This window comes from Ctenocephalides felis, unplaced genomic scaffold (assembly GCF_003426905.1).
Source record: "Ctenocephalides felis isolate EL2017-DRISC unplaced genomic scaffold, ASM342690v1 CF-g0.4_SCAFFOLD_02387, whole genome shotgun sequence".
NCBI classification, from domain to species: Eukaryota; Metazoa; Arthropoda; class Insecta; order Siphonaptera; family Pulicidae; genus Ctenocephalides; species Ctenocephalides felis.
This window is the reverse complement of record NW_020538541.1, coordinates 1-69,516: the sequence shown is the minus strand read 5'-3', so window position 1 is coordinate 69,516 and position 69,516 is coordinate 1. Positions and strand designations below refer to the sequence as shown.

The following is a 69,516-nucleotide window of genomic DNA, read 5'->3' as shown; positions in this document are numbered from 1 at the left end:
TTTAAAGAGTGCGCGGTGGTCCACCTGTCTTTCGAGCCCTTTAATATCCTCCGCCGTTTCAAAATAAGAGAAGTTACGGCAAACTTATAATAGAGAAAGTTGTAGCTCATTTAATCACCTTTAAAATAGTATATTACAACTTATGATAAAATCAAAATTAAAGAGTTATAATCCAATTAATGCGGGGGTAGTGACGAAATGCAAATTGTTTTCACTTCTCAACTTTAGATTAAGATTAGCTGGGCATACGCTTTTTTTCCTCTCCATTTACTGCAATAATTTTGTTGATAGTAGGTTGAATAGAGCACATGTGAACAAAATTTGACAAATTAATTCACTTCAAATATGAGCTTAATAATAATGTATATTGAATTATTAGTGTGAAAAATGCAATTTAGATATTAAAATACTAAAAGCCAGTTAAAATATGGTACGAAATTATGAAAATTGTAGGCAACATTATTGAAGCATTTATTTTGGGAGAAAAATTCAAGATGATATTGTTACCTTGACCGCATGCTATATATTAATTTTTTCTGAATTTGTTATACTTTTCAAAAGATTTCAATTTTCAACACGTGTATCTATGCTATGACAATAAATACATGGTGATAAATTTAGAAAATCAATGTTTTAGCCGTGAATAAACAAAAATCATTCATTTAAACATCCACATCTACAGGTATGTCTAAAAAATTGTATAACTCTTAAATTCAATAAAATAAATTGAGCTATTATAAATAAATTTGCTCTATAAATCGCAGTGTATAATTTTTAATATATAATTTTATTGAACATATTTTAATATTTGTTAAAGGGATAATTAAAGTGTTAACTGTGGGAATTGAGAATAATCATTTTATTTGAAACAGTACTACATTTAACATCACTCATATATTGGTGTAAATAGTAACTCAAAAAACAATAATGATTATTTTCAACTGAACGGTATAAGTATTAGTATAGGATATTAAAAAACGTAGAGGTGGGTACAGGACAACGTCTGTCGGGTCATCTAGTATATATATAAAACCCTGCAAATATTTATGACGTTAAAAAATGTAATAAATAAAAGTACTTTAAATAGATTGCTGCAAAGCGTTAAATTGAATTTTAAAGTATACCGATTTGCTGTAGGGTCTTGTATTGTTAAAACGTGTTTTTTATAATTTAATTTTGAATAAATTTGCCAAATATAGTAAATAAATCGTACTAATAATTCAAAAGTTACACGTAATGTAAGCGCAAAGTACATGTATACTTTATTTATTCTTATAACAACTACAAAAATCTGTGGTACATTTTTCTATAGTTTTACAGTTAACTCCTAAATTATCTAATTTATCTTAAAACTATCTTTAGCAAGTTAAAAGATAATGAAATTATCTGCGTTTTTCTCTAATATAGTATGCAAGTCTAAAAAACTTCCGTTACTTAAATATACAGTTAAATTAGTTGTGTACTATAAAACATCTTATACAGCCTGCACTTTATTGTTTTGAAAGTCATTTACACGTTTTCAATTGCATTTTAAAGTATACCGAGTTGATGTAGGGTCTTATATTGTAAGAAGGTATCGTAAATCATTCAATTTTGAATAAATGTTTCAAATACATCATTCAAATTAATTAATTTGTTCAGAAGTTACAAGAGATTTAATAAATAAATGCAACAACGAGTCGAGTCGATGTCGATTCGAATCGCGTCGTACTATATACAGTACAGTGGGTCAAAAAGTTTTATATGGTTAAAATGCTTGTAGGGTATCAAATGAAAGGTCTCGACGAGCACATCACGAATATCATAGTTATAGACCTTAAAAAACAATAGGGTTCCGTACTCTATACATTTAACAATAATCTAATGATTGTTCATTTTGAGCGCTATTTTAGAGTATGTCGAGTTACTGTAGAACATTACAATATCAGACAATATTTTAGATAATTTAATTGTGTACAAATTCGCCGAATACATCATTCACATAAATTGGAGGGTTTAAAAGTTACAAGAGTTTCAATAAATATGTGCGCAAACGAGTCGAGTCGAAGTCGAAGTCGATTCGAAGTTTTTTCGTACTATATACAGCACAGTGGGTCAAAATGTTCCAAAAAGTAAAATTGCATGTGGGGTATCAAATAAAAGGTCTCGACGACCACATTACGAATATTATACTAAAAAAACTTAAAAATCAACAGAGTTCCTTACCTTTTAACTAGTCACTTATTTAACTAGAACTTCACACTAATTTTCATTTTTTTCGTATTATATTAAAGTATAGCCAGTTGAGTTGCAAAACAACATTGTAAATTATTCAATTCTGAATAAATTTGCCGATTACATCATTTATATCAGTGATTTCCAAAGTGGTCCATATGGACCACCAGGGGTCCATGGCAACTTTTAAGGGGTCCACGGCGGCAAAAACAAAATTTGGGGGTCCACGAAATAAAAATGGGGGTCCACGGCAGTGGATTACAATACACCATGTTAAAATCTATTTATTTACTTTAAACGATAATATAATATATAGATTTACAACAAATCGTTTAATATAGTTGGCAATATTTAGAAATGATTCAAAAAGTAAAGAAAAATATTACATATTTATATAAGGTGTAGCATGTAGGCATCCGAGTTATCGTTACACTATACGCTGGCTGTTGAAAAGCTTATTTTTGGTAAGATTTTTGCCCTTAGAATTTATAAATACCAAATGTAGAGGTTTAAATGGCCATTTAACGAAGTGTGATATAGATACCACTTATTTGGATTCGATAAACAAAATTTTCTTTGAATTTTAGTTCTCTCAGCAACGAATTTGGACTCAAGTGATTTGAACTAAACTTTTAGACATTTAAATTACACAGATAATTTTGTGCTTTGGTGGACAGTAAATATAGATATAGTTTATTTCTGGGTTGGTTATTGAAGAAACTTGCTTATATGAAATGTTTACTGACAAATGTTATAGGTTTGGTAGTGCTTCATGATGTTTCTGATTATTATAGCAGTTCTACCGTCAGTTGTTCCACGTGGATTAATGTTGTAACTGGTTGCATGGCACCGTGCCTTAAGGCAAATTGCTGAAACTTCCCGTACCGTAAATTAATTTTTTTAAAAAACCTTTAAATTTTTTTGAAAACACTAAAAAAAAGATTTGAGAATTTTGAAATTTCTGAAAAAATTTGACTTTTCTGAAAAACTAGATTTTTTTTATATTACGAAATTTTTTATATGTAGGGTAGGGCGGGGCTAGTTGAGCATAGGAGCAAGTTGAGCAATCGAAATATCTCGAAAACTATTCACCGTCCGTTTAGGCATTATATGGCGGAAAGATAGAGGTTTGGAAGAAATAAACATCCCGCGATCGCTAGTGGCCGCTGGACAAATGAGTGAGGCTCACGGGCGTTTTGTTTATTTTGAGACCAAAAAGTAAAAAAGTAATTCATCACGAGTTTTTGTCTGGTTTAGTCAAATGTTATTTATTTTCAATGAGGTAAATGTTATTCTTCCATATAATTATAGTACATTTAATATCCACAGAGATTCTGGGTATAATTCTCACGTTTTTTTTATAAACTCACTTTTATTTTGAAAATCCGAGTTGGGGTTAGTTGAGCATAGTTGATAAATTTGTTCTGTCACTAAGACAATTACCATTAACTTCCAGAAATTAATTATTATTTTTAAGATTTAAGCTAAGTCTATGAGTAATAATATAAATAAATAATGATTTTAAACAAAAATACTGAATATAATGATAAAATATTCCCTAAGATACGATATTGTTTTGTTGATTCTACTTTTGATTAATTATTCAAAGAAAATTACTATAAGTTTTGTTTTCTCTATCAATAAAGACTATTAACATAGAACTGGTTATTAAAAACTAATTTTATTTCATCACTAATCGACATTGAACCTATGATTTCATTATAATCTCTTAGTGCTCAACTTGCCCCACCTATGGGGTACATTGAGCGTACTTGACTTTTTGCATTTAAACAGCTGTAACTTTTAAATTTTACTTATTGCCAAGAAATAGGTTTAACACTTTTGTTAAGCGATAAACAACAAATCCATTAAGCCGTATAGCAATTTATTGAGACTTTTCATTGAGGAGCTACATCCGTTTAAGTAAAAAGTTGCTCAACTAGCCCCGCCCTACCCTACTTTCAATTTTTCTGAAAATTTTGAACTTTTTTGAAAGCAATTGTGCTGCGTGGCTGTTTTAGAGAAAAAATATCGTAAGCATCGCATCGCAGTCTAACGGATTAAAATTTCTATAACATATCTGATAATTTGATATGCATTTGTCTAATGATCATTTTTGACCGCCAGATGGCACTTTTTCACTTTTTTCACTCATCTCTGAAACCGCTAGACGTGCCTTCGCAAAAATTATTATACTATATATAAAAATGTTCATTTTCGATTTTTTCGCGATTACTATAATTATAGTAAAAATCAAATTTTTACTTAAAAAAAGTTAGCAAAGCGTATTTTCGAAAATAACATATGATCAATTTGATGATGTATTAAAAATAATTATAATGCCGCTATTTATTACTTAAGTTTTGAAACTAAACTCATTATATATTTATCTCAGCAAAGTCCATTTTAAATTCATTTTATTGCTCGATATATTGAGTTGAGCATAGGACGATCTGTTAATAGTATCACAGATAACAAATATATGTTACGTGGTAAAAAGATACAATTTAAAAATACAATAAAAAACATTTTGTTCATAAATATTTTTTTCAAATCACAATTGCGGACTTTTAGTAAGAAATTGATTACTCGATTATATGTTACAATCATCTTTTACCATGCTATATTTTTTTTCGCATTTGAGACTTTTATAAAAGTTTGTTCAATTTTCTTCATAATTAGCTTGAAAAAATTACTATTGGCTTGTTTGTTTTTTTTTTTTAATTTTATGAAATTAAATTCGCCTTTGGAATTTTGTATTTAGCAATTTTCTCATTCATAACGTTTTGTCACGAGACAATTTTGTAGATTTTTGAAAATATCTGAACAACGGTTAAAGTTAGAACAAAATTTCGTTAGAACAGAACTTGTAGCTTATGAAATTTTGAATAAATTTGTCTCAATACACATTTTTCCAAATGTATTTTTAACGAGATTTTCAGACCAAAAACTAAGTACAACACTATATGATTTGTTAATGAATCATTTTATATATAAAAAGTATATAAATAATTTATTTGTTTATACTTTCTTTACAATTTGTTGATAAAATTAATAATACTAAATATAAATAAATTTATTATAAAACAAACTTAATCTACATATATTAGACAAGTTTAATAAATAATACCAAATTTATCCCTGCTTCACATTTGCGCACTATTTATTTTTTCTTTCCTTATCTTTGTTATTAAAATGATTAATAATCATTTATTTATAAACAAATGCAATTGTTTATAATCGAATAATCATATTTATAAGAACCTTTGGACGTTTCGATTTATTTTTCGAGGCGCAATTAATCCTTTTTTATTACAAACAAAATCGAATAAAAATGAATCATCTTCTGAAATTACTAGTTATAGACTATATACTAGTTATAGACGGAGGGCTGGTGGAAAACTCGGTAACATTGTAAAGAAGAATTTTTTGTTATTTTTTAGTAATGTGTACTTATATTTTTATTGTTAATGTTAACTTAAATAGTGTTAAAAGAGCCTTAAAATTGTTGATTTTGGATTTTTGAAAGTAGCAAAATTTCCATAAGTTTAAATAGATTTAAAAATGTTTTGGTGAGTTTGTTTGGAAATTTAGTAAATTGATTTGAACTTCAAAAGATTGACCTAAAAGTTTTGAAGAATATCATGCAACTTTTAAGTTTGTTTTGAATTTTTTTGGGGACCTATTTAAGACATTTTGGGGTTGATTTTATATTTTAGAGATTTAAAAAAATAAAAATAGGACGATTTTCGTGTATAGTGATAAAATTTATGGTCTGAAAAAATATTACACCAGCTTTCTTACTATGAAGTGATTTTAAACCTCTATATGAGTCACCTCTTGTTGTATGTGTATTACACATAGAGAAATGACTCAGGTGCAACATGGAGCACGTTTTTTATATTTATTATTTGTATAGGAAGAACTCGGATTTATTATTTTAATTTCGTTGTTTACTTGACCTAAAAATATTTAGGAGACCCTAATGCAACTTTGGATACTCTAAAACAAATAAATTTCGGAGAATTTTGGTGTAGATTTAGGATCGAAGTGTAAAAAGCACTTTCGATGTTCAAGATCGAATATCTGTTAAACTAATTGTTTTAGCAAAAATTTGCATAATACCAAAAATGTGCAGAATTGTCTACAACTTCTTCTTACAAATATTTAGGCTTATTAAATATGAAATATAGAAATTAAAATATTTAGGCTAGTATCAAATGTTGTGCCCGCAAGGGACTTTCGGTAACAATTTTGAACATTTAAATTAAAGTAATTCTTAAACCATTTTTGTGCTAAAATAATTGCAATCTATACAAATCGTGCAAAATTTATTTCTGTACAAAATTTGTGAACACGTGAAAACTGTATATTTAATACAAAACGCGATAATAATAAATAAAAACTAAAATTTTGTTTCTTATACATTACTGATTTTGCTTTAAAAAAGTGTCATATCAATATTTAATAAAATTTGTGAAAAAAGGTAAAAAAATACATTGTGCTTAATTTAATTAGCAATAAAATTTGCTACACATTAGATAATAATATATAATGAACACAAATGAAAATATTTTGATAAAACTAAACTTTCGTATCACCTTACATTTTTAGAGTATACTAAAATAGTTGCAAAATTATTTAAAATATTATTAAATACTTAAATTCACACACATAATATAACTTTAAGCAAATGTTTTAATTTTTATTAATATAGTTCTATTATTATACGTTGTTTGCATGCAGAATAGTGCAACATTGCAACATTTAACTGTTGCAATTTGTAAGTTTGTAGTTTGGCAAATGCACATGGTCATCTCCTGAACTAAACTCCTGAATTTTAGGGAAGTACTAAAACGTTAATTAGTGTATATTAAGTTTGGGGTAAACAAGGAAAGTGCATTTTGCCCTAAACATTACACTGTGTAGATACATAAATTGTATAATAATATAGATACATTTGTATAATAGTTTCTAATGAAGGCAACAATTGATATCCTCGAAACGTTAGTAATATAAAAAATAACAAAAATACATTCGAATAATTCAATATGTAACTCCAAATTTATATACATAAACTAAATTACATGCAATTATAATAAAAAATGTAGTTTTTTTATCAAAATATCGCACAAATTCTAAAAAAATATTTATGTACAATTGTTCCTTATACATATATACATACATTATTAAAAAAAACTGCATCCAAAAATATCAATTTTCAACGATTTTACAGCTGTCCCATTTAAAACCGGTACGCCCAATTTGCACTTAACCTAAAACGAGGCCTAGATCCAGGTTGAGTGCAAATTTGGCGTACCGGTTTTAAGTGGGACATCTGTAAAATCGTTGAAATTTGATATTTTTGGATGCAGTTTTTTTATTTATGTATATATGAATAAGGAAGAAGTATACATACATATTTTTCAAAATTTATTTTTTATAAAAAACAATATTTTTATTATAATTGTATGTAATTTAATTTATATATTAATTTCGTGATATATATACAATTATATAAAGTGGACATTGTTAAAATCGTTGGTTGAATTAAGAATAACTTATGTAGTAAGTAATTATTGATTGTTTTTAGTAGTTTTTGAAGATATTGATGTTTTGTTAAGTCAAAACGTGCTGAAGTTTGTGTAAAATTGTAAAAAGATGATGTTTTGGTCAAAAATCGTTTTGAACTTGTAAATTTTGTTTTTAGGTATGAATGTGTAAGAAGAACTTGTTGGCAATACAATTTTCTAAGATTTTTATATGTAGCAAATTTTAGTTAGCGTAATTTGTTTAAGAGATATTTGGTTCTGAATATTAAAAATAATATTAGAAGTACTGAAGTAAAATATGTTAGATACAAAATTTTATATAAGTATGTTTATTTTGATTTGTTTGTGTTATAAGGTTTAAATGTGTAAGGAGATGTTGTAGGCAATTGAATTATGCATATTTTTTGTATTTTGCAAATTTTTGTTAAACTAACCGGTTTAAGAGATATTTGGTTTTGAATACTAAGAATAATATTAGAAGTACTGAAGTAAAATGTGGCAGGTACAAAATTTTATATTAAGTAAGTATATTTAGATTTCTGTGTGTTGAACAGTATAAATGTGTAAGGGGATGTTGTAGACAATGCAGTTTTCTAAGTTTTTTATATTTTAAAAATAAATAATAAAAAAATCAAAATATTCTAAAGTTGGAAAGTCTAGTTTTCATAAAGCTTTTAAAACTTTAAAGCTTTTAAAACTTTTAAATTACTATATATGAAGTTCCAGCAATTTGCTTTAAGAGATAATGCTTATTTTATTTTACCTCTCCTCCAAAATGTGGACTTCTAGGCCTAGAATTTGATACTCGTTGAGGTTTAACCAAGTTAGACATTTCATTGCTTTGAAGACATTGAGGTCTTCTAGATCCATACAATGCAAAATATAAATCTACCAGATCACAACGTAGTCTTGTATCATGAGACAACATGCCACTGAAAATATAAATAAACATTAACCATTGCAGAGTTATGTATTATATACAAATCTAATCTTACTTGATATTATTCCAAATCCTTCGTATCCCACCTATGCCTGTGTCCTTTCTCAAAAGGCGGTTTATCAATTAGCATTCTAACGAGAGCATGTCTGACCCCTGGGGTCTCTATTTGTCTCTACTACATCTGAAAGTTTGTTCAAGTCATCTCGCCTGCCATCAACTCGAACAAAATCCACCAGGAATTCTAGAGCTGCCAATCGAACATCTAAGGAAAGACAAAATGTAAAAATGTGTTCTATAATAAATCAATCATTGGCAATTTGAAACTACCTATATACTGTCCATATTCTGCATATGCCTTAATGTAGGCCTGCTTGGCAAATCCCACATTTTTGTAATTTTCTGATAACTTTCAAGCAAGACACGGATACTGTGTTTTTATAACAAGGCAGAACCTTTTCTAAATTTAGCATTCTTGTGATTTCTTCCAAAACCAGTTTTGTGTCTGCAGATAGTGATTCTGCAGTTATGGGAGCACCCTAGAAATAAAAATAAACATTGATATAATATAAATGATTGAAATTTAGCAGAATGAAATATAAAAACGTATATTATGATAAATAAATAAATATTAATTTATATATATATATATATATATATATATATATATATATCAATTATACTAACCTGGTGCACCATAGAAACAACTGGTGTAACTGTGTTTCCCAAAGCATCAACCAATGCAGCTCTATAGTAACAATCTGAGTAATGATTTTGAGTTATTGTATTTGAATAGTTCTATTAAAAATCTTATTACTCCATGAGGACAAATGCCATGAGCATTTCTGAGACTCGTGGAAATAAAAATTGACAGTGTTACTTATACGAGTGCCCCAAAACCCAACTTTGCTTTGCATCGAACTTTATAAAATGCTTGCTCATTCTCAATAGTGACAATCAAAGCCATTCGCGAGGCAGGAGTTGGGTAGCATTCCAATGCATCAATCGCTTCCATCTGAGCAATGACATCACGCTTATGTCTCAACTGGTACTGCCATTGGTAATCTGGCTGGTCGATTTGAGTTGATCTAAGTAAGAAGAGTCATCTCAGGATCCAGGCGAATCCAGAGAACTGGAGAATCACTGTGAAAGAAAAAATATATCAATATGGATATAAAAGCAGAAAATATAACTTTACTTTACTTACTCCATAGCGCTCAAATTCATATCAACTTCTTCTCCTGTACACAAAGGAATCTTTTTCTTTTTATTTCTATGACTCTTGGAATGACAAGTGATGTCAGCTTTAACAACTGTATTTTCAATTTGTAAAGTATGTTTAAAAGTTCCATCAAGTTCTTGCAAAGTAACTAGCAATGGACCAACATATTTTCTAATACCTCTTTGACTAACTGCATCCTGTCCAATTTCCAACTCTACAGTATTTCTAAAAAGGAATTAAATTGAGAAAATTCATTTACTTTTTAATTAATGCAGAAAACAGATGGCAAGATTTCTGATTATCACCTTTTCCTATTAAAAACTGATGTCAGCGAAAATCTGGCATGTCCACCAGTCCTCACCCACTGATCAACAAAAACAGCCATATCTTTGCCGGTAACAGTAAATATAGCTTTTGTGAAGACATTTGTAGAAATTAGCATATGATGCCATAATCCACTGCCTTAAATATAAGAATATAAACAAAAATCATAATATGTAATAAGTTAATTAAATGTATTTTACCAATTTTCTGTGTAGAAGCATTCGTAGCCAAAGCTAATTGTTTGTTAAACACTTGCAGCAGTAATTCTTGACCAATCCGATGTTCCAACATTCTAATGACTAAATGAGCCTTTTTTCTCATTGCCTAAAAAATGCATTAATAAAATGCATCCAACATTAATAAAATGCGTGTGATCATATACCTGTATATACTTTGGTGACATAGTATGCAGACTTCTGGTAGGGAAATGGTGTACATTCTGTCCATTATTTTGAGCCACTGTAGCATGGTGATTGCCTCCTCGTCCTTGGGGCCCTCCAGCACCTGTTACAGGAGATGTGCCAGAGGCAGCGGCAACAGGAAGAGGTGCAGGCGCTTGGCTGGGATCCAAAACTATATCACCATACTGTTCTTCATAAGCCACAACCTAAAAGCCAGAACAATGTAAAATAATACATCAAAGTAATATGACAATATAATCTGTTACTTACATCCAACAATTCCTGTCTAACCCACTCTCTGTAATCATTATTTCCAAAACATTTCTTCGAGTACAACCCACATAGATATTCAGCAATTCCTTTATTGAGCCAGGTGTCAGACCAGCTCTGCATAGTAATGAAGCAGCCAAAGAATTGTTCAGCTATTGCTTGAGACATTGCTTTCCTGGTTATATAAGTTTGTACAATTATAGCTATGGAATGAAGCAAATGAGTACTCAGAATGCTCATGGTAGTGTAGGCAGCTACATCTTGAACAGTCTAAAAAGAATAAAAGGGGATTTATTTTACAATCTATAAATTAAATTAAATTCTAAAGAAACTTTATTCACCTCATCAACAAAAACTTGCTTATAACAAGGATATGGATATCTTGTAGCTAAAGTTTCCTCATAAAACTCAAAAGCTTCATGCATATATCGAACAGAGTTCTTCAATAATGGCATTAGTTGTGGTAGACAAAAGTGGGTCACTTCGTGCATATGGGGGTCCACATAAGTTTCAAAAGGTCTAGAATGAAAAAAAAAGCACAAAGTTATTGATAAATAATACAATATTGATATATCTAGTCCATACCCAACAGCTAAAGCAATATTAGGAGCACAAGCAGGAGTATTTAAAACATAATGGTAAGTCTTCCTCCTCATATCAGGCGTCATAGTAATTTCTACAAGATCACCACAAGAGACAGCTGTCATTGCTGCGTCAACAGTAAACTCAAGACTCCAAGTACAAGGCTCTGCATAAGAATCCACGCAAGGAAACCAGAGTCTTGATGAGTTTTCATGTGCATAGGTGTACATATGAGCTGCCCTCCAAAAAAAACAATCATAAAAATACTGCCAGTTATATTGTGATTTTCTTTCACAAACCTCTTCCATGGTGCCTTCAGTTTCAGGCACAACAAAATGCAAGCCACCTTGAGGTTGCTCTAAAGAAAATTCTATTCCAACTCTTAAACCTCTACCTTCACCAATGAGATGGCTTGCTTCATGGGGCACATTGATAAATAATTCTCCTGCATTACAATCAGGATCTATATTTTGAGCAGCCGCTAAGTGACACTTGGAAAATACCTCAAAAAGACCTCCTGGTAATAGAAAGGATATTTATCAACAATCCTACTAGTAGAAATTGATAATTATGGGTAAAAACATAGAACAACTTACGTCTTTGAATCATTTTTGCAGATATCCAAAAAGGGATCAAAATATTGAAAAGTAGCCTCACAATCGCCTAATGTGACTCTATAAATTCTACATTGCTTAGCATTTAGTTTAATGCTTCTCAAATTGTCTTTCAAAGGTACTATTGTCAATTCCACGAAGCCCTATTATAAAAATGAGTACACAAATTTTTGTAGTTTGATAAAATAAAGTGAAAATTATTTGTATTTAATATTTACAATTATGCTCTTCCTCTCGAAGCTAATACCAGTCAAACTTAATATTTGATGAGCTGTAAAATAAATATTTTTAATGAATTTATATATCTAAACACCTGCAAATGAAAACTTGGTAGACTACTTATAATTTAAACGGTCTGGAATTATCCACTGAACGTTCTTTCTTCATTTTTGACTAAATTAAAACTTAAATATACAAATTTAATATTAAAAAATAAATTTATTAAACATTATTATTGCAAAGTTTGCTTCTAGGTTACAAACGTCTTGTTGAATGTTGATATCAAAAGCCTTCCAGTGATGCCAATTCTGTCATGTCATAACAATGAAAATCGTAATGTATACATGCTGCCAACACAAGAACAATATAACGAAAATTTGTAAATGAGGCAAATTTAAAATTGACAATCACAGTAAGACACATTAAATAACATATTATTGCTAATAAAATCGATATATAATTTAACTAAAACTACTAGATGTAAGTAGCATTTTGCCTTGAGGCAAGTTGCATGAACTGATATCACTAAAAAATCTGTAATTAAATTAATTATAATGCACAACCAAGTGCTTGTATGTCCTAAAAGCTTATGATCAATATATAAATGTGTACATCAATTTAAACAATACTAGAATAATCACAATAATTAGAGCAGGTTTACAGAAATAACCGTTTATAAATATTTCACTGGCTTTCACATGAGCACCCAAGTGTCTCTTCTCATATACTTTATATTTTTGAGCTTTATGGTTATTTAAAGTTTTTGATGCATGAAGAGATTTGCTACATGTTTCACATTGATAAGGAAATTCTCTAGAATTGATAAACTTGTGTGCATTTAAAGCATCAGATTGTGCTAATGATTTATTGCATATTCCACATTTCTGAAGAAAATTTCCAGAATGATTAGTCATATGTTTTTTTAAACTATATACGGAACGAAATAGTTTGTTACATATTCCACAGTTATAAGGAAGATCTTCAGAATGAATAAGCATGTGTTTCTCTAATCGAATCAATCGTGTGAATGTTTTATCACATATTTTGCAGATATGTTGCTGTTTTCCAGTATGAGTGAACATATGTCGTTTCAAACCTTTTGGTGAGCGAAAGTTTCTGTTACATATATTGCATTTGCAAGCAAGTTCTCCAGAATGAATTGGCTGTTCTCTGTTATGAGCAATATGTTGTATGAGTGTACATATGTCGTTTCAAACCTTTTGATGAATGGAAGTCTCTGTTGCATATTTTGCACTTCAAAAGAAGTTCTCCGGCATGAATTGGCAGTTCTCTGTTATGAGCAATAATATGTCGATCTAAATGGTGTCTTAAAGCAAATGCATTATCACATATTGTGCATACGAAAGGGTTTATAGGAGCCTGCATTAATTCCTGTTTGATTTCTTCCTCTACAGTTATTTTAGAATTCATAAATCTTTCCAGACATGTTTCTCCATTCTCTGAACAAGATTCAGACTTAATATCCTCTTCATTTTGAGGATCTTCTGCTGAATATTCTAGTGGTTCAATTTTAATCGAGGTAGTTTTTTCTTCTGACATTATTAGATATTTTACCTGATTATAACAGAGAAAACAGTTGTGTACTAATTAATCATGTATTTTAATCAATGATATTAAATTTAACTAATTTAAGGTGATACTTGCAGCATAAGGTTAGGAATTTTTCCCGTCGTAACATTTTAGAAAGAAATGTTTTGATATGGTTTTGATAATCATCTTCAATCTTATCATCTCAACAGGAATATTTTTATAAATTACTTTTATTTTTATAAATTACTCCATTTATGTATAATGTCTATTTTAATGTAATGTAAATAATAGAAAGTTTATTTTGTACGTCAAAATAATCGTCATGTCAATGTTGGCCACATTGCCGCCATGTTAGAATTGTTCACACGCAAAGAATCCTCAAACTGTGATGGCCAAATTGGTATCTTTAAACAAACTTATACCTGCAATTATTTAAATTATTACATATTGTGTACGTCTCAAGAACGCCTAATACTTTATTCCAACCTTTAGTGAATTTCTAAAAATCATAGAACTTCTTGTCCTTTTCAGGAACGCCCTTTTTGTAAGACTTTTTGTCTTGTTCTAGTTTGCTCGTCAGTACAGTCCTTTTCTTTTTTTATCTTGTTATTAATTGTTATCGATTGTATTAATAATTCTATTATTTATACATATGAAATTAACAATAAAACGTTTATAACAATAAAACTAATGGAATACACGTGTAATGTCGAATTTAAATTAATTGTTCAACACAACTGATATATGTTCATCGGAAAAAAATTCGATATATTATTAATTAAAGAAGTATAATATCAACATCAAGAAATACACTTCAGGTAAAATTTTGAAGAACCGTTTAGTGTGCAAGAAAAATGACAAAAAATCTAAAAAAAGTGGATATTTTATACAAACTTCGTTTCCCGGAGAGAGGGTGGCTGCAGATATGCTTGAGATTTCCAAAAATGAAAGAATCATAGTGATTATACTTTATAAAATACTAAACTTTATAAAAGAGGTATATAAGGATTTGAAATTTAAAATATTGCAGACCGACAACGGTAAAGAATTCATGTCTAACGATTTAGAAATGTAATTAAAGGAAAACAACATAGAGCACAAGTTTAGTATTCCTTATTATCATCCTAGCAATGGCAGGGTAGAAAGAATCAATAGAACTATCAGAGAAGCACTAAAGAGAACTATGTAGTGAAATGATAAAAATAAAGCTGAAGGATGTTATAAACAACTACAACAGCATTAAACATAGGGCAATAGGATTAAGCCCAAATCAAGCGATGAAGCCGGAGAATTACGATTTAGTTAAGAAAAACTCGGAAAGATATGCGAAAGAATTTAAAAAGTATTCAAGAAAGCAGGAGAACTTGAGCGTGAGCGAAAAAGTATTAGTAAAAAATGAGCTGAAGAGCAGCAAGATGGAGCCGAAATATTCTGATGAAGGAACTGTAGTAGAAGTCATGGAGAAAGACAGATACCGGATAAGATACAAAAACAACAAAGAAGTTATAAGACACGCCTCACAACTTAAGAGCTTTGGAAGGGGGAAGTTGATACTACAAGTACCCTTTCTCTTTGATTGGTCATTTCCATATCAGGAAATGATCATCATTTAAAAGGAAAAAAAAATATTTATTGCTTTTATTTAAGGAGTAACTAGCTGTAAGTGGAATTCTGTCTTAAGGCAAGTAGGGCATCGTGCCTTAAGGCAAATTGCTGGAACTTCCCGTGCCAAAAATTATTATTTTTTCAAAAACGATTAACATGTTTGAAAAAATTTTACTTCGAAAAAAATAGATTTTTGAGAAACTATAAATTTGACAAAAAATACTTTTTTTAAAAAAAAAATTTTTTTATTTGAAAAAAAAAATTTTTTTTTGAGAAAAAAAATTTTTTTTTGAAAAGAAAAAAATTTTTTTGAAAAAAAATGTTTTCTTCATTTTGACATATTTTGAAAATTCTGAACTTTATTTCAAAGCAATCGCACTGCTTGAACTGCATAGAGACGAAATGTCAAAGCTTGCAGGTGCCGCGCCGCCGTCTAACGCATAAGCATTGGTACGGAACCCACAGAAATGTAAAAGAAATTCATACTTATTGTTAAAATCTCTATAAAATATCTGACAATTTGATGTGCATATGTCTAATGATCATTTTTAACCGCCGAATGGCATTTTTTTTTACTTTTTTCATTAGATCTCCGAAACCGCTAGACCTACCTTCATGAAAATTTTATCGATTCTTCATCTTGTCAATACAAGTGAAATGTTTTTAACTTCCCGTAGGGCAAGTTATAGTAATCGCAAAAAAATCGAAAATGAAAATTTTTATATATCTTTACGTTTCAAAGGTTTCTGAACATTTTGGCATACCTTAGAAAAAATGGATGTATGTGTGTGTGTGTGTGTATGTATGTATGTATGTATGTATGTGCGTGTGTGTATGTATGTGAGGATACAAATTTTCGTCGACGATTTCGGGAACACGGATCAACCGATTTGAATAATTCAAAAAACATTCGATTCGTATTGATAAGGAGACGTGCTGATTAGTTTTTGGCGAAGGCAGGTCTAGCCGTTCCGAAGATACGGGGCAAAAAGTGCCGAAAACGGTAACTGATACTGATTAATTTTAGATGAAAATCTACCGAGCCGTTTTCTTGTAATTAACTGTTGAAAAAAAGTGTTAAATTTTCGTCCACATTTAAGCTCATCCTACCGAACCGATTTTAAAAAATCAAAAACTGTTCGAAAAATATTAGTTGGGAATGGTACTGATTAATTTTAGGTGAAAATCTACCGAGCCGTTTTCTTGTAATTAAATGTTGAAAAAAAGTGTTAAATTTTCGTCCACATTTAAGCTCATCCTACCGAACCGATTTTGAAAAATCAAAAACTGTTCGAAAGATATCATTTGGGAATGATGCTGATTAATTTTAGGTGAAAATCTACCGAGCCGTTTTCTTGTAATTAACTCTTGAAAAAAAAAATTTAAGCCGTTTTTCATGGAACTTTTTTTGGCGATATACATCATGGTGTTATAGAACTTACTGTAATATTACGGCCTTACAACAAGTAGTTTAATTTTAAAAATTCGTCAAACTTTGCTAAAATTATTATCGTTTTTTTTAAAGTAGGATTGATGAAGTATATTATTTACACATTTTTTTGATCAAGTCGATTATTTACACATATCGGGAAGTTCATGTAATTTGCCTCAAGGCTAAATACCAAACCAACTAGTCTATTTAATCTATCAAAGACCAAATAAGTAGAAATAATTTTTAAATTACGATAATTAAACTAAGCACAAAATCGTAATATTTTTTGACGTTGAGTGTACACAATACTTGCGTAATGGCGGCAAATTCAAAACTACAAACTTAAAGATTTAATTTACACTTTAAAACGCATAAAAACTATCTATTATCAATAAATATCAATATTATATAAACAAAATATGTATCTATTATCATTAAATTTATTTATAATTCTTTTACTCAATTTATTTATCGAAATGATTTATCTGTTCGTCGCTCGTCGTTCTCGTGTTCGTGCATGTTCAGGTGCGTCCACACCTAACGAACGAACACGAACGAACATGTCAAACAAGAAAATACAAAGAAGAACGAACAGGAGCACGAACGAACGCGAAAAATTCCAAACGAACTCGAACAAGCGCTTAAGAGCAGTGAGCGGTTGAATTTTCGTTGTTCGTAGATGTTCCGTGAAAAGTAAGTTTTATTATTGATATGGAAGTAAGCTTTAATCATACGGCATTTTCACTGGTTTTTGTCTGATTTTTGTTCGTGTATATTTTGTAAATATACTGTAAATATATTATTCAATTAATTTCACTCAGTTTTTGTATTTAATATTTATATTTTGAGTCGTTTTCTTTCTTTCTCATTCATATTCGGAGCAAGCTGAACATTCCCGGCTTGAGCTAACTATACTCAATTTTCAAACTCTCATCCTCAACATATATGTTGAATGTCTATGTATGATAACAAGTTTAATATTTACTTGTAAAGACTGCAATTTCTTCTTTACTGCAGCTTCTGACATCCCAAACGTTTTGCCTACACTTTCCCAAGCATCGTTTTTTTTTCTAATAATTTTATAAAAAGGGTCTTTAGTCTCCCATATTATAGGAAAAAAATTATTATTAAATTATTAAAATTATTAAAACAAAAATGTTCGTTTGCGTTCGTTGAGACGTCCACACTGCAAATACGAGTACCAACACGAACGAACAATTCCCTTTGATGTACCGACAAGATGCGGAACATTGCTCGCCATGTTTGTTTATGTTCGTTCGTGATCGTCGTGGCGTCCACACTATGCTGTTGCCGTTCGTTCTGGCACGTTCGTTTATGTTTGTTCGTGTTCGTTCGCTAGGTGTGGACGCACCTTTCGTTTCGTTCTTTTGCAAAGTGTAGTTCTGACTGATGGACGTGCTCCTTACGTTGTGTTATAATATTTTAAATAATTTAGTAAATACATTGCAACAATATTTAAAATATATATCAAAGTGTTTATCAACTGTTGGAGAATATAAATATTAATGTCGATGCCACGGGAATATTTATAGTGTTTTTGGACGCGAAAAGTTTTGCTATCGGTCTCGTGTATGGCGGTGTCGTTAATCGGTAAGTAGTAAAAGAATTTATTTCTAATATTGTTTAATGAATATATAATGGAGACTAACAAGTATTGTTTATTAATAATGAAATACAACTTTGTGTGTAACGTCCGAATAATTTTGATATTTACGATAAGTTTTTGTCTTTGTGTATGCCGCACATGCAAGAGAACAGGGTTATGTATTTCACGTTTTTAAAAAACGCATTTATTTTTGTATGAGTTACTTATGTATATTTGTTTAAATATTTAAATTGTGTAAGTAAAGAAATGTTTTGTACGTTTTTTTTGCATAATGTCCGTAAAATTTGACAAAAACCGTAAATTTTTGCCCAGCCGCCATTTTGTACAAGAACAAGGCTGTGTATTTTTTTTTTGCAAGAAAATTATTTTATAAAACAAAAATTGAACATTTAATTTTAGACCATGTAGTTTTTCTATACCAATTTGTTCGAATAAAATTATTAGTGTTGTAAACGGATACATCCAAGAAATTAAGCCTGTTATTATTTTGTAGTTCATGTGTGAAAGTTATATTATTGTTAAAGTTATTGAAAAGATCTAGTACTGTGTTTATATGATTTTTGTTAATGATAAAAAAAGTGTCATCTACATATCTAATATAAAAGTTAATTTGAAATTTTAAAGTTGAGAAAACGGAAATTTCTAGTGTTTGTAAAACTAAGTCGATAATTCCGGGAGATAAGGGACATCCCATAGCTGCGCCTTTAATTTGAGAATAAAAGTTGTCTTGGCAATGGAAATAACTATTCGGCGGAAAAATAACTCACAAATTCATTTTTTGGTCAAAAATTCTTGTTTAGTGAAAAAGTGCTAACGTATATTCAAACATACAGGTAATTAATTCAATTTTATCATTAATCCTTGCTTAAAAAATTTTTTTCCATAACTTTCAAAAAATTTCTATCATTTTTAATATCCTGTTCTGATAATCCACTCATTTATTTTTATCATTTTCATTTTGATCATATTATCATATTTCTGTATATTATTTGTTACAATTAATTTATTATTTAAGAAAAACCTATTTTCTATTCCTAAACATATTGTTTGCTTAAATCTTATCAAGATCATGTTTCTTGACAGATGTCCTGAAGATGGAACGTACCTAGTTCCGAAACGTTGACAGTAAACAAATAATTAAATAAAGAAATTGTTCATTAAAAACTTTTCTTGTTTTTTTATTTTGTATTATTTTTGGATTCTTGTTCGAAACTCTACAAAATATACACAAATCCAAGACTCTACCATTCAATATATATATATATATATATATATATATATATATATATATATATATTTTGTAGAGTTTCGAACAAGAATCCAAAAATAATACAAAATAAAAAACAAGAAAAGTTTTTAAAAAAACAATTTCTTTATTTAATTATTTGTTTATTGTCGACGTTTAACATTTGTTATTTATGTTTCATTTACATTGGACTTTCAGCTTTCTTTTTTTCTGAAATTTAACTTTGTAGAACGGTAAATATATTTTCTATGGAAGTTCAACTTCAGTTTTACTGTCGACGTTTCGGAACTTGGTACGTTCCAGCTTCAGGACATTTGTCAAGAAACATGATCTTGATAAGATTTAAGCAAACAATATGTTGAAAAAAAGCAGAAGATGGTGGATGTTTTATATAAAATGAATAAAATTGTGGAGAAAATAATGTACTGAAATATGACAATATAATCAAAATGAAAATGATAAGAATAAATGAGTGAATTATATAACAAAATATTAAAAATGTTAAAAAATTAGAAAGTTTTAATTAAAAGGTTACTAAAAACAGAATTAATTACCCATATGATTGATTATACACTAACACACTAAAAACGATTTTATCGAAAAAGTGTTTTTATAAAAATTTTTTCATAATTTCATACATTTTTATATATGAAGCCAAATTTTAATAAGATACCTTTAACAATCTAATACTTTAACTATGCTTACTGAACAAAAACATTAACAATAAGTTTCATGTTAGAACCTTGTTTTTAATCCGTTTTTTTATTATATTTTCCAGTTCGTCTACAGATCACGTACATTACATACTAACTCTTTCGTGAAAGGTTGTTTAGTTGATAAAATTGTGAAAAACAACTATATAAATAACGGTTTTAATATGTACTGCATTACCATATCCTCACAATATGGATTATTATTTTTTGTATTTTTCATCTTAGGATGGGCAAATTGTAAGTACTTTTTAATTTTAATTTTCAAATATATTATTGCATATTTTAGACTTTTAAATTATTTTAGTTCAACTGAATGAAGACAAAAACTATAGCGTATATGTATGGATTTTTTTTTATTTAGGATAAAAACATGATTTTTATTGATGTAATGCCTGGTTTTTAGACTCTGCCAATACATATGTGAACATCAAATTCAGAATATTATAACATGTAGTAAAATAATAATTATGCATAATATTTTAGGACATGCACATAGTTATTTCTCTACTAAAGAGCAAATTTCGATGATATAAAATTCTGTTCCCACAATGTCATTGTCAGAAGAAATTGTATTACCTTCTGGTAGCAGTTTAGATTATACTTTGGAATGTGGAAGCAATACCGAGATTGACAAATCAAGTATAATAAACGACCGCAAGGCCGCCAGTCCAAAGTTATTGCAAGTTTCAACTATAGGAAAAGTAAGAAATGAATTAGATATTTTCTTATCAATATATACTATATACTAATTTTAATATTGTTTATATCTAAAAAATATTAAATTTTCAGTATAACTTACATGATAGCCCATTGCAGCTGTCTGACTCAGAAGCAGAAGATGATCCTTTGCCATGTATTGAAGAAGAGCATATTGAATCACAATGTGATCCTGGTGATAATACACAGAACGGTATGTTATTTTTACATATATATATATATATATATATATATATATATATATATATATTTTGTAGAGTTTCGAACAAGAATCCAAAAATAATACAAAATAAAAAACAAGAAAAGTTTTTAAAAAAACAATTTCTTTATTTAATTATTTGTTTATTGTCGACGTTTCGGAACTAGGTACGTTCCATCTTCAGGACATCTGTCAAGAAACATGATCTTGATGAGATTTTAGGAAACAATATGTTTAGGAAAAGAAAATAGATTTTTCTTAAATAATGAATTAATTGTAAAAAAAAAATATAATAATGTACAGAAATATGATAATATGTTCAAAATGAAAATGATAAAAATGATAAAAATAAATGAGTGGATTATCAGAACAGGATATTAAACATAATAGAAAATTTTTTGAAAGTTATGGAAATTTTTTTTTTTTTTTTTTAAGAAAAGGTTAATGACAAAGTTGAATTAATTACCTGTATGTTTGTATATTTGTTTGCATTTTTTCACTAAACAAGCTTTTTTAACCAAAATGAATTTGTGAGTTAATTTTCCGCCGAATAATTAGATTTTGTAAATCAAAATTACTAAAAGATTTGTCTTTTTTAAAATTATTATTTGAAAACACAAATAATATTGTTCTCTGGATGTTGTTCGATTGGCTTTTGAAAATTAACTAATTGAAACTGGTGTGTCCTTTGTAACACGTGTAAACACTTGAAACGAGAGATGTGAGATTGTATGTGTGTGTTTTTATATGTTAGGGTGTGAATACTTAAATTGTTGATCTTAAAAGGAAGTCGATATTAATTGTTTGTCAAAAAGTGTAAAAAATTTAAATATGAATCATGTAATAGGTTGTGATCTGATCTAATGTTGACACTGTTAGAAACATTTATGAGAATGAGACAACTCTCCGTGAATAACCTTCTAAAGATGCAACTTTCATGATATAAAATCTTTGGAGTGAAATTAAATGAATGGGCGTTTTCTATAGAGTGTTGTACTAAGGTACTTTTGAAATTTTTTTGTTTATATTTCTGTACATTATTATATTTTTTTACAATTAATTCATTATTTAAAAAAAATCTATTTTCTTTTCCTAAACATATTGTTTGCTAAAATCTCATCAAGATCATGTTTCTTGACAGATGTCCTGAAGATGGAACGTACCTAGTTCCGAAACGTCGACAATAAACAAATAATTAACTAAAGAAATTGTTTTTTTAAAAACTTTTCTTGTTTTTTATTTTGTATTATTTTTGGATTCTTGTTCGAAACTCTACAAAATATACACAAATCCAAGACTCTACCATTCAATATATATATATATATATATATATATATACATATATATATATATATATATGCCAAATACCGAATAGTAACCGAATATTCGGTGCAAGTCTAATAGGAATATATATTAAATATATATATATATATATATATATATATATATATATATTTTGTATGATTCTGAATTTGATGTTGACATATGTATTAACAAAGTCTAATAATCGAGCATAACATCAATAAAAAACATGAATTTCTTTCAAAAAATTATTTTAAATCCATACGTTTCGGCTATAATCCTAGCCTTCATTCAGTGGAAACTAAAATTAAAATTAAAAACTAAAACAATTGAATTGGAGTGAAAAGAAAAAATAAAATAGTAATTAGTACTTACAATTAGTTGATCTTAGTGTTAAATTCGAAAATTTTAATAATCCATGGTATTAGGATATGGTAATGCACTACACTATGTATTATAAACATTAACTTGAAATTACACAATATCTTCACAAAATACTGATTTGAAAAAATCACAAATGGATAGTGTGTTATTCGTAGACTGGTTGAAGATGTAATGGAGAAAGACATTTTTTTAAAAAATATTTTTACCAAGATTCTGCACATGTGTGGAACGAATTGTAAAACCTTTGCGCGAACGCTTTTATTGTTTTGTAAGAAATTTGGAAATGTTATCTAAATAGAAGAGATTTGTGTCGCACAGCGTGTTGAGTTCATTCCGTTCATTTATTGTCTTATTGTTATAAATAGTTAAAAAAGATCCCTCTATAATTCTTCGTTTAAATAAATTTTGTTCAAATTTATTTATTTTGTCCGACTGTACTACAATTTGAACAAAATTTATTTAAACGAAGAATTATAGAGGGATCTTTTTTAACTATTTATAACAACAAGACAATAAATAAACGGAATGAACTCAACACGCTGTGCGACACAAATCTCTTCTATTTAGATAACATTTCCAAATTTCTTACAAAACAATAAAAGCGTTCGCGCAAAGGTTTTACAATTCGTTCCACACATGTGCAGAATCTTGGTAAAAATATTTTTTAAAAAAATGTCTTTCTCCATTACATCTTCAACCAGTCTACAAATAACACACTATCCATTTGTGATTTTTTCAAATCAGTATTTTGTGAAAATATTGTGTAATTTCAAGTTAATGTTAATAATACATAGTGTAGTGCATTATCATATCCTAATACCATGGATTACTAAATTTTCCCAAATTAACACTAAGATCAACTAATTGTAAGTACTAATTACTAATTTATTTTTTCTTTTCACTCCAATTCAATTGTTTTAGTTTTTAATTTTAATTTTAGTTTCCACTGAATGAAGGCTAGGATTATAGCCGAAACGTATGGATTTAAAATAAATTTTTGAAAGAAATTCATGTTTTTTATTGATGTTATGCCCGATTATTAGACTTTGTTAATATATATATATATATATATATATATATATATATATATATATATATATATATATATATATATATATATATGTATATATATGTATATTACAACAGTCCGATTTATATATATATATATATATATATATATATATATATATATATATATGTATATATATGTATATTACAACAGTCCGATTTGTATGGGCCAAAAAGTCGTTTAGGCACATATGATTTTTGGATAGAAGGGATTAAATTAAGATACTTTGCTGAAGAAAGCCATACCTCTCAAAAGGGCGTCCATTAATCACGTGAGCGAGTTTTTAAGTATTTTTGAACCCCCCCTCCCCCTTGGTAATCCATGGTGATATTCAAAATCACCCCCCTCCCCCGCCAAACATCACGTGTATTTTCAATTACGTGATAAAACTGTAATTTTTTAAAAAAAATTTTGAAAATGTTTGATTTTTCTTAAAAAGTCAGTTAAAAAATAAATACACGTGATATCTTACTATACCCCTCCCTCCCCCACGTGATATTTCGTAATTTTTTGCCAGACCCCCCCTCCCCCTAAAAACCTCACGTGATTAATGGACGCCCCCCAAATGAATTTTGATGTTCTGTGCATTGATCCAAACATCGGGGCCAAAAACTACTTTTTGACCGATTTAGAGTGCCCCAATCGCGTCCAAATGTATGACCGACCCCTACTAACTTTAGAAGGCCATGCTTTTGGTTCACCCCCTGGGACCACCCCTGAGAGGTCCACCATACAAAAATTTCGTCATTTTTGTTATTTTACATGACAAAAATCAGCAATTTATGGTTATTATAAACTTCATTTAATCATAATATATGTAAATAAAGCTATGTAAAACTTTAAATTATTGCTTGAAGTCTTTTTTGATTTCAAGTCTGAAAAATTTCGCACGGTTCTCGCATAGAAACACAGAGACAAAAAAAATTGGAAAAACATTTTGTGAAAAAGCTTTTTGTGTGTGTATGAATTAATATCCTAAAAAATGGTTTTAAAAAATTTTTTTTGCTGAATAAAATACCAAAAACTATAATTTTTTGCGATTTTTGTATGCGAGACGTCCAGGGTAGGTCCCAGGGGGTGAACCATGGGCATAGTCGGATCGGCTTTACAAAATTATTGGGGGTATATAATACATTTGGACGCGATTGGGGCACTCTGAATGGCAAGCGGTAATCTTGGGTCAGTGCACAGGATATCGGAAATTATTTTAGAAGTATCTTATTTTGATCCCTAGAATCCGAAAATCGTATGTGCCCAAGTGATATATATATATATATATATATATATATATATATATACATGTATATATATATACTAGCAAACCCGACAAACTCCGTTTCGCCACCAGATGGTTTCGTGAGAAAGATGAAGAAATTTTTTGTTTGTTTTATATTTGAAAAGGAAAAATTTGATCAGGAAAGAAAACCCGGCTTATTTTTATATATATAGAAGATAATCTATTTGCAATTATTTAAAACAATTATTGATTATTTTTAATACTCGAATTTTTTATTACGGTGCGTGAAGTTCCAGCAATTTGCATTAGGGCACGATGCCATGCACCACTAATTTTCTTAGCTATAAACCTTGCGGAGCCCAAGACCTTTCCAATGAATGCAAAATTGTCGAAATCGGTTCGTGCGTTCTGGAGTTATATCGTCAGGAAGGAAAACCCGACTTATTTTTATATATATAGAAGATAATCTATTTGAAATTATTTAAAACAGTTATCGATTATTTTTATTACTCGAATTTTTAATTACTGTGCATGAAGTTCCAGCAATTTGCATTAGGGCTAGATGCCATGCACAACTAATTTTCTTAGCTATAAACCTTGCGGGGCCCGAGACCTTTCCAACAAATGCAAAATTGTCGAAATCGGTTCGTGCGTTCTGGAGTTATTTCGTCAGGAAGGAAAACCCGACTTATTTTTATATATATAGAAGATAATCTATTTGAAATTATTTAAAACAGTTATCGATTATTTTTATTACTCGAATTTTTAATTACTGTGCATGAAGTTCCAGCAATTTGCATTAGGGCTAGATGCCATGCACAACTAATTTTCTTAGCTATAAACCTTGCGGAGCCCGAGACCTTTCCAACAAATGCAAAATTGTCGAAATCGGTTCGTGCGTTCTGGAGTTATTTCGTCAGGAAGGAAAACCCGACTTATTTTTATATATATAGAAGATAATCTATTTGCAATTATTGATTATTTTTATTACTCGAATTTTTAATTGCGGTGCGTGAAGTTCCAGCAATTTGCATTAGGGCACGATGCCATGCACCACTAATTTTCTTAGCTATAAACCTTGCGGAGCCCAAGACCTTTCCAATGAATGCAAAATTGTCGAAATCGGTTCGTGCGTTCTGGAGTTATATCGTCAGGAAGGAAAACCCGACTTATTTTTATATATATAGAAGATAATCTATTTGAAATTATTTAAAACAGTTATCGATTATTTTTATTACTCGAATTTTTAATTACTGTGCATGAAGTTCCAGCAATTTGCATTAGGGCTAGATGCCATGCACAACTAATTTTCTTAGCTATAAACCTTGCGGAGCCCGAGACCTTTCCAACAAATGCAAAATTGTCGAAATCGGTTCGTGCGTTCTGGAGTTATTTCGTCAGGAAGGAAAACCCGACTTATTTTTATATATATAGAAGATAATCTATTTGCAATTATTGATTATTTTTATTACTCGAATTTTTAATTGCGGTGCGTGAAGTTCCAGCAATTTGCATTAGGGCACGATGCCATGCACCACTAATTTTCTTAGCTATAAACCTTGCGGAGCCCAAGACCTTTCCAATGAATGCAAAATTGTCGAAATCGGTTCGTGCGTTCTGGAGTTATATCGTCAGGAAGGAAAACCCGACTTATTTTTATATATATAGAAGATAATCTATTTGAAATTATTTAAAACAGTTATCGATTATTTTTATTACTCGAATTTTTAATTACTGTGCATGAAGTTCCAGCAATTTGCATTAGGGCTAGATGCCATGCACAACTAATTTTCTTAGCTATAAACCTTGCGGGGCCCGAGACCTTTCCAACAAATGCAAAATTGTCGAAATCGGTTCGTGCGTTCTGGAGTTATTTCGTCAGGAAGGAAAACCCGACTTATTTTTATATATATAGAAGATAATCTATTTGAAATTATTTAAAACAGTTATCGATTATTTTTATTACTCGAATTTTTAATTACTGTGCATGAAGTTCCAGCAATTTGCATTAGGGCTAGATGCCATGCACAACTAATTTTCTTAGCTATAAACCTTGCGGAGCCCGAGACCTTTCCAACAAATGCAAAATTGTCGAAATCGGTTCGTGCGTTCTGGAGTTATTTCGTCAGGAAGGAAAACCCGACTTATTTTTATATATATAGAAGATAATCTATTTGCAATTATTGATTATTTTTATTACTCGAATTTTTAATTGCGGTGCGTGAAGTTCCAGCAATTTGCATTAGGGCACGATGCCATGCACCACTAATTTTCTTAGCTATAAACCTTGCGGAGCCCAAGACCTTTCCAATGAATGCAAAATTGTCGAAATCGGTTCGTGCGTTCTGGAGTTATATCGTCAGGAAGGAAAACCCGACTTATTTTTATATATATAGAAGATAATCTATTTGAAATTATTTAAAACAGTTATCGATTATTTTTATTACTCGAATTTTTAATTACTGTGCATGAAGTTCCAGCAATTTGCATTAGGGCTAGATGCCATGCACAACTAATTTTCTTAGCTATAAACCTTGCGGAGCCCGAGACCTTTCCAACAAATGCAAAATTGTCGAAATCGGTTCGTGCGTTCTGGAGTTATTTCGTCAGGAAGGAAAACCCGACTTATTTTTATATATATAGAAGATAATCTATTTGCAATTATTGATTATTTTTATTACTCGAATTTTTAATTGCGGTGCGTGAAGTTCCAGCAATTTGCATTAGGGCACGATGCCATGCACCACTAATTTTCTTAGCTATAAACCTTGCGGAGCCCAAGACCTTTCCAATGAATGCAAAATTGTCGAAATCGGTTCGTGCGTTCTGGAGTTATATCGTCAGGAAGGAAAACCCGACTTATTTTTATATATATAGAAGATAATCTATTTGAAATTATTTAAAACAGTTATCGATTATTTTTATTACTCGAATTTTTAATTACTGTGCATGAAGTTCCAGCAATTTGCATTAGGGCTAGATGCCATGCACAACTAATTTTCTTAGCTATAAACCTTGCGGAGCCCGAGACCTTTCCAACAAATGCAAAATTGTCGAAATCGGTTCGTGCGTTCTGGAGTTATTTCGTCAGGAAGGAAAACCCGACTTATTTTTATATATATAGAAGATAATCTATTTGCAATTATTGATTATTTTTATTACTCGAATTTTTAATTGCGGTGCGTGAAGTTCCAGCAATTTGCATTAGGGCACGATGCCATGCACCACTAATTTTCTTAGCTATAAACCTTGCGGAGCCCAAGACCTTTCCAATGAATGCAAAATTGTCGAAATCGGTTCGTGCGTTCTGGAGTTATATCGTCAGGAAGGAAAACCCGACTTATTTTTATATATATAGAAGATATATATATATATAAATATATTGTTAATGGTAAAATAAAATTTATTACTTTGATTATATTTACATAATAGTATTCTATTTATACAATAATACAAGGTATATTATTCCTTTGGGCAGGCAGTCGAAATAGAATGATTTTGTTGAAACTTCTTTCTTTTATACCATGATGGAGATACCCCCTCTTTCACTCCTAGATTGATATCCTCATCAAGTCCGCATTCTATATTTATAATTTTGTATTCTAACATATATATACGAGGTGTGTTCAAAAAGTACCCGGAATTACTAATAATTAAATTTCGCGGGTCTGGAGTGTCTGATTGTCAAAATTTTTTTTTTATTGTGTTGGTATACATGCCCCTAAAGTATGATGAAATTTTCAGCTATATTCACTGTTTACTTTGTCTGTGGTAGTCGCTAAAGGTTCGACGTGTTTTTCTGAGCTCGGCGATTTTTACAATGGAAGAATTGAAAAGTCAAAGAATTTGTATTAAATTTTGCGTAAAAAATGAAATAAAGTGTAACAAAGTGTGTGAAATGTTACAAAAAGCCTATGGTGAGTCTGCTATAAAAAAAACAAGTGTTTACGAGTGGTATAAGCGTTTTCAAGATGGCCGCGAAGACGTTGAAGATGACGAACGCTCCGGTCGACCCAGCACGTCAACAAACGATGAAAATGTGAAAGAAGTGGAAAAAATGGTTATGAATGATCGCCGAATCACAATTAGAGAAGTTGCTGATGAAGTTGGCATATCAATTGGCTCATGTCATAACATTTTTTCAAATGTTTTGGGCATGAAACGAGTGGCAGCAAAATTCATTCCAAAACTGCTAAATTTTGACCAAAAAAGCAATCGCATGAACATCGCTCGAGAGCTGTTAAATGACGTCAACAACGATCCAAGTTTGCTTGAAAGGGTCATAACTGGTGATGAAACATGGGTGTACGGTTATGATGTCGAAACCAAAGCCCAATCGTCCCAATGGAAGAGCCCAGGTGAGCCAAGACCGAAAAAAGCACGTCAAGTTCGATCGAATGTCAAGGTTTTGCTTACTGTTTTCTTTGATTATAACGGCATAGTGCATCAAGAGTTCTTACCACAAGGTCGTACGGTTAATAAGGAGTATTACCTTGAAGTGATGCGACGTTTGCGTGAAGCAATCCGAAAAAAACGCTCCGATTTATGGAAAAACAATTCATGGCTGTTGCACCACGATAACGCACCTGCTCACTCGTCGTTGCTTGTTCGTAATTTTTTGGCCAAAAACAATACCGTAGTCATGCCCCAACCTCCATATTCACCAGATATGGCTCCGTGTGACTTTTTCCTATTCCCAAAGTTGAAGAGACCCATGAAAGGACGGCGGTTTTCCTCGATTGAAGAAATAAAGGCCGAATCGCTGAGAGTGCTCAAGGACATATCAAAAAGTGAATATCAAGGGTGATTCGAAAATTGAAAAAAACGCTGGCATAAGTGTATTATATCTGGGGGGGACTACTTTGAAGGGGACCACATTAATGTAGACGAATAAATAAATATTTTTTTGAAAAAACGAAAATTACGAAAACTTTTTGAACAGACCATGTATATATATATATATATATATATATATATATATATATATATATATATATATATACATAAAATTTATTATGTGGAATATAAGTTTATGCCACAATTTATATTTTAGTCATAAATTAGGTAAACGCATAAAAATGTACTTGTTTCGTGCATCAGTTTTTACAAATTATCGTTTTTAATGAATTTTTTAAAATAGTAAACAATTTTGTCCATTTTTTATGTATATGACAATCTTCTAGAAAATTTTATCAGCTATAATTTTGCAGAATGTGAATTTGAGCTACAGTTTTTGGTTTAGGCACAAATTAGCTAAATATGAAAAAAATGATGACTTTATAAGACGAAATGTCACTCTGTTTTATTTTAAAATTTATTAAAGCGTTTACGTCGACATATTTTTAAACTTTAGATCATTTTGAAAAATTTTCTTAGAAAGTTTCAAATTTTGGTAATATAGTGTGAAATTAAATAAAATTATCTAAATTTTAATACTCTTAATTAAATTTGTGTGCATATAAAATTTTATAAATATTTAACTTTAAATTTAAAATTTGAATTCTATTAAAAAACGTTTCTTAGAACAAAATAAATTTTGATTACACAGTGTAAAACTAGATAAAATTATCTAAAATTTATTACTTTTAGGTAAGTTTGTGTATATACAAAATATTATAAAAATTTATTCTATATTTCAAATTTTAATGGTTCACTAAGAATGAATATGAAAAATTTTCTTAGAAACTATCAAATTTTATTTACAAAAACTAAAATTATCTAAGAGGAATAGTATCTCTAATCAAAATTTTATAAAAATTTTAAATTTTAATTCTATTGAAAAAAAATGATTATATGAGCATGGTAAAAATTTTCAAACTTTGGACAATTTTGAAAAATTTTCTTAGAAAGTAATAAATTTTGATTACACATTTTAAAACTAGATAAAATTATCTAAATTGTGATAATCTCAGCTAAGTTTGTGAGCATACAAAATTTTATAAAAATTTAACTCTGAATTTCAAATTTTATTGATTCACTCAAAATGAACATTGGCATGTTGAAAAACTCAAACTTTCGATGATTTTGAAAAATTTTCTTAGAAGGTAATACATTTTGGTATTACAGTGCGAAACTAGATAAAGTCATCTAAATTATAATACTTTTAGCTAAGTTTGTGTGCATATGAAATTTTATAAAAATTAACTCTAAATTTCTCTTAAACATGGGCATGGTGAAAAACTCAATGTTTCGACGATTTTGAAAAATTTTCTTAGAAAGTATGTAATTTTCCGTACAAAAACTAAAATTATATGAAATTATCTAAAACGAAGCGTATCTAAAAATATTTTTGTTAATACAAAATTTTATAAAAATTCAAGTGTAAAATTCAATACTTTCTTCCTACTAACAAAATTGTTATTAAGGCATGATACAAATTTTCAAACTTTAAACGATTTTGAAAAATTTACTTAGAAAGTTTTAAATTTTGTTAAAGCAATTTGAAACTAAACTAGCTGTAAGTGGAATTCTGTCTTAAGGCAATTAAGGCATCGTGCCTTGAGGCAAATTGCTGGAACTTCCCGTACCAAAAATTATTATTTTTTTAAAAACGATTAACATTTTTGAAAAAATTTTACTTCGAAAAAATAAGATTTTTTAGAAATTTTAAATTGGACAAAAAATTACTTTTTTTGAAAATAAAATTTTTTTAAAAAAAAAAATTTTAAACATTTTTTTTTATAAAAATTTTTTTTTGGAAAAAATGTTATCTTCATTTTGATATATTTTGGAAGATCTGAACTTTTTTTCAAAGCAATCGTACTGCTTTAACTGCATAGAGACAAAATATAAAGCGCGTAAGCGCCGCGTCGCTGTCTAACAGAAAAACAATGGTACGGAACCCATAGGATTGTAAACAAAACTTATACTTATTGTAAAAATCTCAATAAAATATCTGATAATTTGATATGCATATGTCTAATGTCTAATGATTATTGTTGACCGCCAAATGTTATTTTTTTTTAGTTTTTTTTACTAGATCTCCGAAACCGCTAGTCCTATCTTCATGAAAATTTGATCAAATCTTCATCTTGTTAATACAAGTAAAATGTTTTTTGAACTATACAAATCGAACGCTCCGTTCTCTTAAAAACTAAGTTACCGTTTTTGACCCTTTTTGCCCCATATCTTCGGAACGGCTAGAATGTTTTTTGAATTATTCAAATTGCTTTATCCGTGTTCCCGAAATCGTCGACGAAAATTTGTATCCGAACACACACACATGCACGCACACACACACACACACACATACATCAATTTTCTCCAAGGTATGCCAACATATTCAGAAACCTCTGAAACGTAAAGATATATAAAAATTTTCATTTTCGATTTTTTTGCGATTACTTACTCTATGGAAAGTTAATTATAAATAAATCAATTTATCATCTCCAGAACATTAACAATCGTCATTTCATTTCGAATCAAATTCCAAAAAAAAAAATAGTTGCCAAAGGGTATGGGCGTGTTTCCATACAGAATTGGCCCCACCCTGGTATTTAAATAATTTTGATGCCATTTTATAGGTATTTTCGAGAAAATCCGATATACCAAATTTCAAATCCGTAGCTCATCATTTGGCCGAGATATCAGTGAAAACATGTGAAAGTGGCCCCTTTTTTCAAACTCACTTTTTGTCGGAAATATGAGAGATATCGAAAAACTGTTAACGTCATTCTATTTGTACTGATCTTGTCTATGTTGTTCATAACAAATAATGTGAAAAAATTATTTGTTAGTGCAAGAAAGAGTGAAAATAATTTTTTGTTTTGAATTTTCGGGTAGTGCGGTTGTTTGGACTAATTTTTAATTAGCATCATTAGAAAGGCTATTGAATTTTCTTTTAGTGTGCAAAATTTTGTTTTATTTCATGTGGTAGAACACATTCAAAAGTAGAAAAAACCTGAGCAAGTACACGCCCGCGCTCATATAGCACCCGTGTAAGTCGTCTCTCATTCGCAACGGCTATCAACAGCATTGCTCGCCGCGCGTCTTGATAAATTAAAACATTTTTAATAAAACACAAGATATATACATTTTTATTTTGAATAATTATATATTTACATGTATATGTATAGTAATAACTATATTTTTATATAATTAAATACATATTATTTATATATTGCACAAGTATATTATATGATTTAATCATCATTAATAATATATTATTTATTAATATTAATTATTAAGACCACTAAATAAATTATATATAGATTGATGAAAAATATACATAATAATAGTATATCGGTATAGAATTACTATTCATGCTACAGCAATGTATACAAATGCAAGTATGGTATACTAAGTTAGTCATAAATATATTAAATAATATCTTGAAGTTTTTTCAAAATTAAATAATATATATTATTATTTAAATTAAAGATTATATAATCAATATATTCTATTAAATAGAATTACTCTACTTATAAATACTCATAATAATTATTGAACTACTGCACTATTGTGTATCATCCTTAAAACGATATTTGAAATTTCGCGGCATTATAATTATATATTGTATTGTGGTAACAACTAAATTATATACTAATCAAAGTAATTGACACTAAAATATAAAGTGCAAAATCGGCTGGTACAAAGGTGTAGACCACACAAAAAAAAAAAAACATTATTTATTTAATAATTATTAAAAACTTCATGATTAGTTAAATTCGAAAATTATAACAATTTTATTCTATCTATATTTTGTTATCTAGTTTTTGTGTGGTTTATGCGAGCGAAATTTCAAATATCGTTTTAAGGATGATACACAATAGTGCAGTAGTTCAATAATTATTATGAGTATTTATAAGTAGAGTAATTCTATTTAATAGAATATATTGATTATATAATCTTTAATTTAAATAATAATATATATTATTTAATTTTGAAAAAACTTCAAGATATTATTTAATATATTTATGACTAACTTAGTATACCATACTTGCATTTGTATACATTGCTGTAGCATGAATAGTAATTCTATACCGATATACTATTATTATGTATATTTTTCATCAATCTATATATAATTTATTTAGTGGTCTTAATAATTAATATTAATAAATAATATATTATTAATGATGATTAAATCATATAATATACTTGTGCAATATATAAATAATATGTATTTAATTATATAAAAATATAGTTATTACTATACATATACATGTAAATATATAATTATTCAAAATAAAAATGTATATATCTTGTGTTTTATTAAAAATGTTTTAATTTATCAAGACGCGCGGCGAGCAATGCTGTTGATAGCCGTTGCGAATGAGAGACGACTTACACGGGTGCTATATGAGCGCGGGCGTGTACTTGCTCAGGTTTTTTCTACTTTTGAATGTGTTCTACCACATGAAATAAAACAAAATTTTGCACACTAAAAGAAAATTCAATAGCCTTTCTAATGATGCTAATTAAAAATTAGTCCAAACAACCGCACTACCCGAAAATTCAAAACAAAAAATTATTTTCACTCTTTCTTGCACTAACAAATAATTTTTTCACATTATTTGTTATGAACAACATAGACAAGATCAGTACAAATAGAATGACGTTAACAGTTTTTCGATATCTCTCATATTTCCGACAAAAAGTGAGTTTGAAAAAAGGGGCCACTTTCACATGTTTTCACTGATATCTCGGCCAAATGATGAGCTACGGATTTGAAATTTGGTATATCGGATTTTCTCGAAAATACCTATAAAATGGCATCAAAATTATTTAAATACCAGGGTGGGGCCAATTCTGTATGGAAACACGCCCATACCCTTTACACAAAATTGAAAAAGTGCTCCCGCATAGTCACAGTCTAAACGCATTTGCAAATAATTCTGTGCGACATTTTCACTTATACTGTGCTCAGCTTGGCGGCATTTTCACATTTTTCAATAATTTTCACAAAATTGGAAAAGTGCTCCAGTACACAAACAGTCTAAACGCACTTGCGTAAACATTTCTACCAGAGTGGCGCTTAGACTGTGCTTAGCTTGGGTGATTTTTTGAATTTTTAGTCCAAAATTACAAAAAAAAATTTTTGAAAAAAAATTAGAAACAAAAAATTTTTTTTTCCAAAATCAATTGTTTTGTTGAAAAAAGCAGAAAGTTCTTTGAATCATTTAAATCGGACGCTCAGTTCTCTCAAAAATAGCCATTTTTTTTAAATTTAGCTCTATAACTCCGAAACCTCTGGGCCTACCTTTGCCAAAAACTAATCAGCACATCTCCCTATCAATAGGAATCGAATGTTTTTTAAACCATTCAAATCGGTTGATCCGTTCTCTCAAAAATTCGCTTTCTATTTTTTGCACTCTTTGCTCCATATCTCCGTAACGGCTGGACCTACCTTTGCCAAAAACTAATCAGCACATCTCCCTATCAATAGGAATCGAATGTTTTTTAAACCATTCAAATCGGTTGATCCGTGCGCCCGAAAACGTGGACGAAAAAACGCGGACATACAAAACACACACACACACACACACACACACACACACACACACACATCCATTTTTTCTGAGGTATGCCAAAATGTTCAGAAACCTTCAAAACGTCGAGAAATGTAAAAATTTTTGATTTCGATTTTTGGACGATTACTATAACTTACCCTACGGGAAGTTAATAAAATGATCTAATTTATGACATAATTAGAAATGTTTATGTGCATACAAAATTATTTAAAATTTGAACTCCAAATCTCCAGATTTTACTCATACTAAACATATGTTGAAGTCCATAGTACAAATTTTCAAACTTTAGCAAAATTTTCTTAGAAAGCATCAAATTTTGTTAACACAGTTTGAAATAACATAAAAATATCTAAATTTTGGCATATCTAAAAATATTTATCTGCATACAACATTTTAAAAATTTAAGAGTGCTGAAGATTAAGATGATATAATATCACAGGCAAAATTGCTTAAAGGCTCATATTTTTTAAACTTTTGAGGATTTTGAAAAATTTTCTAAGAAAGTTTCAAAATTTGTTGAAGCAGTTTGAAATTAGGTAAAATTATTTAATTTATGTCATACTTAGAATCATTTACGTCCATACAAAGTTTTATAAAAAATTAACTCCAAAATTTAAATTTTGCTAACAAAGACCTAAATTCTAACACTCGGACACTTTATCCCCATTTTGGTGGTGTCAAATGATTCAGAATGACTTCAGAACATAAAATCAGTAAATCATTAAGTCTTCGGGGGAAGTTAATTAGTTTCTAAATCTTTTACTGTTAGTTTTTAAATCTTTTACTATTTTATTTTTAGCATTTGTAAAGACGACGTCTATTTTTTCCCATTCGTACAGACAAAATCAATTTGCACTTAATTTATACGTCTTGTGTCACTTTACAAGTGCGGTTTGTTTGTAAAAGGAACAAATCTAGAACAAAACTTTTATTTTCTCGAAACAAAGAACTTTTGCTGGAACAAAAGCGAAAGGAAAAAATACATGAACAAACAAACATGTGTATGTTAACGAGGAACTCATTAAGGGAAAATGTGAAAAGATATTTATAACTTAGAAAAAGATTTTTTTTCGTTTTTTTGAGATATGGGATGAGTTTAGGATATTTTAATTAAATTCAGATTAAATGCTGTTTAGTCGCATATGAACTAGTGGTGATTTTCACGAGCTTTTCAGGACGTACTTCTGCTTTAAATTAATTATATTATATTATATTATATATGCACATGCACATTTTTAGTATAACTGAAGTTTGGAGTTGAATTTGTATAACATTTTCTATGAACAAAAATATTATTAAGTATGTCATAATTTAAGCAATTTTATCTAGTTTCAAGTATCTTTAACAAATTTTGAAACTTTCTAGGAAAATTTTTCCAAATACACAAAAGTTTTAAAATTAGTACTGAGCCATATAAGCAATTTTGTCTGTGATATTATAATCACAATCTTCGGTATTAAATTTTCATAAAATTTTGTATGCAGATAAATAATTCTAAGTATGCCAAAGTTTAGATAATTTTATATTATTTCAAACTGTGATAACAAAATTTGATGTTTTCTAAGAATATTTTTCAAAATTGCCTAAAGTTTGTATTAGACCCATATAAAGAATTTTGTTATTATCAATGATTCAAATTTTAAATTTTAAAGTTAAATTTGTATAAGCAAAATCTTTTGTAGATACGTCAAAATTTAGGTAATTTTATGTAGTTTTAAATTTTTGTAACTAAAATCAACACTTTATAAGAAAATTTTTCAAAATCGTCTATAATTGCATCATTGTACAACGTTTTATCATTGACTGGATTGAAAAATGAAGTTTGAAGTTAAAATTTTGTAAAATTTTGTGTGAACAGACAAATTACTCAATATGTCACAATTTAATTTCATTTAGTATCAAATTGTTTAAACAAAATTTAATACTGCCTAAGAAAATTTTTTAAAATCGTCAAAAGTTTGAAAATTTGTACCATGCCCATATAGAGATTTTTGTTAGCATCAACGATTCAAATTTTAAATTTTAGAAATAAATTTGTATGAACAAAATATTTTTTAGATACGTCAAAATTTAGCTAATATTATGTAGTTTTAAATTGCTATAACATAATTGAAAACTTTCTGAGAAAATTTTTAAAAATTGTCTAAACTTTGCTAATTTGCACAACGTTTTATCAGGGTTAAAAAACGAAGTATTGAAGTTTAAATTTTATAAAATTTTGTATGCACATAAATATTACTAAGTATGCCTAAATTTAAATAATTTTACCTAGTTTAAAGTTGGTTAAACAAATTTTAAAACATTCTGAGAAAATTTTTCAAAATACTCAAAAGTTTGAAAATTTGTACTGAGCCATTTGAGCAATTTTGCCTGTTTTGTTATAATCTTGATCTTTAGTATTAAATTTTTAGAAAATGTTGTATGCAAATAAATATTTCTAAGTATGTCAAACTTTAGATAATTTTATCTAGTTTCAAATTGTTTGAACATAATTTTATACTTTCTTTTGTTATAAAAATTTGTAAAATTGTCTAAAGTTAGAAAATTTGTAATATAGACTTTCATGTTTAGTATGAGTAAAATCTTAAGTTTTGTAGTTCAATTTTTTTCATAATTTTGTATGCCCATAAATATTTATAAGTATGTCAAAAGTTATATAATTTTACCTAGTTTGAAATTGCGTTAACAGAATTTTAAAGTTTCTAAGAAATTGTTTCAAAATATTCGAAAATTTGAAAATTTGAACTGGACCCACTTAAACATATTTGTAAGTACGATTTAAATTTTAAATTTTGGAGTTAATTCTATATAAAATTTTGTATGAACAGAAACATTTCTAAGTATGTCAAAATTTAGATAATTTTATATTATTTCAAACTGTGTTAACGAAATTTGATACTTTCTAAAAAAAATTTTCAAAATCCCCAAAAGTTTGAACATTGTACCACGCCCATATAATCATTTGTTAGAAAAATTAAAATCCTAAATTTAGAGTTAAATTTTTACAAAATTTTGTATAAATAAAAATAATTCTAGATATGTCATAATATAGATAACTTTATCTTATCTTAGTGTAAGTGTATTAACAAAATTTGATACCTTCTAAGAAAATTTTTCAAAATTGGCTAAATTCTAAAAATTTGTACCACGCTCATATAATCATTTTTACTATGATTTAAATCTTAAATTTTATTGGTAATTTTTAATAAACTATTGTATGAACTAAACCATTTCTAAGTATATCACAATTAAGATAACTTTATCTACTTAAAAATTGCATTAACAAAATTTATAGCTTTCTAATAAAAATTTTCAAAATCCTCAAAAGTTTGAAAATTTGTACCGTGTAAATCGCCTGAAGTTTAAAAATTCGCACCGCAACCACTTTTTAGTACGAATAAATTAGTACGATTTTTGGAGTTGAAATTTCATTAAATTTTGTATGAATAGAATTATTTGAAAATATATCACAATTTAGATACTTATATTAGGTTTCCCTCTGTATTACTAAAATTTGATACATTCTAAGAAAATTTTTCAAAATCCCCAAAAATTTGAAAACTTGTACCGTGCCCACTTAAATAATTGTTAGTACGATTAAAATCTGTAACTTTCAAGTTTAATTTTTATAAAATTTTATATGACCATAAATATTTCTAAGTATATCACATTTTAGATAATTTTATCTATTTTCAAAATGCTTTAACTAATTATTTTTATATTTATTTATTTATTACATAATAATCATTTATGTCTCCTACAAACTCTTTTTTATATTTTCATATCAATTTCATGGCGTGTTTACGATCTTATATAATACAAATAGATCTTATTTAAGTAGTTTAACTACTTGCCTTTAGGCATAACAGATCTATATCATTATAATGACACATTTATATATATATATATAAATATATATATATATATATATTTTTAAGCAATAAAACTTTTTGGAATAAAAATTTGGATTTAGTCCGCTCCATTCTCACAAATAACTCTTATCCTTTACATTTAATCAATAATATAATTAAAAATAGGTTAAATTTTTTAAACGTTACCAATATTGATAATAATAATGTCACTTCCGTTGTTCAAAAATATTTTACTGCCGATTCAAATTCTTCTTCTTTATTTAGCAAATATAAAGGCATTATTTGTTTACCTTATTTGGGTAGTTTTTCTTATTTTTTAAAAAAACTTTTTTCTGTTGAAGGTTTTCTTTTAGTTTTCACTTTTGATAACACACTCAGTTCCCTGTTTTCTACCTTAAAATCAAAATCTCCGTCTGACCGAATCACCGATGCCGTTTATAAAATTAATTGTTTAGATTGTGACAGTTGTTATATCGGTGAAAGTTCCCAATACATTAGCAAGAGAATGAATCAACATATTTATAATTCAAAAAACCCTAGACAATTTAAAACAATGTTTTCTGAGCACATTATTAATTTCAAACATTCGTTTAATACTGACCATCCTATAATTTTATATAAAGAAAAAAATGTAGACCTTAGAAGATTTTCCGAATCATGTTTCATCTTTTTACATTCTAATTGTGTTAACAAACGCAGTTCTTCTAGCTTACTCTCAGAAAGTTATCAAAATATAATTAATTTCTGTAAATCTGACGCCATACTACACCCCTGATATCCCTTCCCACATGCACGCGTGTTGGTCGCATAGCCGTCTACACGTCTCTCGACGCATTCTTAGTCCATTCGTGTTGCTATGCTTTGAAAACAAATAATTATGTATTTTATACATTTTTACATCTACCTTTTTCGGTCTTTTCGTAAATTATTTTTGTTTTCCTACAGTAGTGTCATGTGATTGTGGTGTTGTAAAATGTTTTAGTAAAGTGGGTTTTTCCTGATCTGGTGTGTATAATTTGTTGTTTTTTCAATTAATTTTTCCATTGTATAAATTCATTTTTTTGAAACCTTTTCTTTATATTGTAAATTTCTTTTAGCTGAATGATGAGACACATCTAGTCTCGAAACGTATAAAAAATAAATTAAATTGTTTACATTCGACGCATTGGCTGTTTTATTCATTTCAATATATATTATATATATTATAGTTTTACAAACTCTTGAAATACAAGAGATAGATATAAAATAGATAATTTTATGACTGTTACAGTTTTTGTTCAAAGACAATTGTGAGCTCAAGCATGAAATCAATATTTTAACCTATTTAAATTATATATATATATATATATATATATATATATATATATACATATATACATATTCAATAGATAAGTCCTGGATTTTTTCAAATATTGATTGTTTCTTTTCCGAACAGTAAATCCAATAATAAAAAACAATTTGTTTTTTTGAAGATGTTTAATACGACGTTTCGGAACTAGGTACGTTCCATCATCAGGTTTATTCTGTCAAATACAATGTTTTTTAAAAAAATATTGATTAGCATTAATTAACGATGGTCAATACAGATTAATTAGAAAAAAAAAAATTTATAAAGGAATGGATTATGTACCGGGGTAAAGAGTAATAAGACTTAACTAAAAAAGGTTTTATATAAAATTGAGAAGCAAAAATTATTTACCTGTAATAATTTATATATCCATATCACTAATATTTTTTTGTTAAAAACACTCGATTTTTTTTTTTTTGGAAGATATTTTTAGATGTTACGACTACACAAGACTTAAACACACTGATATGGATTTCTGTCTGCCAGATGTAAAGAACAATGCACGGAATTCTTGGCAAAAATGATTTTTTATGGCTCTTGTTTGGTAATTTACGAAAAAAGAGGAAATATTGCTTTAGTAAATGTTGAGAAATATTATGTATATATATACATATATACATGCACATGTATATGCACACCCACATACTCATATATACAAATGCACATATCTATATATTAATGTATCCACAATTATATACATGAGCATATATGCAAGTGCATGTATATAGTGTACACACAAAAACATACATATAAGTACATATATGGATGTACATATATTACAACATATATACATGTATATATATATACATATTCAAAAATTATTAGGATTAATTGTTTTTAATCAGGTTTAAAAAATTTAGATATGAGTCATGAATAATATAGTGATCTGATCTTTTATTAACACTATTTGACGAATTCAAAAAGATTAAACTGCTTTCAGAAAAAAGTCTTTTAAAAGTACAATCCTCTCTATATAAAATATTGGGTTCAAAGGTGAAATTATGTGAGTTTTCGATGAATGCTGAACAAGAGTACTTTGGAAATTTCGGCTTTTATGATGAGTGACGCTTAATTCGTGTTGGCTCATTCTCTTATGAATGTATTGCGATGTTTGGCCAATTTTTGCAAGGGATGGAATAAACTATGTTAGTATTGAATTTAGGAGGGGTGGTGGATTTAAAAAATCCACTTGCAAAAATTGTCAAAAACAATACAAATATTTTTCAGATATTTTAAAGAATGTCACCATAGATTCTCCATACCGTTTAAATAACTCTTTCCAGTTAATAGAACATATAAAACATAAAGTAATTCCTCCTGATTGTTCCTTTATGAGTCTTGACGTCATTAATTTATTTAATAATCTTCCGCATGATCTAATTATTACAGCTATAAAGAAAAGATGGATACAAATAGTTGAATTCACTTGTTTACCGATGGAAATTTTTATTTCAGGAATAGAATTACTTTTAAAAGCATCATATTTCACTTTTAATAAAAAATATTATACGATGAAGAGAGGTTGTCCAATGGGCAGCCCATTAAGTCCTGTTTTGGCGGATTTAGTATTACAAGATTTGGAAAATCATGTCTTAAATTCTTTACCTTCCAAACCTATGGTCTATTTCAGATATGTCGATGACACATTAATATTACTTAATAAAAAAGATATAGATAATGTTTTCAACAAATTCAATGAGTACAATTCTTTTTTACAATTCACCCAGAAACTTGAAAATGATTCGACGTTACATTTTCTTGACGTAAAACTCATTAATAGAGGCGGTGTATGTTATACAGACTGGTACAGAAAAGATAGTTGGTCCGGGAGATACATTAATTTTAATTCGCATGTTCCTCTCAATATAAAAATTTCTACCATTCTAAATCTTGTAGATCACGCTATTTTATTATCTGATCCCCTGTTTTATGATACAAACATAAAATTAGTTAAAACGATCCTACTTGGCAATAATTTTCCATATAAGTTAATTTGTCCAATTATTAAAAATAGAGTCGCAAAATTACTTGAACCTTTTGATAAGAAACCGGAAGAGCCTGGCAAAACAAGTGTTCCTGAAAAAACTTTTTTCATTAATTTTCCATATCTTGACAATAATTTTAACCAATTATCAAAAAGACTTTTCAAAAAACACAATATTCGTATTACTTTTTCTCCATTAAAACAATTAAAATTTTTATATTCCAAAATTAAAGATGAAACTCCATTAACAAAAAAGAAAGATATAGTTTATAAAGTAAATTGTTTGGATTGTAATTGCTCTTATATTGGCCAGACCTGCCAGAACTTAGAAAAGAGACTCAGGCAACATGAATTACAATGTGAAAAAATAGATAACAAAAAATTTAAAAGTACACTTGTGGATCATGCTAATATCAACAACCATAAGTTTGATTTTGACAATCCCCAAATTTTATTCCATGAGAAAGACTTATTTAAACGGAGCATGGCAGAATCAATGTTAATAGTTCGGACTAACAATAGCATAAATCTAAGAACCGACACAAATATTTTACATGACACTTATATAAACATCTTTAATAATTTATAAATTTTTTCATTTATCTTATTCTTTTCAATAAATTAATTTGTTTTTTCATTTTTATCGATTTTTGTATGCGATAGCACTCCTTTTGTTTACATTATAATGATACCCTCTCTGTCTCCATCTATATAAGTACTTCAAATTTGTTTAGAATATTTCTGTAAGTGTTAAATGTTTCTTTAGTACTGTGTCAAGCATTGCAAGGAATAGTTGGTGTTTTTTGTATACCAAAAATTAAATAAAATTTAAATAAATTATTAAAGAATGTGTAGTATATAAGTAACTGTTTTTGAAATTACACTGAAGATGAGACACACCATGGTCTCGAAACGTCTGTAATCATAAAATAAAGTTGTGTTAAACAAATCTGAGTGCTGTTTTGTTCATATTAAACAATTAATATTCGTTCCACTCATATCATAAAATTCTATATATCTATATATATATATTAGCGTGGTCCTTAAAATGGTCATTTTCGAATTTTCTTGCTCTCAGGGGCTCAAATGGTTCCAAATAGATGAAAAACAATTCTCTGAAAGTTTTAGCTCTTAATATTAACATTCTGATAGAGCGCAATTCAATCAAAGTTTTGTATGGAAATAGCATGGAAAAATTTTCAAATTTTATTCAATACATATATATATATATATATATATATATATATATATATATATGATTTAGTAGTTAATTTTGATGTTGAAATATATGAGTGAGTTCTTGAGGGCGATACATCAAACAAAGAAAAGCCAAAGATTTATAAAATAATCTTCATTTCCAAACGTTTCGACATTCAATTTAATGTCATCATCAGTGGATATTACGTTGGTTAGTTACATATAGAGAATATATGTAACTAACTCTATATGTAACTAACCAACGTAATATCCACTGATGATGACATTAAATTGAATGTCGAAACGTTTGGAAATGAAGATTATTTTATAAATCTTTGGCTTTTCTTTGTTTGATGTATCGCCCTCAAGAACTCACTCATATATATATATATATATATATATATATATATATATATCATGATACCACATATAATTTTTAGATGGTGTAGAACCTAATAAATTCGACAATAGTCACTCACTTGTAGAAGAACCAAATATTTCTAACCATTCTACCAGTAAAGTAACAGAAGTAGTAATAGCCGAAACAAATATGAAATCTTTTGTGGAGGGAAATGGAAATAATGTGGAAAATATTAAAGTAAATGAACTAATCATTAATGATGTTCACAATGTTCATGAATCACAAAACTCTGTAAATATAGAAGGTAAGGATGACATATCATCATATGAATCAAAGGAACAAAAAGCTGACACAAATATTTTATGTTCGGAATCAATAACAGATTCCAAGTTGCTTGAAAAAGGAATATTGGATTCGAATGATTCAAGTAATCATGCAACTACAGGTGGCGACTTGGATTCTAACCTATCTGATAAGTCTGAACCTAAGCAATCAGATCGTACAGAATCTACCAATGATATAGAAAATGTAAGCATGAACGGTAGTTCTGAAACGAATAACGTTAATATGGAAACTAATTTTCTATATTCTGATGGCGTTGAAAATGATCAAAATGGGAATTCTGATAATGTAAGTGAAGAGTTTTTGTCTCCAGAAGAGAATGAAAATGAATGTTTTGATCAAACGCTCGACGCAAATAATTTATTGGAAGCGGTTGATACCAACTCCGCAAGTGCGAATAATAATTCAGTCAATAATTTTCTTATGGAGAAGCAGAATGAAATAACAAATGGTGAGGTTAATTCATCAGAATCTACAGTTATTTCGAACCAAAACAATATAGATGAAAATGGCTTTCAGGAGCAAAATGAATCCAATAATGATTCAATGACTGAGGTTGAATTCACAGAATTTGTTACAACTTCACAAGGTAAATTATCATTAATTGCTTTTAAATGTCTAAATTTAGAAATATTTTATAATTATGTATCAAATATATTAAGCTAGATAGGTCAAGACGCGCATATTTTATGAAAACAATTTATAAATGTCATTTATTTATTTTAATCAAGTATGTGAACAAATCAAAATATTACACAGAAATTGCTAACCGAAACAAAAGTTTCAATTTCAATTTTTGAAATAAATAACTAAATAAGTAATATTGCCCTTGTTTGCACAAAATTATTTAAAATTAGTTTATCATATTGCTTAGTCTATTACCTATTTTATTAATTTCTTTAAAATGCGATAATGACATTGGAATTTGGAAACAAAGATACATTACCTACAAACAAGTACCACAACACAGGTCATTATTTTTTATTTAAAAAATTATATCTATATATGATATTGAATATGATAATTTGCGATCTTACAAAAAGTTCTTTTTTACGATCTTACAAAAAACGCATAAAATTCATGCCTCTGGACCAGAATACACCCTTAAGCTCATTGAAAACGATTTGTCAAATCAGAGGTTTTAGTTTCAGCAGAATCAATGTTAATAGTTCGGACTAACAATAGCATAAATCTAAGAACCGACACAAATATTTTACATGACACTTATATAAACATCTTTAATAATTTATAAATTTTTTCATTTATCTTATTCTTTTCAATAAATTAATTTGTTTTTTCATTTTTATCGATTTTTGTATGCGATAGCACTCCTTTTGTTTACATTATAATGATACCCTCTCTGTCTCCATCTATATAAGTACTTCAAATTTGTTTAGAATATTTCTGTAAGTGTTAAATGTTTCTTTAGTACTGTGTCAAGCATTGCAAGGAATAGTTGGTGTTTTTTGTATACCAAAAATTAAATAAAATTTAAATAAATTATTAAAGAATGTGTAGTATATAAGTAACTGTTTTTGAAATTACACTGAAGATGAGACACACCATGGTCTCGAAACGTCTGTAATCATAAAATAAAGTTGTGTTAAACAAATCTGAGTGCTGTTTTGTTCATATTAAACAATTAATATTCGTTCCACTCATATCATAAAATTCTATATATCTATATATATATATTAGCGTGGTCCTTAAAATGGTCATTTTCGAATTTTCTTGCTCTCAGGGGCTCAAATGGTTCCAAATAGATGAAAAACAATTCTCTGAAAGTTTTAGCTCTTAATATTAACATTCTGATAGAGCGCAATTCAATCAAAGTTTTGTATGGAAATAGCATGGAAAAATTTTCAAATTTTATTCAATACATATATATATATATATATATATATATGATTTAGTAGTTAATTTTGATGTTGAAATATATGAGTGAGTTCTTGAGGGCGATACATCAAACAAAGAAAAGCCAAAATTTATAAAATAATCTTCATTTCCAAACGTTCGACATTCAATTTAATGTCATCATCAGTGGATATTACGTTGGTTAGTTACATATAGAGAATATATGTAACTAACTCTATATGTAAAAACCAAATATTTATGTTTCGGTTGATACCAAACTCGCAAGTGCGAATAATAATTCAGTCAATAATTTTCTTAGGGAGAAGAAAAGAAGCAGAATGAAAATAACAAATGGTGAGGTTAATTCATCAGAATCTACAGTTATTTCGAACCAAAACAATATAGATGAAAATGGCTTTCAGGAGCAAAATGAATCCAATAATGATTCAATGACTGAGGTGAATTCACAGAATTTGTTACAACTTCACAAGGTAAATTATCATTAATTGCTTTTAAATGTCTAAATTTAGAAATATTTTATAATTATGTATCAAATATATTAAGCTAGATGTCAAGACGCGCATATTTTATGAAAACAATTTATAAATGTCATTTATTATTTTAATCAAGTATGTGAACAAATCAAAATATTACACAGAAATGCTAACCGAAACAAAAGTTTCAATTTTCAATTTTTGAAATAAATAACTAAATAAGTAATATTGCCCTTGTTTGCACAAAATTATTTAAAATTAGTTTATCATATTGCTTAGTCTATTACCTATTTTATTAATTTCTTTAAAATGCGATAATGACATTGGAATTTGGAAACAAAGATACATTACCTAAAACAAGTACCACAACACAGGTCATTATTTTTTATTTAAAAAATTATATCTATATATGATATTGAATATGATAATTTGCGATCTTACAAAAAGTTCTTTTTTACGATCTTACAAAAAACGCATAAAATTCATGCCTCTGGACCAGAATACACCCTTAAGCTCATTGAAAACGATTTGTCAAATCAGAGGTTTTAGTTTCAAACAGTTTGAATCGTTTACATAGTTAAAGGATTATTATATTAGATTAAAACAGAAGCGGACATCGCTTCTGAACGTAAGACGCTCTTAGGGTTAAATATTGTACCTGTATTATTCAAAGTCGCTAATTATAATAATTTATTTCAATTAGTAAACTATTAGTATGAAATTGTCTACTAACTATGATGCTTTTATTTCTAAAGGTGGAAATGTTTATGATGATTTTCATTTCTAGAGGTGGAAATGACTTCTAGACAGGCAAAGCGTACAGGAGATGATGAGTTGACCGATGAAGATTCTTCCTCTAACAAAAGAATGAAAGTTGATGATACTATTAGCATTGAAGATGATGATGAAACACGGTCGATCACAAAGACTGATGAGAGCGATGAAAGAATAAAACGCAGGCGCGATAGAATTGAGCGTGTGTTTTCAAAACATATGATTTAATGCGAGATAGTCTGGTCGGGATGTCCCGCGAGGATATGAATGGTTTGTAGCAGGAAAAATTGTCGATGCAATCGATGCAGGAAGTGATTTGCAACGCGCGCGCGACCTAATCGATGGTTTGCAACGGGTGTAAGCAAACTTGAATCGCAGCTTACAATTGCCACTAAACATGTAAAGACCTTGATTTCTTGCACGGTAAGTGCATGTCAAGTATAAATATGGCAAGATTGCGAAATCGTCAATTACTCGTTCATCCTCACTATGTAACTAGGTATGCAAAATTTTTGATACAGACTTCAATCATTGCAGTAAATAATAAAATTATTTTCAACTTCAGATCTGTAGTTTGCAGGTTTGTATAACAGGAAGCTCAATAGTAAATTTCAACCCCAAAAGATCTAATAAAAATAATGATGATACTGCGGATACAAATCAGCAATCGCTAAACTCTCAAAAACAGGTAAGATTTGCATTCGTTACCTTTTTAACTCTCTGCAGGGTAAGTTATAGTAATCGCAAAAAATCAAAAATGAAAATGTTTGCATATCTTCACGTTTTGAAGGTTGCTGAACATTTTGATATACCTTAGAAAGAAATTATGTATGTGTGTGTGTGTGGTGTGTTGTGCACGAATCAATCGATTTCAATTATTCAGACTGATTAGTTTTTGGTGGAGACAAGCAACTAAAGACACGGGCACAAAAGTGCCAAAAACGGTAATTCAGTTTTTGAGAGAAGAGAACGAAGTACCTGATTTGATTGATTCAAAAAACATTTCATTGTATTTTGACGACGAAATGAAGAATTGATGAAATTTTTTGTGAAGCAGGTGAAGCGGTTTCGGAGATACAGAGAAAAAAGTAAAAAAAAAATTATATTTGGCGGTCAAAAATGATTATTAGACATATGCACATCAAATTATTAGATATTTAATAATAATTTTAAAAATGAGTACTAAGTTTGTTACATTTTTGTTGGATTCCGTACTAAGATTGTTAATAAGATTACTTTACGGTTCAAGCCTATTTCAAAATTTTTAGAAAAAGGGTGTTTTCAAAAATATACAAAGTTTTATAATTCAAATATGAATTTTAAATTTCAATTCAGTTTGAAAGAGATATATTTTAAATGCGTTTTTCTAATCGTAAGAAATCCTCAGATGGATTTATTCGGCACCTCTTACTAATGTAAAATTTCTCAAGGTTTTGAGCGATTAAGACCGTCACTGTATATTTATGAACGATAAAATATTATAGTGATTATAATCCATTTGAAAATGTTTAAAACAATTGTTATTAATCATTGATTAATATTTATTGATTACAGATATTTTTCCTCGAATATTTAATACTGTTACGGTAATTTCCCGGCACGATGCCATGCACCACTAGTTTATAAATTTATTTAGCTTCCTATTTCCAAATTAGCAATTTACATGATTTTATTACATTATTACATTATATTCTATAATTTAATATTTACAGTTATATACAATATTCTACGTGATAATAGTTTTATATACATTACATTATATTTTTTTAACAAAGCGAGCTCGTCAAAATAAATACCTTCTTAATATTTAATTGAAAATTTGTTTGAAAATATATATCCCTGAGTTACGGTAATTTCCCGGCACGATGCCATGCACCACTAGTTTATAAATTTATTTAGCTTCCTATTTCCAAATTAGCAATTTACATGATTTTTATTACATTATTACATTATATTCTATAATTAATATTTACAGTTATATACAATATTCTACGTGATAATAGTTTTATATACATTACATTATATTTTTTAACAAAGCGAGCTAGTCAAAATAAATACCTTCTTAATATTTAATTTGAATATTTTGTTTGAAAATATATATCCCTGAGATATAATATTTTTTACACTTCAAAATCAGATGTTGCAAATTTCTTTCAAAATCGCCACATGGTCATTTACTGACGTTTTCATTTTTATTTTATAGAAATGTGAAAAGAAACATCCGTGATTGAATCTTAATCTACACATTATAATTGATTCTTTCTTGATTCATTTTTTCGTTGTTCATTCACTTTTAATTCGCTAATATTCTGGCTTGTGCATTTCTATAGTACGTTCCTTTTAGTAAACCTTGCGTTTACTCAATTCATTTTATGCCCATACATTTATTTTATTTTTTATTTTTTGACAATATGTAAAGCAACCAAATCAGTCGCAACCAAAGGAAACGACATTGACTAACAACCAGATAAATTCAAATACTGCCACTCCTCCATTGCCAGTAAAATTAATAAAGAATCTTACTGCTCTTACAACTTCATCAAATTCAAGAGGTGATGTCCTTATTATAGATCTCACAGCAGAAGAGGAGGAAAGTTCTATGAGCAAAAAAAGTAAGCTATTTATATTTTCTAAAGTATTTGTTTAATTGTGATGAATTTTACAATCATTATTTTGATCATTTCAATTTGAGATTTCGGATAATAATATTTTTGGTTTGGTTTTTTTTTTTTTATTTTTATTCATTAATATAAAAAAATAAAGATATCGAATTTATGTATAAATCACGAGAAATGTCAAATACTAGTTTTTGTTAGTATTGGAGGAAAAAAGTGAGGTTGAAGAAAAATTTAAGTTCGATCTTGGCAATAGCTTGGAAAAATGCAATTTCATTTTTCTAATTCTACTGTAAACTGTAAATGTTTATATTGATTGATTTGGTTTATTCTATGAGAAAGGAAATCAACATATCGATAATAAACCAGATATAGCATTTGCCTTAAGATAGATTTAATTATTAAGAAGTTAGATTCAGCTATTTAGAAATTGACAATAAAATTTTAACTGTAGTGAACAATCACGCATTTGTATGTCTTAAGAGCAGCACCTCATTATTATAAAATGTGAAGCATTTTGAAGAATTTACAGATTTTTTTTTGGATATTCAATTGCTTTACGTAGGACTCTAATAATTTAAGATGTTTGTTCAGATCTCTATAGACATATTAATTATATTGAACATTTAATTGAGAAGAAACGGTTCGGCGCCATTCTTTGCCAAAATCTAATTCCACGATTCTCATATGATATATTTCCAACGGTTTTTAAATTTTCAGAATCTCTATAATCTATCAGAATTTTTTTGAAAACGTGAATCAAAACTTTTGTACTTTTCTCCAAATTATAAGGAAACGTCCAGGTTGATTGTCTGAAAAACTAGATGTTGCAATTTCTTTCAAAATCGCCACATGGTCATTTACTGACGTTTTTCATTTTTATTTTTATAGAAATGTGAAAAGAAACATCCGTGATTGAATCTTAATCTACACATTATAATTGATTCTTTCTTGATTCATTTTTTCGTTGTTCATTCACTTTTAATTCGCTAATATTCTGGCTTGTGCATTTCTATAGTACGTTCCTTTTAGTAAACCTTGCGTTTACTCAATTCATTTTATGCCCATACATTTATTTTATTATTTTATTTTTTGACAATATGTAAAGCAACCAAATCAGTCGCAACCAAAGGAAACGACATTGACTAACAACCAGATAAATTCAATACTGCCACTCCTCCATTGCCAGTAAAATTAATAAAGAATCTTACTGCTCTTACAACTTCATCAAATTCAAGAGGTGATGTCCTTATTATAGATCTCACAGCAGAAGAGGAGGAAAGTTCTATGAGCAAAAAAAGTAAGCTATTTATATTTTCTAAAGTATTTGTTTAATTGTGATGAATTTTACAATCATTATTTTGATCATTTCAATTTGAGATTTCGGATAATAATATTTTTTGGTTTGGTTTTTTTTTTTTTATTTTTATTCATTAATATAAAAAAATAAAGATATCGAATTTATGTATAAATCACGAGAAATGTCAAATACTAGTTTTTGTTAGTTTGGAGGAAAAAAGTGAGGTTGAAGAAAAATTTAAGTTCGATCTTGGCAATAGCTTGGAAAAATGCAATTTCATTTTCTAATTCTACTGTAAACTGTAAATGTTTATATTGATTGATTTGGTTTATTCTATGAGAAAGGAAATCAACCATATCGATAATAAACCAGATAGCATTTGCCTTAAGATAGATTTAATTATTAAGAAGTTAGATTCAGCTATTTAGAAATTGACAATAAAATTTTAACTGTAGTGAACAATCACGCATTTGTATGTCTTAAGAGCAGCACCTCATTATTATAAAATGTGAAGCATTTTGAAGAGAAATTTACAGATTTTTTTTGGATATTCAATTGCTTTACGTAGGACTCTAATAATTTAAGATGTTTGTTCAGATCTTATAGACATATTAAATTATATTGAACATTTAATTGAGAAGAAACGGTTCGGCGCCATTCTTTGCCAAAATCTAATTCCACGATTCTCATATGATATATTTCCAACGGTTTTTAAATTTTCAGAATCTCTATAATCTATCAGAATTTTTTTGAAAACGTGAATCAAAACTTTTGTACTTTTCTCCAAATTATAAGGAAACGTCCAGGTTGATTGTCTGAAAAACTTATCGAGTTTTTTTTGAGTTACATGACTTAACGAAAACGAATGACTTTTTTTTTTAAATTACTTCAGCCGGTTTCGGGAACGTTGTCTAATGGTCAAAAATCGGCTCACTTACACACACATTATTTTACAAAATTTTGTCTCAAACTGTTAAGAAAGACTTGTTTGAAAGCTTAAAATTAGCAAATCGGATTATATCGAAAGCGAACTTCTCTTTCGGTTGTTGTTTTTTTAATTAATTGAAGCAAAATTTAAGAAAGAGTAAGTTCATATTGTTTAAATGTTGTTGTAGGTAAAGTAGATGGAAAGAATTCAAGATCTACATCGAACACTAGCTCGCAAATGAGTTGGTCGAGTCCTGGTTCTAATTCAATTGGAAGTGCTGCTAGTGGTACTTTCATGACAACTAAACGTCTGCCACCGCTGCCAAGCTGCCAGTATGGACCGCGTAGGACTAACAAACCCAGCGGCCCGCTGTTACGATTAATCAAGTAGCGCAGGTAATATGATAATTTTTGTGTTCATCGAATATTTTAGTTTCGAAGTCAGCAGACCAGCAATTATATATATACTATTTTTCTTTACTTCTATTCCCGTTTATATGTTCAAACGTCAGAAACATATTAGTCTAAGAGCTAATGAACATTTGACTAACCTGTTTTCATAAAGCCAGACATTTTTGAAAAATTATTTCATCCTTTTTAGCTAATAATAAATGATTATTTAGCATCATTAATCTACATTATGTGGTCTAAGCCAATGTGAGTAGGATCACGTAATTTCTTTTTTGATATGTTTCATGGTTATGCCAAAAATTGAGTTTGAAAGGGAGCCATTTTCAATGATATTCGGCCATAAGGTGAGATACAAAATTTAAGTTTGGTATATCGGATGTTATCAAAAAGACCTTCAAAATAGCGTATAATTTATTTAAATACAAGCGTCGAGAGACTATTATGTACTCGACTGGCAGACCCTTGCAATTGTCAGAATGGGCTGGCTGTTTACATATACTTCCTGAACAGTTAAAAGAATACACCCTCAAAATTTGAGCCTTATGAGAGCAGGGTATGACATTTTTTTTGACAATTTTCAAAAATTGAAGGGATGATGATAAAAATCTTTATAAAAGTTAATTCTAGGCGGAATACGATTAATTTTTACTGGATGATTTCATTTTCAGCAGTTGATTGAACTGTTTTTATTTTAGGATTTTTAAGCATCCAATTTATTTTGAAAATTAAGCTTATGCTTCTTATAACCTTCTATAAGTTATTTTTAGATCCTTGCAAATAGTATAGTTGGTCATAAACTTTGGACCACTGCTGATTATTCTAAGTGTCTTGTTTGGGTTCTCTGAATTACAAAAATGTTGCTCTGGCTGGCACAGTCCTGCAGCTCTATCCCTTATATAGACAAATATAAGCCAATCTCCCTATAAGCCAATTCAATTTTTTACTTCTAGATCTATTTGTTTTCTCTTCATGGTTATGTGCATTTTCCAGTTTAGTTTACTATCAATATGCATATCTAGGTATTTCATGGATTGATAATTTGGAATAACTTCATTAGACAGGTATAGAGCAGAGCTTATGTGGTTTCTTAATGAAATGATAAGTTGTAAAATTTTCTCGAGTGTTATTAATAATACATGTTAACGCACAATATGCTCTGAATTTTATAAATATTCAATTTATTATAGAATCTTTATTAATAGTAGATACTTTTTTATTAAGGAATAATAGTTTAAAAGAGTTGTAATTTAACAGTTTATTTGAGCACAAATAATTCAGTTGGAATTTATCTACATAACATATGTGTTATGTGTGTATATATATACATGGTCTGTTCAAAAAGTTTTTTCGTAATTTTCGTTTTTTCAAAAAAATATTTATTTATTCGTCTACATTAATGTGGTCCCCTTCAAAGTAGTCCCCCCCAGATATAATACACTTATGCCAGCGTTTTTTCCAATTTTCGAAGCACCCTTGATATTCACTTTTTGATATGTCCTTGAGCACTCTCAGCGATTTTCTTCAATCGAGGAAAACCGCCGTCCTTTCATGGGTCTCTTCAACTTTGGGAATAGGAAAAAGTCACACGGAGCCATATCTGGTGAATTTTAGCACTTTGCAACACTTTATTTCATTTTTTACGCAAAATTTAATACAAATTCTTTGACTTTTCAATTCTTCCATTGTAAAAATCGCCGAGCTCAGAAAAAAACGTCGAACCTTTAGCGACTACCACAGACAAAGTAAACAGTGAATATAGCTGAAAATTTCATCATACTTTAGGGGCATGTATACCAACACAATAAAAAAAAATTTGACAATCAGACACTCCAGACCCGCGAAATTTAATTATTAGTAATTCCGGGTACTTTTTGAACAGACCTCGTATATATATATATATATATATATATATATATATATATATATATATATATATATATATATATAATGCTTCATCTTTCAGCATAATATATTTATATCCTAATTATATTATAGTTCAGATTTATATTGAACAATTTATAGAAATAAAAGAATTCGTTACTTGTGTAATAAATCAATCAGATCACACAAAATACATTATCTCCATAATTTAACTCTATATAGAAGATTTATATTTTTTGAATTTAATTTTATTTATTATACTTTTATAACAATATTAGGGTTATGAATAAAGTTTATCAATATTTATTATAATAAACAAATTAGAGGATAAAGCTAAATCACCTCTATAAATATAAAGTGATTTTTCATATCATGACCTTTAATATAGTAAAATCCCTAGTATTAAGTTAATCATATTTTTTACTATTTATTGCACTTCAACATTTATTATATTTTCAGGGTATTGTAATATCATGGACTATGCCACACGAAACTCTCGATCAAGCTAAGATTGCCAGCTACCAAATATTTGCATGTCAAGAAGGGAATCTTTGGCAAAAAGTTGGAGATGTAAAAGCAATGGCTCTTCCTATGGCTTGCACACTTACACAGTTTACTCTTGGAAACAGGTTTGTTGTTTAGTAATATGTTTCATGAAAACATTTAGGTATGAGCTAGAATCTAGATACACATTTAAATACAAAAAAATTAAAACAATCAAATCAACTGCAAAATCGCTATCTATCTTTAGTCGCTAGTGATCTTCTAGTATTCTTAAGCTTCATATTTTTGTAAGGTAACTTACAAAAGTTTGAGAAATCTGAAATTATTATAACATGCCAAGATTTGGATAAATATTTAAGCGATGTGTAAGTGAAAAACATTTGTTTTGTACAGACAATGTGAATTACTTATTAGTTGTTGGGAAAGGCTGATGCAGTAGCAAAACATGGTAGTGGCATTACGGTACCTTGCCATAAAAAATATTTCAATATAACATTAAATTGAATATATTAAAATAAATAAACTTCTCAATGCTGTGTTATGTATTTTTCATCACAGTAAATAATTAGCGCTTGCAAAACTCTTTTGTACAGAGACTCTTTTCATATTTGTTTGCATGCTTATATTCAAGTATTTATAATTTATATATCTGTATATTAGATACCCTTTTTTATACTTTTGTTATAAAATACTCAACAAAATTAAACCTACTATATCCCGTCACTTTGATAATAATTATGTATATTGCGTTTTTTAGTAGTAGTTCTAAAAATCCGAGATTGGCAGAAATGTTCAAACCGGCGAAAAGTTTAAGATTGCCAGCTACCAAATATTTGCATGTCAAGAAGGGAATCTTTGGCAAAAGTTGGAGATGTAAAAGCAATGGCTCTTCCTATGGCTTGCACACTTACACAGTTTACTCTTGGAAACAGGTTGTGTTGTTTAGTAATATGTTTCATGAAAACATTTAGGTATGAGCTAGAATCTAGATACACATTTAAATACAAAAAAATTAAAACAATCAAATCAACTGCAAAATCGCTATCTATCTTTAGTCGCTAGTGATCTTCTAGTATTCTTAAGCTTCATATTTTTGTAAGGTAACTTACAAAAGTTTGAGAAATCTGAAATTATTATAAATGCCAAGATTTGGATAAATATTTAAGCGATGTGTAAGTGAAAAACATTTGTTTTGTACAGACAATGTGAATTACTTATTAGTTGTTGGGAAAGGCTGATGCAGTAGCAAAACATGGTAGTGGCATTACGGTACCTTGCCATAAAAAATATTTCAATATAACATTAAATTGAATATATTAAAATAAATAAACTTCTCAATGCTGTGTTATGTATTTTTCATCACAGTAAATAATTAGCGCTTGCAAAACTCTTTTGTACAGAGACTCTTTTCATATTTGTTTGCATGCTTATATTCAAGTATTTATAATTTATATATCTGTATATTAGATACCCTTTTTTATACTTTGTTATAAAATACTCAACAAAATTAAACCTACTATATCCCGTCACTTTGATAATAATTATGTATATTGCGTTTTTTAGTAGTAGTTCTAAAAATCCGAGATTGGCAGAAATGTTCAAACCGGCGAAAAGTTTAATAAAAAATCACATTTAGTCTTGATAAACTAAAAGCATTTTTTTATTCAAAATTTATTCATTTAATTTTGCTAATTCAGGCTTGCGCATGCCTGCACCTCTAAATCATATGTTTTAAATTCTAAAATATTGAAATTATAATTTCAGTGTGTTTATTTTGTTTTTCTATTTTTGAAACCGTGTTTCTAATTTTATTTTAAGAATTTTGATTTTGTTAATTAACTACAATAAATAACAACAGCTCAGTGCTATAGTTACGTTTGCGTTAAATTAGGTTTGGGTTTTATATCATGAATGAAAATTTGTAAATCAAGTTCACTTTTTATAAAATCTCGTTGTCAATAATCGTACATTTTGCAAAGTTTATACTGTAATGATGAGTCGATATACATCTACTTGCGTTATTAAAATAAACTCGTGATGCTAAAAAGCCCAAATATTTTACCAGTGTTTATTTGGACAATACCAGTAAAATGTTTTTTTGAATTATTTATATTGCCAGAAATTGCAAATGCAAAATTTTTATGTGAACCAAAAAATATAACTTGTGATGTGAAAGTTAATAAACTCCTTAAATTTTTTTTACATAATTTATAATGGATATCTATATGCCAATTATAAATGTATCAGGCACTATTCTTACTGGAATTTTTCTTCACTGTCATTTTGTTTAAAATGCATTAATTTTATATTTTTTCAGGTATCATTTTGCAGTTCGCGCAGTGGATGTTCATAGTCGTGTAGGAAACTTCAGTGTTCCAAAAAATATACAACTGAATGATATGGTGTAATTATAAAATAATCTTATTTATTATTATGAATTGTAAGAAAGGAAAATAATTAGTCATTATGAATTTTATTGACTTTTGATATACAAGAAATTAATTTTATTGTAGTTTCACTCTTGCAACAGTCAAACAATTGTTTTTAACAAATTCAACAAAAATTAAACATATACCATGTAACTGATTATTTTATGCATAAATTTAGTGGTGTATATGAATGTATATATAATATATATATATATATATATACATATATACATATATATATGTATATATATATGTATATATACATATATATATATATATCTATATATATATATATATATAATAAATAAATATATATATATATATATATATATATATATATATTTACATGAATTATTTTGATTCGGGCAGTAACGCCAAGTAAAAAAAAACTAAAGCAGTTATAAAAAAGCTTATATATATATATATATATATATATATATATATTAAAATTATATAAAATTATTTGAGTCTTGGATAACTTAATAAAAATTGTAATTATAAATTATATGGTATATGATTTAGAATAATATTTTAAAGTGTCAATTCTAAATCATACATTTATTAATAAATAAGCTTAAATAATTTCATACAATAATTTTAACTGAAGAATTTTGTATTTTCAAGCAAATCCAATCACTTTGAACAAATTTTGATGAAAATAAATGAATTTCGCAAAGATTAAGTTGTTTTTGAATCTCGCGCATTTAATTGTACAAATGGCTTCGTTGGACATTTTGATAACTTCATTATCAATAACTTTAATTGTCAAAGAGATTTTTGTAAATAAACACGTGCTCGCCTTAATTACGAATTTTTAATTAAATCATTGATTAGATTCAATTAATTGTGCATCAAACTATGTAAATAATTTAGTAGAACAATCTGATATAACAAATTTATCGCAAAATGTTCATAAAAAGTCAAATAAATGTAGGGAAATGTTTAGGTATACCTTGAATAATCAGAAGTATCTCTTTCAGGGAGCCCATTTCGAATTGATTTTATATTAATAAATAAACATTTTACTTACAGTCAATGTATCCTTTATTTATATATATGCAAATGTGAATTGTACAATTAATATGTGTATGTATATGCTTCTGTAGGTAATGCTTAAACACTTCCACCCCATATCAATTTATTATTGAATTTTAAGTTCACAAAAGTCTCTTTTGTATGTAGTGTATTGTGTATTGTGTAAAGACCTTACTCGTACGTTTGCAACATGTAGAATAGACTTGTAACCGAGTGATTTTGTAAAGAAGTGTTTTTGGGTCGAGTACTAGGAGTTTCTGGCGGTTGCTGCAGAAGTGGCTCAAGTATTGGTTTAGTGTTCTGGCAGAAGCTTCAGAGAATATTTCGATTAATGTGAGTGCAAAGCATGTTTTATACAAAGCGAGTGAAAGAATATATTTCTTGAATTATATATAGGCATTTATCGTGCTACATCTGATGCACTTATAGGATTTTAAATATTCAATATTTAACTATTATATATATATATATATATATATATATATATATATATAATATTCAAGATATCATATTAGGGTAGTCCTTAATATGGATATTTTCGAATTTCCTTGCTCCCAAGGGCTCAAATGGTTCCAAATTGATAAAAAACAATTCACTCAAAGTTTTAGCTCTTAATATTGTCTTTTAGATAGTGCGCAATTCAATCAAAGTTTTGTATGGAAATAGCATGAAAAAAATTTCAAGAAAATTCCAAAATGTCCATATTAAGGACCATCCTAGTATATATATATATATATATATATATATTGAATGGTAGAGTCTTGGATTTGTGTATATTTTGTAGAGTTTCGAACAAGAATCCAAAAATAATACAAAATAAAAAACAAGAAAAGTTTTTAATAAACAATTTCTTTATTTAATTATTTGTTTTACTGTCGACGTTTCGGAACTAGGTACGTTCCATCTTCAGGACATCTGTCAAGAAACATGATCTTGATGAGATTTTAGCAAACAATATGTTTAGGAAAAGAAAATAGATTTTTCTTAAATAATAAATTAATTGCAAAAAAAATATAATAATGTACAGAAATATGTTAATATGATCAAAATGAAAATGATAAAAATAAATGAGTGGATTATCAGAACAGGATATTAAACATAATAGAAAATTTTTTTGAAAGTTATGGAAATTTTTTAAGAAAAGGTTAATGACAAAGTTGAATTAATTACCTGTATGTTTGAATATATGTTAGCACTTTTTCACTAAACAAGCTTTTTAACCCACTATTTTAAATTGTATATTTGAGTCAATATATATTTTTTAATTGTTGCTGTAATTGTTGCGTGTTGCTTTTTTCAATTCAATTTGCATAAATTATAACTCATCCTTTATTTATTCAGCAATAACTATTATATAAAAAATGATTTATTTGGCAGACATGTGTGTAAAAGTTATCAAATATTACTTGCAAAAATTTTTATTATATTTTAAATAATACAATACACTTATTTAATTGGCAAGTGATGTTTGATAACCAAGACATTGTTCTTATATAATTAGTTATGGGGAAAACATCTTGATTCAATTTTCGTATATATTTATACAATTGCATTTTATACATGTTCTAAATCATTATAAAACAATAAAATTTGTTTTTCTTGTATGTATCAAAGACATTGAAAATAATTTATATTATTACAATTCCATAAACAGTCAATCAGAAATTCTTTTGTTCTATAATAACACTATGAGCTGATTTAATATATATATTTAAAATTGTATTACTAAATTATTAGTTAACCAATACAGCTTTTTGTATGCATTGATTACTTGGCACCCTTCTTTGGGAAACTCCTAAATTGATGGTATTTTGTTACAAATTACAAATTTACTTTGTTACAAAAATCTCTTTTTTTTGTGACACCTGTTGTTCATTATTCTTCGGAAACAATTTTTTAAATTACATTTCCAGTATCAAGAATCATGTGTTTTCCCTGTAGCGATATTAACTGCATGTACATTCTTATTTATGGATAACACGATTGTTGGTTTTGATCAAAATATTTCAAATAGTCAATACGACTTACCAAATTGTTAATTGAATGCAGCTTTTAAAAGTCTTTTACTGTAATTTTATTTTAAATTTATTCAATTATATTGCTGCATAGCTAAATGATAGATTTTTATTTTTATATTATTAAAAACAATTTTGATCAAGACAAAGTTTCAAAGAGTTGACTTGAATGATTAGACAAAATATAGTTTTGTTTACAAATTTATTATTCAATTCAAAGTGTAAAAATTATTTAACCTGATTTCTAAAGGATAACAATCAGCTTTAAACAGTTTTGAAGTTTTTAATGTTCAAGTTTTCGAACATTTTTTATTATTTCATTTTACAAGTTTTATTGAATTTCTTTTATGGCTTTTTCTAATAATTTGTATATTATTCAAGTCAACTAAATTTGTTTTTGTCTCGATTAATTGTAAAGGTTTCACATGTTTTATCAAGTCGTATAAACAATTTTGATTCGATTAATATCATTTCATCGATTAATTAAATAATTCTCTAGATTTTTTTTTTTTTTTCTAAGTCCAAATTTTCTGATTATAATTCTTTCGAATATTTTTTTTTTTTTAAGTCCTTTCAGATAACTTTTTTTTTCTAAGTCCAAATTTTCTGAAACCTTTTCAATTAAGACAGACGAGTTATTTATGCATGCTGTATTATCCCAAAGCCAACATTCGAATGAATGAGGCTCACATTGAATATTTCACAACGAGAAAATTTTATTGGGGCAAAGTTAAATATTTTAACTAAGTCCCAGTAATTTTTTCTCGTGAAAATTTCAACGTGGACTTGATTTCATTCGAGTGTTGGCTTTGGGAATTGGTGTGAGGGAACACTAAAAAACATAAAAAAGTTTCAATGCTGAACAGGAAAGAGAAAAAATTATCTGGGACTTAGGGTTTTTTTTTTTGGTTTCTCTCTTCCCTCTTCCTCCTTCTTTTCCTCCTTTTTTCGCTTTTTTCACATTTTTTTCTTTTTTGGTGTTGTTCTTTTTTGCATAGTGTGGTTTTTGTGTAGATTTTTGGGTTCGGCACGCATCTTCCGCAATGTGTCTCTCTGCGTGTAACCTCTCGCATCGTGGACCTCAAGTTGACCATCACCTCGTGTGTTCGTTTCAGGACCCTTTTTGCGCCAGCCACCAGCCAGCCACCAGCACTGCTCTATATTTTTTCTGCATCATAGTTGGTCGTCGTTGCCTTCAGCTGGACTCGATCCTCCTTACCTTGTGCCTCCAGAGCGATTTCACCGAGTATGCGGTCACTTAAACCGCTCGGCTACTTGAATTACTGATGATAAAAGTTATTTTCATTCTCATATTGTATTAATATTGAATTTTAATAAAGAATATGTATCATACACATCTCTCTTATTCATAATCTGCCTCTACCCTTCTCTTTCCCGCGGTTCTTCTTGTATCTTCGTCATCTCTCTTGTTATGTATCTCTTTTACAGTCAAGTGCGAAACTTGAGTTTTTCAGAAATTTACTAAGTGTCAAGGTCGAAATGCGCCACCTGAATTTAATATTTTAAACTAATATTTGATAATTATGAAAAACTAGACTAGATTTTTCAAGCCTCTACGAGGATTTGAACCAGGGAACATTGACCAACTGTAGTGGTAACTTAACGACCTCGGCCAATTCGTTATACAGAACCTCTTTCTGATTTGTGAAAATATAGTGTCTTATTTATATTGGTAACCATTGCATGGCGATAGTCTTACTTTTAAATGGAAGATATAAGTTTCCTAAAAATGTAGTATGCCAAATGTGCGAGTGGCTGTGCTGATTAGTTTTTGGCAAAGGCAGGTCCAGGAGCAAAGAATGTAGAAAATAGAAACCGAGTTTTTGAGATATGGATGTAGATATCTGGACAAATGTATTTGTGTATTCGAATTTCGCGCGCGTCTTATCTTTGTAATACAGAGTGAAGTATACTATGGTTCTATGCAATTAGGCTTATTGTGTTTATGTTCGTCCTGTTCCATTTTGTACTTCAAGGAGACCACATCCAGCAAATAAATCATCTTATATCTTAAATTGTGTTTTGGTTAATGTTATTATTTATTTTCTTTATTACCAATATCTTTTTAGATCCGATTTGAATGATCTAAAAAACATTCAGTTCGTAATGACGGGAGAAGTGGTGATTAGTTTTTGGCAAAAACATTTAAATTAAGAGTATATAGTTATAATAATAATAAAACTAGTTGTTTTGTCCACAAACTTGTAGGAGACAGTACTCCGAAACTGTTACTACTGTTTGCCAAAATATTTATGAATACATAAACATAAACCACTTTGCATAAAATTTGAAATATAAAACATTATTTGGTACTTACCTCAGTCATATTTTCATATAAAAAAAAACTTCAGCTTTAAATCCATCAGTTATGAAACTAAAATTTATTATAAGGATAAGGACACAGGTCTTGAATATTGTTCTCATATTGTCTAGAAACACTCGTTGAAACAAGACTCAGCACAAACTGTTCATTTATTCTAATTTAAACATAGAGTAAAATCAAAATATTTATAGACTGGTAACATAGTTTTCAGTTTCAACAAAATCTTTTTCCAAGAAAACGTACAGTCCGAATAGTAGTAATAGTTAAACACAATAAAGAATCATCAAATATTTTCAACATTTTCAACAAGTAATTTGAGTCTTTTTTAAACTAAACTTGTTATAAAAATGTGTGTTGATTTGAGGATTCAAACTGTTCGACAATGGCTCCTACGGCCTAAGAATCTTGACCACAATATGTGTTGCAAATTATCTAAAAAAATACATACATTGGCCGGTCACTCATATATTTCAACATCAAAATTAACTACTAAATCATATATATATATATATATATATATATATATATATATATATATATAATCTTAGAGTTGTTCATAAACATAACTGATATTAATTTAGTTATATTAGAGTATAATTGTATTGACTTAAATTGTAAATGTTGAATTTGAATAAAGTATCTATCTATCTATCTATCTATATATATATATATATATATATATATATATATATATATATATATATATATATATATATATAATTGAGTAAATATTCAACTTTCATTAAATCTAATACAATGTTAAAATAATCAATTCGCTACATTTTCACCATATAACAAATGGAAAAAAATCACAAATTAAACTAAACATAAAGGGTAATTGCATGATTCAAAGAAGCCAAATTGTATCAATTTCGATTTTGAAAAGCTCATTTTGATATCTCAATAATCTCAATAATTTTGGATAGGAAGATAAGTGTTGTGCTACTGAATAGATCTAGTTTACATATTCAATAATTTAAAATTAAAAACATTTATTTGAAACATTGACACCCCACAATCTGATAATTTGAAATGGAAAATTGGCATACCAAGAGTTTTATATCACAATTACATGCATCCTTAATGCTTAAACCAAGGCAAGCGATATCGTACATGTTGTAAGATAATGAATTTCTTTATTTCTTTTGATTTACAAAGCGCAATATACATAATAGAATTGGAAGTAATATGCAGCATTTATGTATATTGTGATATTCTTTTATGATACTGCTGCATTAGCGGCAATACTTGGATTATTCACTACTTCACCCAGACTTTCTAATAATTCCTTTCTATAGTCATCGAAATCTCCATCCACCTAAAATTATGAAAACATTATAAATGACAAACTAGTGCATGATATTATTAAATTCTCATATACATTCAAGTTAAAAAAAAGAAATAAAAATATGACAATTAAAATGTATTATAAAGATGATTAATAATGTATTAAAAAAATATGACTATTGGGGATGATTTCCAGCAATTTAAAAATAGTTATAAATAATATATATTTACTAAAACCAATGAAAAACTTTTGGGAAATTTGAAATATCTACTGATTTTCATTATGTCATCAAGTAACACCTATAAACTTCTATATGATTTTTGTGCAAAAAAGTATTAGATATAAAGTGCTAACTGACAGCACATCTTCGGATTCTATGATATTTAGGAGAAATTTTATTTTTTAATAACAAACCTCATTTATCGTTCTATCTTCTATCACATATAAGGCACAATCGGTTTCTCTAATAAGTCTTTCGTCGTGCGTAACTACAATAACTCCGCCTTTATATCCATTTATGGCTTCTGCCAATGCATCAATTGATTCAATATCAAGGTTATTCGTAGGTTCGTCCTAAAATACAGATAATCAACTAAACAGTGTTACATTCTCTAAAATTGCTAAATACATTTTGATTAAAATATCGTTATTTTAAATAAGGCTTTAATACTGTTTATCAATAATTTACATATAAAGAATTCACACACAACTCATCAAATATTATATTTTTTATTTATTAACTTCCAGAAGAAAGAGTTAGTTTTCTCCAGAGAATCCAAATTGCTGATTTTATGTTTTCTCGAAGTTTCAAGCCATTCTGAATCGTTTGTGTATGTAAGCGTTTGTGATTACGCAAACATTTTAATCAACTTTGAAAATTTAAAATCCGTTCTAAAGATATCAGTTAAGATTTGTGTTGATTAGTTGTTAGTAAAGAACGGCTGGGCAGTTTCTTTGTAAACAATTTTTAAAATTTTTGAAATTTCATAATTTGAATCAAGATTATTTTTGATGAATAATTCAGATCAGAAACAGTCCAAGTCACTAACACTACATCACTACCACAATCAATCAGTCATCTTTTTCTAAAAAAAAAAAAAATCTTTCTATACGAAACCGAATATTACACAGAAATTAAACATTTTGATTGGAACTGGATGAAATCAAAATATCTGCTAATCCTTGCCAAAATCAGTTCAAATATGCTTGTAAAATTGAAGATTTTGATTTTGATTTGAGTTTTTTAGCGTTCAAAAATATTCAGTGATTTTTATTCGTCTAAATTTTGCTGCAAAAATCATTTATATTATTACGTAATATTTTAGGAGTTTTGAATAAAATAGTGGTATCAATAAAGATAGCATTTCGATGTGAACTCGTAGAGATATCAAACAGACTATAATTTCATATTTTAAATCTTTAACTTTCAAAACTATTTTGCAAATAATTTTGTTCTAAAAGTTTAAAAATGTTGTATGCGGTCTTTTAGGATATTTAATAAGCTATTTATTGATATATATAGTTTATATGGTATCAAATAAATTATTACCAAAATAACGCTAAATATAGACAAAGTACACAAAATTAGCAAAAGATTGTTAGCAGTGATATCATGTTGTTTGAAATAGTGAATATTCAAAGTCATTTTGCAAACAATTTTGTTCTAAAAGTGCAAAAATGTTAAATGCTGTTATTTAGTTAATTAGCTTTTTATTGATATATAATACTTTATATGTTATTGGATAAATTATTAACAAAATATACATTTTCAGAATATTTAACACATTTTCAGACAACTCAAAACATGTGAAAATATTAAAAACAATTGTTATTAATCACTGATCAATATTTATTGTTTTTTTTGTACTCGAATGTTTAATTACGGTACGGGAAGTTTGAGCAATTTGATGCAGGGTAAAAGTTCCTACTACTAGGTCACGGTGATGTCTTATTAAATTGAGTAATTAAGACATATTTATTTGAGTACATTTTTATTGTTTAAAGTTTATTGTGAAATCCATTTAAATCTCGTACATTAAATGATGACATTTAAACTTTTGTGGAATATGCCTCATATTTCCACATGGTTTATTAAAAATCTTTTTACTGAATTTCACTGAAGATGACTTTTCGAAACGTACAAATCTACGCACACAGCATTAGCCGTAGCCCCCCCTGCCCCACCAGCGCCCTGTGTCATCTATCTGCCGAAATGTATTTATTATCAGATATCATCTAATAGCAGTTTGTTTTGGCATTAAGTGAAAAGCACATCTCAACAATGGTGGTGATGGCGGCGATGGCGGTAACTTAACCCTTTTCCAATGCAAATAAACCACCGCCAATATACATATATTAATATACATAAATGTATAGTATGTGTGCGTATGTATATTCATAATTTGTAATGTTATACGTGTAAGCAAGCAATTAACTTAACGCAGCCCTTAACTCTCACCCTCCAACTCTCATATCATCATAATAACCATCTTTGTCATCGTATAGATGAATTTTAATTTATGCACTTATGGTTGAAGAAACAATTGAAATAATATTTATTCAATAGAAAATCATCGTGGCCTAAAACCAAGAACTTTGATCTTGCATTTGCCATTTAATATAACTAAAAATTGAGTTTAATAAGATATTTAAATTTATTATAAATTATAAATAAAAATGAGTACTGATTTCGTATTCCTCTCTTCGAGCCCTTTCATTTGATATGTCACATGCAAAATAGTGTTTGAGATTTGTCTTGAGGCAAGTTGCACATTATTATTTTAAGTAGTAACATTATTGTGAGAGTGAAAGAGATAAAAGATACGTCAGTAACGTGCGAGTGAGTGAGAAAACAATACAAATTCTTATTGTTAGTCATTATTACAAACTAGTCAATGAAATTCAATTTAACCATCTTTGTCATCTTATTATATGACATATTGTTATAGATGAATTTCAACTTGTGCATTTATTGCTGAAAAAACAATTGAATTAATATTTATTTAGTACCCGTGGCCTGGTAATAGAGACCTTGGCCTTGCAATCACCATTCAATAGCACCAAAACTTCAATATTCACTTTAATAAGACATTTAGATTACTTATAAACTATAAATAAAATTGTTTACTAAATTCGTATTCCTCTCTTCGAGCTCTTTTCAACGACATGTCACATGCAAAATATTGTTCGAGTTTTGCCTAAAGGCAAGTTGCACATTATTCTTTTAGGCAGTAACATTTTTAGTATATTTTCTTACTATTAGAATATAAATAAGAACAAATACTAAATTCGTATTCTTCTTTTCGAGCCCTTTCAAATGATATGTCACATGCAAAATAGTGTTCGAGATTTGCCTTGAGGCAAGTTGCACATTATTATTTTGAGAAGTAACATTATTGTGAGGGAGAAAGAGATAAAAGATGCGTCTCTAACTTACGAGTGAGCGAGAAAACGATACAAATTCACATTGTTAGCCCTTATTACAGACAAGTCAATCAAATTTTGGTTTTAATTTAAATTTTAAGACTGTCTTTGTTTTTTCTAATGAATTTTTAGGTAGTACATTTGCTTAGAGAATGTTGATGACAATTATGAATAGTATCAAACAGTATCAATTTTTAACAATTATAGTATAAACAAAAACTAATTTTGGAATCTACTCTTCGAGCCCTTTCATTTGATATGTCACATGCAAAATAGTGTTCTAGTTTTGCCTTCAGGCAAGTTACACATTATTCTTTTAGGTAGTAACATTTTAGTATATTTTCTAACTATTATAGTATGATTAAGAACAAATACTAAATTCGTACTCCTCTCTTCGAGCCCTTTTAAATGATATGTCCATGCAGAAAGTTCGAATTTTGCCTTAAGGCAAGTTGCTATTCTGTTACTCAATTCCGGTAAGAAGGTATCACAAAGTCACCTAAACTATTTCGATCATCCCTAAAGTTTGAAAATAATGTTTAAATCCCTCTGAGCACATGTTTTGGAGTACCTGCTTATGGATCTAGATTTTGCACAGAATAATTTTGGAAGTAAAACTTCTTAGGGCTTTCGAAAATTTGAGTGTGCATGAATTATAAAAGAACAACAATTAAATTCGTATTTCTGTCTTCGAACCCTTTGCAGGTTATAAAAATTTGAAATAATATTTATTTAATAAGGCATCACCCTGGCCTAATAGTAAGAACTTTAGCTTTTCAATTTCAGATGCAATAGCTACTTTGGACAACTTGATGTCAAGCAATAGTGATATCTATTTTCACTTGACTAATTTAGACTATCAGACATATAGAAGAAAATGGATAATTTGAATCTTCGAAATTTTGATTTTGTTTTGAGACATCATCAGTGAGTCTTTTTTATATTTCAAATCAATTATAAGTTTCCTCGTCAGTAGAGTGCCTTTTTACCTAAAAATTATTATTGTTTTGCTTATAAGCAAAAATTATTTTTTATTTCGAATCGATTTGCTCGTCAGTAGAATCAATTTGTTTAATCTATTATCAGTTTTGTTCGTCAGTAAAATCCTTTTTTACATAAAATATGTAACCAGTTTCTCATTCTTTTCCACTTCAATCCATTATCAGGTTGCTCGCCAGTAGAGTCCGTTTTCATTTCAAATCACCATCATGTTGCTTGTCAGTAGAGTT

At 28.4% G+C, this 69,516-nt stretch overlaps 3 protein-coding genes and 1 pseudogene across 3 annotated transcripts; 1 reads left to right on the top strand and 3 right to left on the bottom strand.

The window, feature by feature from the left end:
• Positions 1–8,529: 8,529 nt before the first annotated feature.
• Positions 8,530–12,503, bottom strand: LOC113380820 (annotated as a pseudogene).
• Positions 12,504–12,617: 114 nt separating this feature from the next.
• On the bottom strand, positions 12,618–13,895 carry LOC113380819 (zinc finger protein 708-like). The gene is made up of 4 exons (XM_026619895.1): positions 13,553–13,895; positions 13,271–13,431; positions 13,024–13,219; positions 12,618–12,682 (listed from the first exon to the last, which is right to left on the bottom strand). The coding sequence occupies exons 1-4, from the start codon at positions 13,893–13,895 to the stop codon at positions 12,618–12,620; spliced, it is 765 nt and encodes a 254-aa protein (XP_026475680.1).
• A 7,162-nt stretch (positions 13,896–21,057) lies between these two features.
• LOC113380817 (putative uncharacterized protein DDB_G0282133) lies at positions 21,058–53,348 on the top strand. The gene is made up of 8 exons (XM_026619894.1): positions 21,058–21,210; positions 21,299–21,419; positions 44,731–45,582; positions 48,129–48,319; positions 48,681–48,803; positions 50,529–50,727; positions 51,887–52,030; positions 53,146–53,348. Exons 1-8 carry the CDS (start codon positions 21,058–21,060, stop codon positions 53,346–53,348), a joined length of 1,986 nt encoding a protein of 661 aa, XP_026475679.1.
• An 11,376-nt stretch (positions 53,349–64,724) lies between these two features.
• On the bottom strand, positions 64,725–68,031 carry LOC113380816 (ATP-binding cassette sub-family F member 1-like). Its single transcript, XM_026619893.1, has 4 exons — positions 67,992–68,031; positions 67,874–67,941; positions 65,279–65,437; positions 64,725–64,894 (listed from the first exon to the last, which is right to left on the bottom strand). Exons 1-4 carry the CDS (start codon positions 68,029–68,031, stop codon positions 64,796–64,798), a joined length of 366 nt encoding a protein of 121 aa, XP_026475678.1. The 3' UTR covers positions 64,725–64,795.
• Between the last annotated feature and the right edge of the window lie 1,485 nt (positions 68,032–69,516).

What these genes read in the sequence shown, in the direction of transcription:
- LOC113380817 (XM_026619894.1), top strand. Translation starts at nt 21,058, where the DNA reads ATGTCATTGTCAGAAGAAATTGTATTACCTTCTGGTAGCAGTTTAGAT. An exon ending in AAGTTTCAACTATAGGAAAA is followed by an intron (nt 21,211 to 21,298) that starts GTAAGAAATGAA and finishes TTAAATTTTCAG; the next exon opens with TATAACTTACATGATAGCCC. An exon ending in AAGTTCTATGAGCAAAAAAA is followed by an intron (nt 50,728 to 51,886) that starts GTAAGCTATTTA and finishes ACTAACAACCAG; the next exon opens with ATAAATTCAATACTGCCACT.
- LOC113380819 (XM_026619895.1), bottom strand. Translation starts at nt 13,895, where the DNA reads ATGTCAGAAGAAAAAACTACCTCGATTAAAATTGAACCACTAGAATAT. An exon ending in AGACTTCCATTCATCAAAAG is followed by an intron (nt 13,432 to 13,552) that starts GTTTGAAACGAC and finishes GCTCACCAAAAG; the next exon opens with GTTTGAAACGACATATGTTC. An exon ending in GGGTGCTCATGTGAAAGCCA is followed by an intron (nt 12,683 to 13,023) that starts GTGAAATATTTA and finishes TTGTGTTGGCAG; the next exon opens with CATGTATACATTACGATTTT.
- LOC113380816 (XM_026619893.1), bottom strand. Translation starts at nt 68,031, where the DNA reads ATGTCGTTGAAAAGAGCTCGAAGAGAGGAATACGAATTTA. An exon ending in TCTCTATTACCAGGCCACGG is followed by an intron (nt 65,438 to 67,873) that starts GTACTAAATAAA and finishes TCTGTATTTTAG; the next exon opens with GACGAACCTACGAATAACCT. An exon ending in AAGATAGAACGATAAATGAG is followed by an intron (nt 64,895 to 65,278) that starts GTTTGTTATTAA and finishes TCATAATTTTAG; the next exon opens with GTGGATGGAGATTTCGATGA.